Below are 71,491 nucleotides of genomic sequence, written 5' to 3' on the forward strand. Positions count from 1 at the left end.
GTTTGATGAGAAGCTCAACATGAGCCAGCAATGTGTGATCGCAGCCCAGAAGGCTGACCGTTATCCTGGGCTGCATCAAAAGAAGCATGGCCAGCAGGCTGAGGGAGGTTATTCTGCCCCTGTACTCTGCTCCCGTGAGACCACACCTGGAATACTATGTCCAGCTCTGGAGCCCTCAACATAAGAAGGACATGGACCTGTTGGAGTGGGTCCAGAGGAGGGCCATGAAGATGATCAGAGGGCTGGAGCACCTCTCTATGAAGACAGGCTGAGAGAGTTGGGGTTGTTCAGCCTGAAGAAAAGACTCTGAGTAGACCTTATAGGAGCCTTCCAGTGTCTGAGGGGGCCTACAAGAAAGCTGGAGAAGGACTTCTTACAAGGGCATGTAGTGATAGGATGAGGGATAATGGCTTCAAACTGGAAGAGGGTAGATTTAGATTAGATATTAGGAAGAAATTTTTCACTCTGAGGGTGGTGAGGCACTGGAACAAATTGCCCAGGGAAGCTGTGGAGGCCCCATTCCTGGAAGTGTTCAAGGCCATGTTGGATGGGGCTTTGAGCAACCTGGTGTAGTGGAAGGTGTCCCTGCCCATGGCGGGGGGTTGGAACTAGATGATCTGTAAGGTCCCTTCCAACCTTCCAACCTAAACCATTCTATGTTTGTCAGGAATTGCAGTACTGCTCAGGACGTATGGCAGCCCTTTTGTGTTGAAAACATCCAACTTTCTGATCGTGTGTGGCTGTGTTACAGTGTGCCTACACTGCAGACAGCTGGAATAAACACTTTGAAAAGGGGAAAGCCTCATGAGCACAATGTATGGAGGTCAGTGCAGTCAGTACAAAGCCCCCATCCCGTTGCCAGGTACCTTTGCAACTGAGGAGGCTTGAAGCTGTACCACACTGAGTGCCTGAATTACCAAGGGGCGAACAAGGTTTTGAAGCAGTGCCTGTCTCTCCTTGTCCCTTGAGGGCCTGATCCTTCTCTGGGATGGGACATACTTACAATATACATCCCCTTTAGCAGCTTAGCATTCTCCATTCTGGAAGCACTTCAGCTTCTCACCCTACTCCCCCTCTTCTAGAATTTTGCCCACTGTAGTGGCCTGAACCTCCTTCTCTTTTCCAGCTAATATATTTGGCTAAGTTTGTTAATGGGCAGTTTATCTCCTTTCCTTCTTCTGTGTATTTTGTTAGCTGAAGCAAAGAGCTCTTACCCTTCCCTGGCTTTACCATTCCAGTGTTCCCAGAGAGCAATTATTCCAGCTAGCCTCTGCTGATGAGACAGTCTGTGCCATTTAAACAGATTAAATGAACCTGGGCAGACTGTAGTGCATAGAGAGTGGCTTGCCCTGCCATACGCAGTGGCAAAGCATGGTGTTTGTTAGGACTTATAGTTTGTGTAGAGACATGTCCGTGTTCTGTCTTCTGGCCTTCCTCTTGGACCCCCCAGACTGAAAAACAAATGGTGAGGGAGAGACAGAGAAACAAAATCACCCTGTGAGATATAAAAGAGGGAGATGGGAGATCCTGGATTATATCTGAGTTCCTTTGAAGTGAAGGCTGAATAGATTAGGAAAAGAGTAATTGAATTAAAGCCACTCTTTTGTGGAGTAGATATACTTTTACCCTGGCTAAGCAATTTCCTGGTTGAGTTTTTTATCACTTTCCAGCACCTGCTCATTTCAGAGGGCGACACTCCAGAGATTACTCTGAGCCAGTGCCAACAGCCAGCATTTCTCACTCTTCTCTTGCCCGCCTCCACCCCCTGCACTGCTCTAGACACACACCCCAATATAGAATGACAGCACATTGCCACAATTTAAATGACGCTGCCTCTGCCTCTTCAGAAGGACAGATCCTCTGGAGAGAACAGCCACAGAAACTGTCCAACTTCTTCATCATGGCGTATAAAGCAGCACATTTGGCCTTTAAGTCGCGCTGGCACAAAACAGATGAAGAACTCTGTCGGCACAGTATGTCCTTCGACTTGCATAGGGCAATCCGAAATGATTTCTTTCAGAGTTACCTTTATCTGCTGGAAAAGCTTCCCCTGGGTGAGTAGCTGGTGGGGAGGAGCGTCTGTGTGTGTCTGTGTGTGTGACCGTGCTCTGGAAAGATGTATCATGTTCTGTGGTAGAGTGCAGACCTATTAATGACAATAAGTAGTAGTTTTGAGAAGTCCAACTAGAGAAACAGTGGTGCTAGCTAAACCATTTGGTACTCTCTCTCAGCTCCCTCTAATTCAGTACCCTGTTGTTTTACCTAAATACTCCACAGATTAGTAGAGGAGGGCAAGGGAGAGACCATAATAGTGAAAGAAAGTTTGGTTTCTGGCTGATGGTACCTTTTTTTTTTGTCACCATTTAAGTAAAACATGAATTGACCTTTTGGGAACCTGGAAGGACAAATGCAAAACTAGCAGAGCTGGCAGACCTTACTTTATGGTGCCTGATACCTGTTTTGTTGTCATTCAGTGTATCCTTAGCCTTGTCATCTGTATTGTTTTGGACAAGTGCTTGAAAGGTAACGATTTTAACTTTTTTTTAAAGAGTCTCTGTAATCCAGATCTTTGCAGCAGGCTGTCTGTTTGTTTTCTGGGAGGAAAATGCTTCTAAAATGTTTGTTTATAGCCAAATTTCAGCGAAAGCCTCTGATACAGGATGCCAAGACTATTTTTTTTTTTTTGATGCAGAAAATGAACGTTCATTTCTTATGAAAATTTGACCCTGAATAAGAACCAAAAATTCCCCAGGACACTATAGCTAAAAAGTAGATTTGACTTGAGTCTGTATTATGTTAGCATGCCAGTTTTTAAGCAGAATTATTCAGCCTCCACTCAGTGTTAGAATTGTAGGAATTTAAGATGGGAAGGATGTGCTTTTCACAGTGAATTCTTGAGGGCTCCTTCCTAACTGAAAGATCCATTTAGACAAGTAGATTATCTTACCTGATTGTGTGAAATTATACAGACCCCAGTGAGAACTCTGCTCAAGATGGTAGAATTCATGAGTCCTGTAAAGAGAAAAAGCATTTCCATGTTATCAGTTATCATAGTATTTTGATGTAGCTTTTCACATACAGCAATATCACCAGCTATTTAAAATGAAACATGGAAGATAAATACTACTATCCCTAGTGGTAGGTAGCTGTGAACAATGGAAAGGAAGGAAAGATGGAAAGGAAGGAAACTCAATTATGGGTCACTGTAATCTTAAGTAGTCTATGAAAATGTTATTCTTTCATTTGTTTTGAAAATAAACATAACATATTAGAACCTGAACAGGATTTCCTACAATGTAACTGTTAGTGTAAGTACTAATAGATCATTTTAAGGCTAGAGGGTACCATTATGAACATCTAGCTTAGAATTTCACATAAAAGTTCCTGCATCATACTTGTAACTTATGACTGGGTCACAGTATATATTTATGAAGACAAAAATACCTTGGTTTAAGGGCTGCAAATGACTGAGAATCCATCAGTCCATCATTAAGCTGTTTCCAGGCCTAATTGCTTCACTCTTGTAAAACTATATTTTATTCCTTGTCTGAATTTTATTTGGATTTCCATTCCCAGCCAGAAAACTTCATAAATTGTTCCTATCAGACTAAAGATCCCCTCTGCCAGGTTTTTCATGACCTGAATCATTAAAACTTCCCTAAAAGGTTTTCCAGTTTATTGCCAGCATATCCAAATTAATTTGACTCCATGGAAAAGGTACTGTGAGTCCAGCCTTCGTGTGAACATGCAGTATGTCTGTTACTCCATGATTATTGTCATGGAGTAAAAGTGTACATAAGGACAGGTACTGAGGGGTAGCTCATGTGCTGTGAATACACATCCAAGAAACTTCACAGCACGGTAGGATGTCACAGTCTGGATGGGTGGACAATCAAATGGGTAAAAAATGGTTGGGTAATTGAGCTCAGAAAGTCGCGGTCAAATCTCGAGATCAGTGGAGGTACTGCAAGGGTCTGTCCTGGGACCTATCCTGTGTAACATCTTTATCAATAACCTGGAGGAGGTGAAGGACTGCTTACTCATCCCATTTGCAAATTGCAGGCAGCTGGCCAGGACTTGTCCACAAGTTCTAGGTCAGAACTGCCATCCAGAGGCACTTAAAGAGGTTGGAAGAAAGAGACAATGGGAACCTAGTGAAATTCAAATTAACTGAAAGTCAGAGGCAAATGCCAAGTCCTGCACCTGGAAAGGAAGAACCTTTGGCAACAGCAACACGAGCTAGGCAGTAGCTGGCTGGGGAGCAGCCCTGCTGATAGGGTTTTGGTAGACGGCAACTGAACATGAACGAGCAGTGTGTCCTGACAGCAAAGGCCAACAGTATTCTGGGCTGTATTAATAAAAGCATATCTAGCTGATTGAGGGAAGTGATTATCCCCTATTGTGCAGCAGTCGTTAGACCATATGCATGGAGTCTTGAATTCCCAATGCAAGAAAGGACATGGAGTGAGTTGGATGACTTCCAAGGTGGTGAGGGAACTGGAGCACGTACCCTATGGAGGGAGACTATGGGAATGGGGCATGTTCAGCCAGAAGAGAAAGCTTCAGGGAGACCAAGTATCGGTCTGTCAGTATCTACAAGAAGATCTTGAAGAAGATGGAGCTGAGCACAGTGTTGTGAGGCAGGAAGACAAGACACAGTGGCCATAAACAGAAACAAAAGAAGTTCAGACTGGCTATAAGGAAAAACTCTTTCCCTGTGAGGACAGTCAGGCATTGGGACAGGTTGCCCAGGGAGGTTGTACAATTCTCCATCACTGAAGGCTTTCAAAACCTAGCTGAATAAAGTCTTGATGAATCTCATCTGACGTCATGTCTGTCCCCTCTTCGAGCAGAAATTTGGACTAGAGACCTCCTTAAGTCTCTTCCAACCTGGATTATCCCGTCATCCAGTGCTCTTTGTGATCGAGAGGACAGAATGTGGCAGGTGTGAACATTTCTGCAGAATGACATTTTCCAGTTTAGTTCAGAGTGGAACTCAGCAGAAATGAACTGAACTTCTCAAGCTTCAAGACCAGGTCCAGATATCTCTGTGTAAACAGTGTTAAACAACTAAAGCAACACTAGGACTGTGACCCAGCAGGGTAGTTAAGCATGTGCTTAACCCTAAATGGGAATAATAACACTGAAATCAAGCCTCACATTGAAACTCGCAGTTCTGCCGAGGGTCAGCAGGGTCAGCAAGGTAGAAAGCTTGCTTCAAGCTATGCTAACTACATGCTCCCCCGACTCCATTGCTAGTAGGTTCAGTAGTGGAGCACTTTTAGGCATGTTTACTTATGAGCTGAGCATATCTGGTATCACAGCCTGTTAAGAGAAACATGTCACTTTTACAGACCAGGGTAACATTTATAAATAAAAGACATGAGTAACTTTAGGCCCTGATCCAACAATGTACTTAAATGTGTGTGAATGCCCTTAAGCCCAGTGGGCTTTAATGGAGCTACTCAGATGCTGGAAATTATGCACGTGTTTACATGGGCTATGGGACTCAGTGCCAGTGGGGTGAGATCTGCAGTGGAAAACTTAGATGATCGGTCCCTAGAGACAGATATTCCCATGTGTGAGGCACGTGTCTGTAAGTAAAATTTGCATTGGGGGTGGGCTGATGTTCATCTTCTATAAAACAGAATTTAAATGATTCTCGGACCACAGGAGAGAGGTGAATTCTACCCTGCACCCAGATAACTATTCTTCAACTGATGCACAAAGCAGATGTTGCATTTAAAAGGGAATACTCAGCCAAACTGGAATTAGTTCAATATCTTGCAGAAAACAGTTGCAGCCACAAAATAATGTTCACAAATAAAAACTTCAAAAAAATTACTTACAACATTTACTTCTGCCAGGGAAATTCAGCTGAGTAAACCCTCCAACCAAGACCCATAAGACAGTCTACTGCAGGTTGGGATTGCACCCTGTCTTATGTATTAAGTGGTCCATTTCTTTAGACATTTAGATCAGATGCACTGGGAAACCAAATTTTGAACTGATCCATAAGAAAATATTAAAGATAATGTTTTGTACTTTTCAAGGCAAAAGGGCTTAGGTAGAGACTGTTTGTCTAGTCCAGGGATTGGCATTCAGCTGTAGATCACCAGTCTGCATCCAGACCCTGTTTGCAGCAACTGAAAATTACTAACATCTCATGATTGTGGAGTGATTTAAGGAGCCAGTTCCTGTTCTCAGCCTGCTTTTGCAGTGGGTTTGTTTTAGCCGTCTTCACTTGGGGGACTTGTCAGCAGATTCAGCTGAGACCAAACGTGCCATAAAAAAAGTTTCTTCTTACTTTACTAGAAACGCATTTCTAACCTTAAACCTTACAAGTCACCTGCCTTAACACTGAAAACCTTGTCTGTGAAAGACAGCTGCTCCTTCTGCCCCCAATCTCTGAGAGACTTGCAGCCTCCATCATCCTATCCTGCCTATGCCCTACTTTACAAAGTTCATGGAAATCAGGCTGCATATCCATAACAGACCTCACAAGTATTTCCTTTCCTGATGCACGAGATAGATAGTCCCACATGGGTCACGGAAAGGGAGATGCCTCTGGCCAGACAAAGCCTGCGATGAAGGGGAGGCACACTGGAGCAGAGCTGCAATCCTAACTGCCACCAAGGACATGTGTGCCTCCTCAAACTTCTCTTTTGGGGCAGATTCCTGCAAGCTGGCAAACCTCCCTCTCCCTTTGGTCCTGCTGCTAGAGCCTGCATGCCAGGCACAGCTGTGAGGCAGATCAGAGTTGGGGCTGATTGGCTGTGTCAGGAAAATTGGGTGAGTTGGCAGTGTTGTAAATTTATGAGAGGGAGGAGTAACACTGAGGGACCAAGAAGTAGAAATCATCTGCATAGATTGCACACTGCGTGAGTGAGACTCTGTGCATCCGCAGGAGACTTGGGGTACAGTGCCACCCTTTACGTTAGCCGGTGGCATGGCATGCCCTCAGATGGGGGACTTGCATGAAAAGATCTTTGCAAAATTTGATGGGTAGAGAAAACCCTATGGATGCTGGAGACCAGGGCTGTTTTCAGATGCCAGCACATAAGGCAGGGCTCTGGGGCCCCAGCTGGCCAGGGAGGAACCCAGTCAGCTGGTGAATGCATGCAAGACCTGGCAGGCATTCTGCGAGCCTGATACTGGTTCTGAGTGAGAAATCTGAGAGCACACACTACAGATCCCCATGCATTGCCTTGCGTCAGGCTCATGTTTTAAGTAGAAGGACTGAATATTTGTTGTTCATGCTGCCAGCTGCCTGCAGCACCCTGTCCTAGTGTGCATACAGCTTGTAAATCCCTTTCTCTTCAATCTAGCAGATTGGGATAAATCACTGTCCCTTGACAGGTCCATTAAACAAGCCCTAAAAATCATCGCTAGACTCTTATATGGAAGATCTTGCAAAGCCAATGCGTGGGGATTGAGTTCTGTTCACCAGACAGGCTGGCATCTGAAACGGAGAAGAGACATAGAGAAACAAGATGCTGCCAGTCCGGGGGGAAGATGGAGATCGTTTCCTGGAGGAATCACAGCCACCGTTGGAGTCCTTTTTCCAGGCTCTGGAAGCCACCCTGGCCAAGTCCTGCTGGGGATTGGCTGCTGCCCCCTTCATATTAATTTCTTCAGCTTAATGGTTCCTTCTGAGTATGTGAATATAATCAGTGGAGTGTGTAAAACTCCCAGGTTTGACCCTTGCTGGGCTCAGTGTTTCTTGTGGTATAAATTTCTCAGGCATAACATAAATGTGTAATGGATTAAAGCTTTAATAGTATCCGTTCGGCAGTTGACTTAAGCAGGTGATGACAAGAGGGGCTGGTAATGCTGCTTTTGTTGGATGAAGGATATGCCGGGCATGCTGCTTATGTGTAACCCAATAGCACTATTCTGTTCTGAGTGGTCCTTGGTGGTAATTATTCCTCATCTTACTTCCTTTGTCCCCCCCTCGTTTGCCTCCAAAATGTCATTCTCCCGCTGAGGATGGGCAGGCACACACTTATCATTCCCTGCTGAGCTTGCTTGCCCTCAATAAATACATTCCAGGCTTATATTCAGGGCCCCTGGCCTAGCTCTCATCCTCTGTGTGGAGGGCATAATTCCTGTTACCCAGCCGGCGTAAGCAAGGCATGGCCTGTTCAGACCCTTCCCAGAGTGACCGGCAGTGCTTCCGTGGATGTTTAAAGATGCACTGACAAAGCGCTGCTCCCTGGTCCTTCTGTGTACGCAGCCAGCAGGGAGCTCTCCCTTTCCATTGTTATTAACCCAAAAGATGTTTGCTGCCGGCTCATTTCCAGTTCCTTGAGCATGCTGGGAATCTGCAGCAGAGCTGGTCTCACGCTGCAAGATGGTGCTTGCAAAGATTTGTTCCCGGTGTGGCTCTATCCCTCCTTATTGCTTAGCTTTCCTAGACAGGCTTGTAGTTGTGTTTTAGTTGGAAGTTCTGTCTGGGAATAGCTGTGTGTCATATGTACAGGAAAATGTCTGGACACCTGTATGTGTGCATGAGATAGTAAGAGGTACTGGTTTCCAAGCAAACTGTTTATGGCCTGCCTCAATCCAAACTTTTGAGCTGCAAAACATAACTACTTTTGATATGCTGATGCACATCGAGTATAGAAAAACCCAGGATGCAGAGGACAGACCTCAGTTTTTTAAAGAATAGGGGAAAATAGCCCTTTACCCAGTGAAGCTCACAGGTTTTAATAAAACATCTTCAAATTTATGATTGCTGGATATTACCAGCAAAATAGCCAAGCTGTGAAAAGAAACATCCAAGCCTCTGGCACACAGGAACTTTCCAGTATATCACCTCCTGATTATCGTGCTCCTTGATCTGTGACAGATGACAATTTAGGATTGTCTCCCCCCTGTATACTCATTTAGACCTGAGACTACCATCTGCTCTTTGGTTCACCTTACTTGCAGTGCCACAGACTGTACAGTATCACTAAAAATAAACCAGTGCCTCATTCATTCACTCTCGGTGCACTCTTCATGCAGCTGTCAATGGCTAGAAAGCATTTATGGAAATCTGCAGAACAGTTAGTTTTGTGATAGTGGAAATGATGACACTGCGCAGCCGTAAATGTCACCCACAGCTTTTCTGGGAGCAAATCAAACCCCTTGTTCTCTTTGGCATGCATGTTCACTTCAAACTTGAAATGATTTTTCACTGACGTGAAAACATAGCTTGATGACAAAAACAATGTCTGAGCCTAGGAAGAACCATATTTGCCCAAGGAGGGCTGTGTACCTTCAAAGTCTTGCAGGATTAAATCCAACACTTTTCCTTCCACCTTTGCTTTAGAAACAGAGGTTTGATGATTTGAAGGCTCAACTTAAGTTTATAGATCTTGGCCATTGTGCCTCCACAGCAATAAACTAAACCAGAAATATCTGTCATTAACAATAAAATAGTGATTTATCTACTTGCAGTGAAACTTTACGCTTTGACAAGTCAAGTTATCAATGGGGAGATGCAGTTCTACGCCAGGGCCAAACACTTCTACCGGGAGGTGCCAGCCACAGAAGAGGGCATGATGGGGGACTACATTGAGCTCTCCAATACAGACATTGAATCGTCCAGGGAGTTTCTCAGGAAGTTTGTTGGGGTGAGTCATTTAATCCCATCTTTTGCAAGAAACAGTGGTGATGTGTCATAAATGACATGCACTGTGCCCAGTCACGTGTATTTTAAGTGGCACCATATGTCGTATTTGATATGCAGTCACAGGTCATAACTTACTGTCATTGGGTGTAGTAATGTATTCTGCTAGGTCATGCATATCATGATCATGAATATACATTTTGCCTGGCCTTATGTCATTATTTACCTGTTTTGCATCCTTTTCTTATGCTCCAAGGCTGCAAAGAGGATTGTGCAAGGAGTTCTTGTAACAGCGTTTGGGTGGGAGATTAATTCTCAGTGCAAGTCTGGGACTTTTCATGATAAAATCCTTGCTGGCTTCAGTGGGAGATTTGTCTGTGCAAATTGCTGCAGTCCATTTAGGAAAGTAGCTGAGCCTAAATGCCAAGTTTCTGTTTTGCTTATTTATAGGTATTTCTGAGAATGCTGCAACAAAACCCAGCCCTCCTCGTCCTCCCCCCAAACATTAGGAGTATATAGAATAAGCTACCCATTAGAAAAAAAAAATTTTTTCTTGAACATTCCAGTGTCACGGGGGACCTTTGCAGGCATATTTCTAAAGGTCTGGAAACATCTTCAAAGGTCTGCTTTGACCTAAGATGCAAAGAGATGCCAAGTGGGATTTAAAAGCACCTACAATAGCAATATCACTTTGGCACTTAGGTTTCTGAAAGTCCTGTTGATGCCTAAATGTGTCTGCAGGAATCTGCAAATCTTTAAAAGTGTGGCCTGATGGTTTTCTCACCGCCCTTCTCTCTTCCCAGGGGAAGAGCCCACTAAATTAGCTCAACAACAGTATTAGATGCTAAAGAACCCACAAAGCTACAAGAAAACAAATTTCTTAAGTTCTCCTGCTCACAAAATGACTAGTTCTATATAATGCTACCATAGATCTTTCATTTTCTGCTCAAATGTACAAATTTGGAATAGCCAGATAACCTTTTTATAGTCTTAATGATCTACTGTGGAAAAAAAAACCTCAATAGGTTAATTAGATGTTGTATATAAAAAAGGGCACAGTTTAAAAAGATTGGGATGGAAAATGAGTGTGGCTTAAAAACAGATAGAAATCCTGTATAGCAATGAAGGGCAAATGATGGCAAAGTTTGCTGTACTTGACAGAGGGAGGCTTTTGGGGCAGTGAGCCAGCAAAACACAAGCGAACAACTACATTTTTTTTTATTAACAGTCATTCGTATTAACGCTAATGCAAAGAGGCTTCACGACATTTCAAAGCCTCGCTGTATCAGGCTTGCTACAAACACAAAATAAGAAAATACAAAGGAAATTCAGCAAGGAAGCTGAACTTGATGGTATAGAATCATAGAATCATAGAATCATAGAATCAGTGAGGTTGGAAGGGACCTTTAAGATCATCAAGTCCAACCATTAACCTACCCTGATAAAAACACCACCACTCCTAAACCATGTCCCTAAGCACCTCATCTACCCTTTTCTTAAACACCTCCAGGGATGGTGAATCCACCACCTCTCTGGGCAGCTTATTCCAATGTTTAATAACCCTTTCAGTGAAAAAATGCTTCCTCATATCCAATCTAAACCTGCCCTGACATAACTTGAACCCGTTTCCTCTTGTCCTATCACTTGTCGCCAGGGAGAAGAGGTCAGCTCCCATCTCTCTAAAACCTCCTTTCAGGTAGTTGTAGAGGGTGATAAGGTCTCCCCTCAGCCTCCTCTTCTCCAGGCTAAACAACCCCAGATCCCTCAGTGGTTCCTCATAAGGTTTGTCCTCCAGACCCTTCACCAGCTTTGTAGCCCTTCTCTGGACACGCTCCAACACCTCAATGTCCTTCTTGTAGTGAGGGGCCCAAAACTGAACACAGTACTTGAGGTGAGGCCTCACCAGTGCCGAGTACAGGGGGATGATTACTTCCCTAGTCCGGCTCACCACACTATTCCTGATGCAGGCCAGGATGGTGTTGGCCTTCTTGGCTGCCTGGACACACTGCTGGCTCATGCTCAGCCGGCTGTCCACCAACACCCCCAGGTCCTTTTCTGCCAGGCAGCTTTCGAGCCACTCCGCCCCCAGTCTGTAGCGCTGCATGGGGTTGTTGTGACCCAAGTGCAGGACCCGACACTTGGCCTTGTTGAACCAAAATGACATTTGGTAAAATGACATTTTCAGAAATGGTAAAATGACATTTTCAGAAAAAATTAAATACAACTTGTAAGCCTAGAGCCAGCTCAAGGCATATTCCTTAAATTTTACTGAAGTCTTGTTTCAAGGACATTTGTGGAATTCAGGTGGTACATAAGCATGTACTCAGGGAAAGATTTCATGCTTCCTAGACATCATATAGATTCAGTTTCCTGAACGGCAGGTTTATATCACACTGTTACACTTTCTCATCTCCAAGACCCGAAAAGGAAAGAAGTACAGTCTGTAGCAGAGTTTCACATGCCAAAGAGAAATCATACCCAATACATCAGGTGTGATGACAGATACAAAATACTCCAGAGCAGCGTTCCTATTCCTATTATTAGCCAGGGATAGAAAGGATACTGTGAATGGCCAAGATCAAACAAGGCAAAAAAAAAAGGAACGGAAAGAAATCTGCTCATTTTGCTAATTCTAGTTTAGTTTGTTAAAGCCTGTCCTCTGTTGAGATACAGTCAATTAGTTATGTTACTTATGCTTTTTTTTTCCTTTCTTACTACTGCAGTTTGAATCCTACTCAACTAGATACAGATATTTACTGGCTTTCTGTAGTAGTGAATTTATTGTAAAGCTAATTTGAGTTATGTCTCCCCAAGTTTATGGCGCCACGAATAATTTTTTTTTCAGTAAGGTGATCAAGACAGAAAAAAGTAATTTGGTCACCCTAATATAAACTACAATTTCTGTTTTGGAGAGAAATTTAACAAAATCAGAAATGGGAAAATTAGTTTCAGATCAACTGAACATGCTTCACTTAATTTTTTTTATTGTTCCACTCTGAAAAAATTTTCCCTTTGTTTTCAAGAGTTCAAGTCAGTTCCAAAAAGAAAAATGCTGTTTAGAAATGAAAAGTTGACAAGTTATTTTTTTTCCTTGAAAGTCGTGAAAAAGAAGTATCTTGACATTTTCAACATTCTTTCCCATGTTTTTTGGCTATAACTATTCTCTAGATTTGAAATATCAATTTCACAGAGAGTTTTGTTCTTCCAAAACTTTATTTTCTGGCAAAACTAGTGCTCCTTAAAAAATAGTTGCCCAGTTCCACTCAAATTACCCTTCCCGAGTTAGTTTGGCTCTTGTGGAAATGCCACACAGTGACATTTCCCTTACATGACTGATGTTGCATACCTTCATGTATGGCATTTCTTAGCATGATTCTTAGCACCACTGTAAACTGAGCTATAGATTTCTTTACCGTTGGAGAATTTATCTTGCCTGGGCACATGGAAGGAATTACAGAAAGGACTAAGGACTTCGCTTGTATTTTAGCCTGTCTCCTTCCCAGGCGAGTCAAACTGAGTTAAAAGTGCCACTGTGCTCAAGTTAAGAGGTTTTATGTGTGTGTGGGCAGAACTCAAACCAAGAGCAACATTACTTGAGCCAACAGTGCTGTACAGACAAGCTATAGTCTGTCTTAGGTACAGTCATACTTGAAGGGTTATCAGCAGAGCTATAGCACTGCATATTTATGGCAATGTATTAATGCCAGTTAAAGCTTGATGTCCACACAGACACTGTATTTTCAAGTGCCTAATCCAGAGGTAATGTGTAAAAAAGGAAATAAAGAAAACAAAGAAACCATTAATTCGGGAACAGTTGTGAGCTATAGGTGTGTGAAATAATACAGACAGAGATTATATTGACTTTATAGCTCCCCTTCTGCCCTAAATCCTTGCTCCCTTTCTTGCCCTCGGTTCACCTGCCTGATTGGTTACTTGCTGAATGAAAAGCTTCTCGAAAGTTATTTTTATCCTGTTTGATCAGGGGGATGGAAGAGATGTCGAAAAACTGATTTTTATTTTTTGTTTTTAATTTAGAAAGAAAACCACTGTGATTTTTTTCTATATCTTGAACTCTGATTTCTTTTTTATCCTATGTATCTACACTGCGTTCCCCCACTGCAAGCCCTGAATTAGCATCCGGAACATATTCCACAGCTCTTTTATCCCTAAGGAAATTTGTGAGTGCCCTATTTAGCTTTACAGAAGAATTTTTGCGTGTGTATGTGTCCTAAATGATAGTGATTCTGAGTAGTGGGAAGCAGGTAATCAGAGGAGCAGTCAATCTTAAATTCTGAAGCCTGTTCTGGCTTAGAATTTTCACTTATACTATTTTTTTTTTAAATCAGGAGTCTGATTTTCAACACAATTAGGCTTTTGGGAAAATGATTGCCTTCCAAAGAAAATGTTAATACCCTGTCAAAGCTCTGAGCACTTCCAAACTGAAAATATATTAGCTGAACATGGAATTATGTCAACATTTTCATTACAAACGGAGCTGTGGTGCTTCACAGGGCTTCTCAACTGCCTGCCTGATGCTCTTGCTCCCTTTCAGCAAAGTGTGGGATCAAGCTTCATGTCCCATGATTGTTCCCTTTCCTTCTTCTCAATGGCAAATGGAGATGTGTCATCAGAAGTCCTTGCTGTGACACGTCATAGGAGATGAATTCCCTGTTTCAAGTGAGGTACTGTGACTATAGGTTCTCTGAAACACAAATGTCAAAGAAGTTATATGGCTTTTTGTTGAATTCTGTTAGTTGTTTTGGTAAATCATCCTGGTTTTCTCAGCAGCTTTCTCAATTATTTTTACTTAATCACATCAGTCTAGGCCTGTATGTATCTGCCAGCAAACAATATGGAAATCTACCTTCTAAAGATCCAAAACACAGTTCCTTCTTTCATGAACTCCTTGTTACAGCTTAGTCTGGTCCTCAGTAAAAGCCACATGCTCCTAAGTGCAGCCTGTGGATGAAGAATGTCTCACATTTTCTGGCTAACTACAAACAGGTAGTCTCCAGAGTCCAATAGGGTTGAAGGCCTGTGGACTCTTGCACACATCAGGAGATTAATCTTCCTGGGTATACAAATTGGGGCCAGCAGCCCTGGAGACTGGTGAGAGCCTTTGAGGTCCTTTTGCTCTTTCTACAGTTACTCTGTGTAACCGGATGCTCAGCCAGGCTATTCATAGTCGTGTCATTGACAGTACTGTCCTTTGACCTTAATAATCTACTGAATTACCCACTGAAGCAAGGCCAAAAAAGCAGTGAGTTACATGATTTATGCTTGGTCATTACAGAGGGGGTCTCCCAATAAGCAGGAAGAGCAAGACTCTTCCTGGGCTTATTTCCTTTAAGAGCAGTGAAGTTGCAGCAGGGACTTTGGCCCGTAACTTTCACTTCAACACTCAGTTCCAGGGGACAGGGAAAAGGTGTTTACATTTGCTGTTAATATGTTTGTTTAACAGATAACTTTGGCCAGGGGAGCTCCAATCCTACAATCAGTGCATGTACAGACTTAAAATTTCTGTTTTACAGAACAGCAGCAGGCTCTTAAGAGCCTCTTTATAGCTAGAATGGAAGCTTTAGGGGTGAAATATAGCTTTCATTATAAAGCTCCTTTTACAGTGACTTATTATTTTCTCATAGATGTAGCCTTTGTTCCACATTTTTTCATGTCTGATCTCTGTCCAGAGATGATATTTATGAAGAAAAAAAGAACAGTTAAGCAAAATCTACTCAATCATCTTTCTTGTCTCTATGCCGAATAAAGAAATTCTGTACATGCTCCAGTCCAAACTACCTACAAATCCAAGATCTTTGTTGAAACAAAGCTTGTTTTGAAAACTACTCTGATCCCAAGGATGCTATGTATCTGCAGAGATGTCCTTGGGCGCCTTGGGAGTTCTGTGCTGCAGAAGTTACTTTTTGCATTCAGTATTTGTTGTACGCTTACTTTTTTGTTAGGCCTTTACAGGGCTCAGAATGAGGGTTATCTAGCCACATAGTTGGCTGCAAGGTATGAATATTTGACAGATGAAGTTGCAAGGACTTTACAAAGACCAGTGGATCTTCTGAGAAAGCTAGGAGCTTGTGAAAGATTATGTCTCTTCTTATACCAAGCAAAAACTTACTGTACAATGAGATAGTCCTATCAAGAGCAACCTGGAAACATAGCAGCCCAGCTCAGCTCACACAGAGGTACCCAAAGCTGTATTGATACCGTCCCAGGTTCTCATCAGTCTTGCAACAGCCCTGCACAAATAAAGAGATAAGACACTAGGCTTGATTGACTAAAGGCTATAGCAACACAGTTGCTATGATCTTTCAGGTGGTATTTTTCAGATTTCAAGTTATTTTCTTGTATCCCGCAGGGGGTGGGGAAAGCTGGCACCAACCGCGCCCTGGACTGTGGCTCTGGGATAGGTCGTATCAGCAAGCATGTCCTGTTACCAGTTTTCAAGAGCGTGGAACTGGTGGATATGATGGAGAATTTCCTGGCTGAGGTCCCGAACTACCTGAAGGGCAAGAAGGACAGAGTGGAGATGTATTATTGCAAAAGCCTCCAGGAATTCACTCCAGCCCCACAAAGATATGATGTCATCTGGATTCAGTGGGTTTCAGGTTAGTTCAGCATGATTCACCCAGCCCAGTGTCTCAGAGAGCTATACAGCCTGTGCTAAAGTTTATGTCGGAAGAATGGTGCAGCTGTAAAAGGACGTTCTCAAATCTTTGGGACTGCTTCCTAAAATCTCACAAGAGACTTATGAGAGTTCTCCCCAGCTGCATGCACTGTGGGTACAAATCAAGTTGGTTCTTTTCAGGTCATGTACTGGAGGAAGTTACATGTTCTTGGAGAGCAGCCTGCAGGCTAAGGTACAGCTGAGGAGTAGGCCTTATATATGAGTTTTCTTGAGCAGGTATCCTCCTCCTTAGTTGCCAGTGCTGCAGACAGACACATAGGGTTGGCCTCACCTGTGAGCAGCGATATCTGAATCTGATGATTATCGACACTTGGCAGTATTGCAGGAAACCATTTGAAAAAAGCCATAGTGAAATCGCCAATGCCTATAAACCAGATCATGTCTTATACACGCACTGGTGCGTATAAAATGTGTTCACTTAGCTATGTCCCACAGTAGCCCCTCATATAAGAAAACGTGCTGCAGTGCCTAACTGTCCTTCCAGAAAGGTTTTCTCCTAATCTGTGAACCTAAGTGTCCATGGTGCAGTTTCACCTGGCAGAAGTCATTATTCGAAAGCGCAAGAGGAGGCCTGAATAACTCCTTCTCTCCAAAACCCTGGAGACAGTTTATTGCTAGACAAAAAGGAAAGATAGAGAGATTCACACATAAGTTGTTTTTTTTTTTATTCAGGAACACTTATTTGTCCTCTACACGTAGTCTTAAAAACTAATGAAACTGAACTTCTTAGAATAGGTCTTTATAGCTGTACAAGCAAATTGCTTCAGAACAGTATAATTTTCCTGTGTATTTTTGCTTTTCTGGAATAACCAGTCATTGCAGTAAGTGTAGCTCCTGCCTCATCTTTTGAGCAAATCCGAGTCAATATAAGACTAAATGAGCTAAGGCTTGTCTGAAGCTGTGCTAATCAGCTATGTGGCTGCTAATGAAGGGAGCATATGCCTTCTGTTTATCATAGACACAGATTTGAATCTCCTTCCTCTATCAATTTCAATGAAATATGTAGTGAGCTTAAGTATTAATCGAACTTCTACCCCTATCTTGAATTTGGCTGAAATACACCAACAAGCTCAATGCTTTTTGGTGGAGCAAGGACAGGGCTGTCTGGTAGAGAGCAACACCATGAAGATCTCATTTTCTTAGGAAACGAGGATAAAAGCTAAGTTAAGAGAACATTAAGTTCCAAATTAGGTGTTCAAAATCTTCAGTGAATCTTGCCAATGCGTAAGTCTATGAGCCCAGGCTGTTATTTATGAAATAATGAAAATGCAAGTTTACTTTTCATATAGAAATTACCATTTTCCATCAACTTGAAAGGTATTCAGCTTTGGGGCTTATTTCTTTTTTTGGGGGGGTGGTTAAAGAAACCTGACATACTGTGTCAAAATGTGGTTTTGAAATGACAACTTCCATTTATAAAAGTTTAAATCTTCCATCAAGAAAACTAAATATTTTGACTAGAAAATACAAACAATTTTTTTTTCAAGTTTTTCATTCAGTTTCTGACCACCTGTCCTTGTTAATTCATTTTAGATGTTTCACATGTGAGAGTTCTCATTTTGCTTTTCTCTGAGCCGTGCACTACTGGTCTCAAGATAACAGAAGTACTGATCTTTGAGAAGGAAGGATAAAACCCACAATCTCAATAACATATTGAAAAAAGTACTATTTTAAAATAGATATGCAGAAATCACAACAGTATGGGGTACTATAAAGACTTTATTTGGCAGTTTGGAAGGTCTTGCATTCCTCGCTGGGTCTTTGATCCAGAACTCCTTTGACGGGTACAAAATGTTACACAAAGTTACAGAGATTTGTAGGATTAAAAGACAGAAGGGACTGTTAGATTATCTAGTTTGACCTACTCTATATCACAAGCTGTTATAATAATTCCCTTACCCTTGTACTGAGCCAGTAGTTTGTGTTAAATTAAAACATATCTTGAGAAATTCAACCATGCTTGATTTGAGGACTTCAAGAGGTGGTAAACACCACTTCTGTTGGTAGTTTCCAATGGGTAATTACTTTTACACTGTTAAACAGTTGTCACTTATTTCCAATATGAATTTGTTTGGCTCCAGCTTCCTGCCACTGATTCTTATTATGAACTTAACCACCAGATTAAAGAACCCTTCAGCACCCAGTATTTTCTCCACTATTCCCATTGACTTCTGTCCACATCTGTTGCTACTATTAATATGGATCCTAAATATCGATTTGAGTTCGTAACTGTTGATCTCGTTGATTTGCCCAAAATTTCATAATTCAATCTGGCAGGACTAGAACTTATCCTGCAATAAATAGGGTATCAGATCAAGGCACCATTCTGCTGTGTACAGGGGGAGTCTGTTTGAATGGTTAATAGTGATCTATTTTCCATCTTTTCATCTATAGGCTATCTGACAGATAAAGATCTCCTGGAGTTTCTGATCCGGTGCCAGAATGGCTTGAAGGATAATGGTGTTATCATTCTCAAGGACAATGTAGCCAGGGAGGGCTGTATCCTGGATTGTCTGGATAGTAGTGTGATCCGAGACCTGAACATCCTCCACAGCCTCATTGAAATGAGTGGACTCACCATCCTACAAGAGGAGAGGCAGGAGGGATTCCCTGAGCAGTGTGTCCCTGTCTGGATGTTGGCCCTGCAGAAAGGCCCTGGCCATTCCTGATTGTATAATGAGACTGCAGAGACTGGACTATGAATGAACCACAGGACTGGGAAAGAGAAAAACATCTACTAGAATCATCCTAACGGTGCACTGCTACAACAAGTCTAGGGCAGCAACTCCTAAAGGATGAGGAGAGAATTACAACTGAGCCAGCTTCTCCAGGGAATAGTCTGCTTCTAAATCCTGCCTGCTTTATCATTCTTCCCATTTTTAAAAGCCTTTCAAACAGCTCCTTGTCAGATCTCTCTTTCATTAAGGAGTCAATACTGGACAAAACTAATAGAAAACAATTAGGTCTGAAGTTTCTGTAGTGGCTAATACATTTTGGAGTATTCTGTATGAGGTGTTAACAAATAAGCCTGGTTTCTTCTTGGAATTCAAGAAGGGTCTGTCAGATCACTGAAGCAGGAAATTCAAATAACTTCTGGAAAACCTAACCCAAATTTTGACTGTCATCACTATCTGTACTTTAAAATATTTAAACCAAAAATGTAAGGAAAGTTTTATCCATCTGTTGGCATCAGCTATGCAGTTTTGTGTTGGTTTTTTTTGCATTTCTGTCAGTTCGGACAATAAGACAACCTGGTTAATTTTCCATTTTTAAGAACTACTTTATCTTCCTGATGTTTCTGTCATAGAACAATAGCAGTGCATAAGGGTTTTCACACTCCAGGGGAAAACTTAGATGACAAATATATGCATGTTTGCATTGAAATTTTGTGAAAAGATTGCCCCACAAATTACGTTCTGGAAAATATTTTTTCAAAATGTTAACAGTGGAAACCACTTGAAAGCTTCTTTTTATTATTCATTCCACTGTAAATTTCTTTCTTTCCCACATTCAGAACAAGTCTGGCACCATATGCAGAGCTAATGGGATTTCATGGGGTGTTAATAGTAAGGCTGTAAGAAGAACTAATACAGTATTGTATTAATTAACAACTGTACTAAACTGCAGAGGGTGTTAGTGTAACCCAAAAGCATCTATGATTTATATTCAAACAGCAGCTGTATAAGCCTGGATTTGAAAATACTAAGACACGTACCATCTCCTTAAGGGTCACAGAAATTACACATTGAGCTTCTTGTCCTCTTCATATAGGCACAGAAAGTGCTGTGGGAGGACAGAAGTTCGTTGTGCAAAAAAATTCAGAATTTGAAATTCTGCTTCATTCTGAATGAGGACAAGAAGGGAGAATTTTGAAATTCTTTGTGAAGGAAAACCTCACAACCACAGAGTTTTCCAAGTTGATTAAAACTTTTCATTCAGACAAAATCAAATATTTCTTTTGAATTGGACTTTCAAAATAATTTGCACTTAAAATATTATTAAATGCAGTAAAAAGAAAATTAAATATGGCTTGTCCAAAATTTTAGAAATTAATAGTAATGTTAGAATGGACTATTCTTATTCTGTCAGTGTTTTTATTGTCTTTTAGTCCCCTGAAATGCAATTCTGGCAAAACTTATCAGACCTTTTAAAGAGTTGCATTATTACAAACCTCCATGTTCTGATGGAAAGAGGTTCTATAAAACATCCTCCACATGACTGTAGGCACGATTGTCTGTGTCAAATACTGTCATCTGTGTTAGATTAACTCACATAGAAGCCTGAAGATAACGAGATCAGGGAACCTCTCAGCTGGGTTTTGGTACACTTTGCCATCCTTTGATAACAAATCTCCAGTTTTGGTTTTAGTTGCATAACTCATCTTCTCTAGCAATATGGTTGCATATGTTGAGAATTTCCAATTTATGGCAGAGGGCTTCCTGCTGTCAAATCTTATCCAGTAATTGTTCTCTTAATGTGCCATAGCTAATTGTAGCATTAAGAAAACAACCCTGGTGATTTGGTGAATATTCTGGCATGTCATATAACCTGGAAACCTATGGTTCCCATGACACAGATGCTTCTGGAATGTTTTGGGTAATTCTTCCATTCTAATCAACTGGTAATGGATGTAAATTTAGTATATAACATTGTTAAAAACACTAGGTGAACACTTACATTCTGGAATTGTCCCCAGAACTAAGTGCTTCAAATTCCCTTTAAGCCACTACAATGCTTTTATTCTGATGAGGCTGCTTAAAGTTATGGTCTTTGCTTGCATATTGGTATGTGCGGCTATCTGAAGGAAACCCAGTCACTTGTTTTACAGGAAAGAGGCAACTTGCCCTACAGTTAGTAACACTGGTTAGCAATAACAGGAGAATGTTTAAAGGGTCTTTATGTGGATTATAAATTAATTTGTCCTTCACCATTTTTTTCTTCCAGCCAGAGGCGTCTGCCATGGTGCAGAATACTTGGGGACTGCTGGAGATCCTGGTACAATCGTGTCTCTGCCAGGCATATCTGAATGGTGTTGGTCACTCCAATGGTGAGAGAACGGCATTTTGGAAATAGGAAAGTAGGCAAGTTTATACAAATCTAAACAGCTGCCACATCTCACAGGGCAGAATGTATCAGCTGTTCACTTAAACACCAGAGTGGGTGCAGTTCAGTAATGAAAGAAAGACGTAGTTCCAAGATGAATATAGAATGTAATGTAGTTTAGGGTGAAAGGTAGAATATAAATGACTGGTACTGTTATTGGTGAAATACATTTTTCAAGGTAAAAATGTTGTTCCCGTATTTTGTACATCTTTTCTATTTGAATTTCTAGAATACATATACATAAAAATATAATGAAAATTGGTTCCTTTGACTATGAGAGAACAGACACAAGTAAAATCTTAATTTAGTAGGAAAACCCATATTTCATGGTTCCCACATTCCTGGAAATTAATGTTTCATGGCTACGTTGCTTCCACAGTAAAATATTAAAGCTTTTCTGGTGACATAATGAACCTCAAGAGTAAAGAAACACAAGCCCTCCAGGGGCTTAAATGCATGAGATTGCTGCAGACTGAATAATATTTTGTTTTCCTCCTTTTCCAAGGTATATTTTAATTCAAGAACTCCCAGTCATCCAGTGAAGGCCACCCTTACATGTTCATGAATTTGGGTAAGGGCCATTCTTTGTTTAAAAGTTCAGGACTCTCTGGACTTTACCATAGTATATAATAATAATAATGAATCACGAATTTCAAACAGAAGATCTTGCTTAGAAATCATCTCTGTATCAGTTGCTCTTTGGTGTTCAAAGACTGGATAATCAACTCAGTTGCTGTGCCTCAACTTTCAGGTTATTTAAACCTTGCATTTAAGGAAGTCTTTAGCTCATCAGATTGCAGTGGGAGTTTGAATTTGTTTGGTGCTTATTTTGTTCTCGATCTCAATGTTACCAGAAATTTAATCCAACATCAAAACTCTGGCTGAGGCAAGGTTCACAGAACATTCAGGGTCCTTCAAGTTCAAGCCCTCTTTAACCATGGACAGGTAATTAGTGAAATACCCAATTAGTCCTTCAATCAGATGTTTCTCCTGGGCAACTGCTACTCAAGTAAATGCTTAGCCAAAGTGCAGTACAGCTCACCTCTGCCATGTCACCACCAAAGCTCTTGGTAATGCTTGGTTTCCCCAGGGCTCCTATTCTGTGTGACTGAAGGCCAGGTATTATCTTTATTATATGAAAGTGAGGTCACTGCAAAAGAGATCTCAAGCCCTGACAGTAGCCCTCAAATGGTACTGCAACCCAAACAAAATGTAAGGAAGCAATTATTACAGCAGTCTGAACAGCAATCCCAAGTGTGCAGCTCCACCAACCATCAAAGCTCAAGCTGTTTGTGTTCTGAAAGCAACTCAGACATTAGAAGTGTCTTTTCATTTCTAATTGGAAGAGAGAGCCATCATTTTGAAACATATCACTGAATGGATGTTCTAACATGTTTTGTTTCAGAAGTCCTGTAATGTTCATAGCAAATATTTTTAGTTTGACTTTCTTGTTAGGATGTTTATATAATCTAGTCTGAACTGACATGTTATGTGAGATGATAATACAATGTGTTATATAGTATTATACTTGTTGAAGTGAAACATTAGTTTCCTACAGAATCCAGTACATTCCCTGCCCCCAAATTTAGTGAAACAAGTCAGCAATTTCCAGAGGAAACAGTCATTTCAAGAGGAACAGTCCTGTCAAGAAGTATTTGCCCAAGCTTTTTTTCTCTAGACGTACTCCATCCATTCAGTCAGCTTTCAGTGTGCCTGGTCTAGTCAGCAACCACCTTAGGTTCTTTGACAGGCAAGAAGAAGAAGCTGGCACCCCCAGAGCAATTCAGACCACCTCAGAGCTGAACTGGCTTGATATTTCAGAGAGTGTCCCTCTCCCCGGTGGGAATGAAAGTGCATCCTTGTTATAATCAATTCAGCATCTTCATTGTTAATGTCAAACAGAAGTGCAGTGTGATCTGAGGAGCGGCAACTGTCAAAACCAGAAAAAGGCATGGACTTTCATAACCAAACACCCATTAAAAATCAAAGTCATGGTACTGGGGTGCTACATTAATGGGAGCAGTATATCACTGCGTAATGCCAACTGACAAAAGCTTTGCCAGTTATTCCACTGAGTGCCCTGACTACCTTTATGCCATTCACTTGTTTTTTCCATTCTCTTAATCCACGCTCCCCAGAGCATTTACAATGGCATATCAGACCATAGTCCTGTCCAGAGGAACTTGACTGTTATGTGTGATTAAAACCAGTTGTATTACATCCCATCCCTCTTCTCTTCCTTTGATGCTTCTTCCAACTTCCCAGGAAAATCCCTCCTCCACTTGCCAAAAATGATTTGTTCTCTGTGGACATCACCACATCTCACTGAAGTAAAACAGATTACCTTTGATTTTAAGAGGAGGTAATTCTGTTTATCTGAGAGCAATAACAACACACTGTATTTCAAACACACAGGTTAATACCTGTCTCTTTCAATTGATGTCAAGTAGGCGCTCCCAGACCTTTGTACCAAACAAAGATCACGTTCTCATCATCACCATAAATAACAGTATTTTTATGAGACTATACATCCCTAGACCTTGAAGCATGCGTTATCATTGTGTTTGGGATAAGGAAACTGAGGCACAGAAGGGTGATCTGGGCCTCATTACAGCTTTACCTAAGTGGTAGCTGTGAATGATTAACACCTCCACAAATCAGGCCACTACAGGAACTACAGAGTGTTTTGCAGGCAGACATAAACTTACTCTGGTTATGCTTGGAGCAGATTGAAACGGCATGGTTGTGGTTAGCCTGCTTATTAGGCCAACCTGATATGTCCTGCAAAGAGAGGGCTCAGGCTGAATGTTGTGCTCATGAACATAAACAGCTTCTGTTCCTTTCAAAGCAAAGCATTGGAAGAACAACTTGGTGTATGTCTGAAGCAAAAATAAAGACAGAAAATTACTGGAAAGTCTCTCTTCCCTGTATCTCTCTTCCAAAAATGTTGAATTTGCAGGCATTTCAACCTATCATGGTATTTTCAGGCTCCCGAGACTAAAATTTTTAGAGGCATTTGAAGATGCAAGTGTACTGTGGCTTAGCAGATGCCTACTGGTGTCTTTGGATCCCGTAAGTCTCTGAAGATTTGGCTTGGCCTAGAGGAACCTCAGCTTCACACAAGACCACATTTTCAGAACTATCTAGGAGACCAGATCTGAATTCATTTAAGTGTCTGTCAGTGGAGATAGGCATTCAGAGGGATTTCAAAAGCATTTGGCCAATTCAATCAAGGTTTAGCATCAGCATGTCTTTGAAAATGCCTCAGGGAGATGTAGGCATTGTAGGTACAAATAATCTCACTTGATTTGAGACACCTAAATATAGATATCTCATCTAAGATAATTGTCTAGGCTCTCTTTGCAGTCAGTGAATAAAAACTGGCCCATGCAGGAGACAGTCATGGCAGGCCCATGCATTCGTCACATCCTGGATCGAAGTATTACAGATCTAAGCAATGGCAAAGTCCTTCTGAAAGCTCCATTCAACTATACTGCTTTACAGTGACTTGAACTGATTTGTAGGTACATTATGCCTGATTGTTCCCTTCTTCCTAACCTCTGACAATGCCCTGTGACTGTAAAATCCTGATTCAGAGGCTGTCTCTTCCAGACCTGTAGCAGAGATTCCCAAACAGTGGCACACATGCCACAAGTGCTGTCAAGCCCCTACAAAGTGGTATGTAGCACTTTCTCAGCAGCCCTCTTATGTGCACATGCAGCCTGACGCTGCTGGGAGCAGCTTCAGTTCCTGCTGCCACTGCTGCTGGGACCATACTCCAGTGCGGAAGTCCTCCCGCACTCCTCCAATAACAGTATAACAAAAATACAGCATCATCAACTCCAGAAAGTAAAAAATCACAGATCTAGCTTCAAAATCTTTGGAAGATTTCTCTGTGTACACACACAGTTAACAGTTTTACAGATGTATACACATACATGTAGTATATACGCAATTTGTATTAGCCAAGGTGACCTGTGGTCCTTGGAATATGTGTGGCGTGCCAGCTTTTCACAAGGCATCTGCTGCAGTGGAACAGGGTCTGCTATGTAATGTAGATCCCCAGGCACACAAAGAAATGGTCCAACACCATTTGCCAGGGCGACTGTTGCTGGATCAGCATTGGATGTCATCTGCTCAACCTGGCTCCATCCCAGGACTCCATGTCAGGATCCCTTGGGTGACACCTGGTATGTCTCAGTTTTAAAACCCACTCAGAGCTGCCCTAGCCTCTTTGTACTAAGTTGCTTGTATCTTAAGCCTCTCAGTCATGTGAGGATTTTGTAACATGGTACATAGGATCAGCTAAGGTGACCTAGTGACCTTGTGGCTCCCTTCTTTATGGCTGCACGTAATCACTGGGCACACCAGGTGTAAGATGCATCTCACCTAATTTGGACATCTAAGAAACGCTTGTCTGAGGTTAAGATAATTGTCAAGACTTGCCATGATTGTCACTGGGGAGACATCAGCTCCTCCCAGAAAGCTTCTTCCCTTCTGCAACCATTATCCCATGTACTCAACTATAGAAGGAGCCTACAGGACTGGCTTAGGTTTATACAAATCATTCTTAGGTGTTCAAGTGAGGTGAGATGAAATCCACCTTAAATGTATGGGAATTCATGGACCCCTCTGTGAGACCAGTTTTCAGTGCATTCAAGTCTGTTCTTTCTCCTGCAGATGTGGAACTTGGATCTGCAGCCCCAGCTGGAAAAATCTTAGAACTCTGAAAGCCTCTACTGAGGACCAAAATGAAGGCTGTCAGAAATTACTCCATCTTGGACCTTTTAGCATTTTTCTTTCAGAAGGTATGCGCACGGAAAACTCAGTGGAGTACAAACTTATACTGATGTTTGGCTTGTACCTCCCCCAGATAGACATGACGAGTTTCCCAAAGGGTGCTTTTTGCACTCTGGATTGATCGGTTTACCAATAAGCCAGGGCTGACCCTCTATTGGGTCTTACTGGTGAAGATGAAGTCAAGACAATGGATGGGTTTGCCTTAGTTGATGAGGACTGGGTCAGAGACCAGTTAAGCAACCTGGACATCCATAAATCCATGGGTCCAGATGGGATGCACCCGCGGGTGCTGAAGGAGCTGTCTGAAGTCATTGCTGGACCACTCTCCACCATCTTTACCAAGTCTTGGGAAACGGGCGAGGTGCCTGAGGACTGGAGGAAAGCAAATGTCACTCCAGTCTTCAAAAAGGGCAAGAAGGAGGACCCGGGTAACTATAGACCGGTCAGCCTCACCTCCATCCCTGGGAAACTGATGGAGCAGCTTATCCTTGGTGCCCTCTCAAGGCATATCAAGGATAAGAGGGTTATTAGGGGCAGTCAGCATGGCTTTTCCAAGGGGAAGTCATGCTTGACCAACCTCATAGCCTTTTATGAGGAAATAACGAGGTGGTTGGATGATGGCAGAGCGGTGGATGTGGTCTACCTTGACTTCAGTAAAGCATTTGACACGGTCTCCCACAGCATCCTCATGGCTAAACTGAGGAAGTGTGGACTGGATGACCGGATAATTAGGTGGACTGCGAACTGGCTGAAGGAGAGAAGCCAGAGAGTCGTAGTCAATGGGGCAGAGTCCAGTTGGAGGCCGGTAACCAGCGGAGTGCCTCAAGGGTCGGTACTGGGGCCCATATTATTCAATATATTCATTAATGATTTAGATGAGGGAATTGAGTGTACTATCAGCAAGTTTGCTGATGACACTAAGCTAGGAGGAGTGGCTGACACGCCAGAGGGCTGTGCTGCCATCCAGAGACACTTGGACAGGCTGGAGATTTGGGCAGGGAATAACTTAATGAAATACAACAAGGGAAAGTGTAGGGTCCTACATCTGGGCAGAAACAACCCCAGGTTCCAGTATAGGATGGGGAGCTACCTGTTAGAGAGCAGTGTAGAGGAAAGGGACCTGGGGGTCCTGGTGGACAGCAGGATGACCATGAGCCAGCACTGTGCCCTTGTGGCCAAGAAGGCCAATGGCATCCTGGGCTGTATTAGAAGGGGGGTGGTTAGCAGATCGAGAGAGGTCCTCCTTCCCCTCTACTCTGCCCTGGTGAGACCGCATCTGGAATATTGTGTCCAGTTCTGGGCCCCTCAGTTCAAGAAGGACAGAGAGCTGCTGGAGAGAGTCCAGCGTAGGGCAACTAAGATGATTAAGGGAGTGGAGCATCTCCCTTATGAGGAAAGACTGAGGGAGCTGGGTCTCTTTAGTTTGGAGAAGAGGAGACTGAGGGGTGATCTTATTAGCGTTTATAAATATATAAAGGGGGAATGTCATGAGGATGGAGCCAGGCTCTTCTCAGTGGCGACCAGTGATAGGACAAGGGGTAATGGATTCAAGCTGGAACACAAGAGGTTCCACTTAAATTTGAGAAGAAACTTCTTCTCAGTGAGGGTGACAGAGCACTGGAACAGGCTGCCCAGGGAGGTTGTGGAGTCTCCTTCTCTGGAGACATTCAAAACTCGCCTGGACACCTTCCTGTGCAACCTCGTCTAGGTGTTCCTGCTCCGACAGGGGGATTGGACTAGATGATCTTTTGAGGTCCCTTCCAATCCCTAGCATACTGTGATACTGTGATACTGTGAATCAGTACTTGTGTGCACTGCTAAATAAACAAGTGGCTTTTCCTAAAATCAGGGTACCACTGGCAAACTCTTAAAAATCCAACCCATAAAATAAACAGACCTCAGGAGTTACCTGTGACTTCCACCACTGCAGTAACTTCAAGGTAACAAGAAGTCAATAAACCCCCATCAACAAAATCCCCACTGGGATCCAGCGACTGAGACTCTGAAGCAGCAGTCGTCAAGAGAAACTAAGTGATTCAGTAAAACATTAATGTTCCCAGAGGAACAATATTTGGGCTGCCTTGATTTGGTGAGAGAGGCAGCCCTGACCACTTACCAAAGGTAAAACATAGGCCATTGAAGAGGATCCTGTTTGGATAGTGTCTGTAGAACCACTCTACTATCTGACTTGCTCCCTGCCTGTGATTAGGCTGTGTATCATCCCTAGCTGTCTAGGTGCGAAAGCAGAGTGACCCTGACCAAGTGAGTACTTTGTCACCCTACACTATGTCATTTCACTGTTCAAGTAGGATTCAGTCTCTGTCTTTCTGTTCTAGATCTTGCGGGTCCCCAGACTGATGTCTGATAGTGCCTTCAGTTTGCAGTACGCAGTAATTCTGATTTCAATGGGGAGAGCAAACCCTGCCTTTGCCCTAATGTAGCTGAGATCAGTAACTAATTATCTCTTTTTCTGGGCTCTTTCAGCACAGATGGCTTTGTCCTGTCTCCCCCAACAGACTGAATTCTCTACAGCAAGGAGAGAAACACCACTTTACAAAAGATGGCTGAGCACATCCTTGCGGTGATCCAAACCAACCATGCAACAACCAGGACAGGTGCACATACCGAACAGAAAGGATTTAGGAACCAGTGGACTACTTTCTGTTGCTGCCTTCTCAGGTAGACAGATCTACTTACAGTCAGGCTTTTATGGCCTCCAGCATTTCAGCATCAGAGCATGCTATAATAATTAGTACATTGATCCTTTCTACCCCACTGTCAGGTGGGGAAGGACTTTGTTAGCTTCATTGCCTGTATGGGAACCCCAGAAAGCAGAGTTACATTCATCTAGTTTTACTTCAGCTGTTTAGTCCAACTGATTATTACAACTGCTTAATAATCAGGGAAGCAAGGCCTCTGCAAGCCTCTTCAGTCCATCTGATGCTAGTGAACAAATCTGACATTAGGAATATCCTGTCTCTCTCTGCTGATTAGTGATTTGGTCTTCAGCTGGGACCATATATCTAATGTTAAATGAGTTGAATCTCACCTTGAGGGAAGAGGGACCTTAGAGAGTTGCATGCATTAGAGCAGGGAACAGAACCCAGCTCTCCTTAGTCACAGCCATGTGCTCATATCGCTGAGCCATTTTCTCTCTTATTTGTGTAAACTGAGGGGATTTGGGTTTCCAGCATAGTAAACAAGGATTTAACTACTTCCTCCCTCCTCCCAAATAACTTTCCCTGAAATTAACATGGTCAACACAGCCCTCACTCTCAAAAAAGCCTTTCTGCCTAGTGTTGTTTTTGTAACCGATCCTCTGCTGGAAAACAAACAACTCAAATTTCTGCTAAAATCAACCCAAGGGAACCTCTTAACAATAACATTACAAGCAGTCTTATACCCTGCTCCACTGTCTCCTGTGACGGAAGAGTGGACACCCACCCGTGGATGAGTTTGCAATCCTGTGTGATAAAGACGCACCAGGGCAGCTGACAGCACACAGAGTGTCATATAGAGTGCCTCACTCTCCTCCAGCTTTGTTCCCTGCTTGTCAGACAAGAGTGGACAGAGCAGCATCTAGCACCTGGGATCAGGAGCCAGAAAGAAGCTATGGCTTCATGCTGGGCATGTGTGAGTTGCAAAGGTGGTAGCAGGAAAGGAGCAGGATGTTTGACATAGAAAGCAGGAGATTTGACAGGCTGGAATATTTTCATCCTCAAACACCCCCTAGTGAGAATGGCTTTCAAATAATGACATTTTAGGAAATAATAATCTTGTGTTTGTAGTTAACACCCTTTAAGGCTTAACTGCACCGTGAAGGTTAGAAAGTTGTTATTTCAAAATGAAAATTCTCACATGACTAGAGAATGTAGAAGTGGGTCTAACCTGCCTTTGCAGATTGTCCTTCCTTTCTATCCCACAACGAGTGCACACAAATAGCCTGATGTATCCGTAAAAGCACAGTGGCAGAAGTCAAAGATCAAGACAAAGGTGACAAGTAAGGAAGAGGCAGAGTCATAGACAGGAGAAGACCAGGGGTTGTGCTACTTCTTTTGACTGGGGAATAGTGAGAAACTTGCTGACTATTACATAGTCTAGGAATATATGTTGAACTGCGCCTTCTAAATGTCTTTACTTAAGGTTAGGCCTAAAAGCACAAAGCAGCTTACAGCACTTTCATTCATAGGTCAAAGGGTGCGGTGCACAGAGGAGCATATGGTAATCCCTACTGTAGAAGGAAAAACAATGGCCTGGAGCATCATATCACTGAGTATCCAAGTTGGGAATCCCACCTGAATCAATCCTGTCTGCAGACAAAGCTGCCACTTCCCCATGAGTGCAACAGGTAAGTTTTTCACAGGCTGGGGCGAGGTTTTCTTTGGCATGCTGCGTACCTTTCGTTCACAAGAGAGCTGAGAATGACAGCTAGCAACCAGCCCTCAACCAGGGCCTCACTTTTCCTAGAGGCAGAGCAGGGCCTGCAAGGAGAGTATCTTGGTACGGTAGGACAGGAGTTCCAGCCAGGACAGCTGAGGTGAAAATCCTGCACAAATCCATATGAGACACCCTTGCAGCTCAAGACATCCATCAGCTAATCCTCCCTTTGGCAATCTCCCCACTTACCCCTTCCATCAAAGGAGCTTGGATTACAACGGCTGCTGTCTTAATGAGTGAGACTCTGAAGGAGGCTGGTTTCTCCGGGACAAAAAATACTTTGCACTGTCTGGATCAACTTGCCTCTTAAGAGAACCAGGCATTTAACAAACTGTTACTGAGCCTCAGGAGGGAGGTGAGTACTAACCCAGGGAGCTGTGCACACAGATGAGTTGGGGCCAAGAGAAGCTAAGTGCTTGTCTCATGCTGCAAAGTAATCATAACCTGAACTGGGCACAGAATGTGCGTGTCCCTCCTTGCAGATTTTTGAGCAGATTGTGAGGCCAAGGCCCTGGCCGTCACTGTCACTACAGATCTAGTGGTGTTCTTTGGCAGACGAAAGGTGTTAACTCACGTTTCCTGGCCACACTCCGATTTGGTTGACTATATTCTTGGTTTCTTAAATTCCTGCCCCACCCAACCAACCAGTTTTGGCTGTTTGCTGATTCCACCAATTGCTTGTTGCTGTTGGTTGTGGAATGACCCCTCTTTCACCCTGGAGCTCAGTGCATTGTATTGCTTAAGTGATCTCAGGTTGTAAGGTTATCTACCATGACATTCCTTGTTCTGGAATTGCAAGATGGGTTCCCCCCCTTTCCTTTCCTTGGAAGTATGGCTGTCACAAGGAGGATGGTGGAGTAGGGTGGTCTCATGTGCTGTTGAAGAGCTGATGTGCTTAGAGAGGGCTTTCCAGTTTCTCAGTTCCTCTCATCGCTGTTTTCCCTGTAACTATCAGAACAAACTGCCCATGCCTCCCTAATCAAAGAAATGTGAAGTTAGCAAGAGGCCCCAAATACATTTCCTGGCAACAAGACAAAAGTAAGTCTACTGAGAAGTTTATGCAAAGAGGATATTTCTAGTATATACAGTTCTGTCTTGTTCTCAGATGCCCATACCAAAGCAATTACTGTATGGGAGATGCCGACTGGCTGGAAGAACCTGTTCATTCTGGGTCTGTAATGGAGTCTGTGAGGAGCTCAGCTTCTGGTGTGGAAGAAGGTAAGTGTGTGTGAGGAAAGGAGGCTGGGACATGTTTATTTGGGAGGGTAACCTTTCTGGGCTGGGAGCCTACTTTTTAATTTATTTGGTGGTCCGGGAAAATTCGTCACATCACATTCTTCAGCTCCTATTTCCACTGAGGCGATTACATCACCCCAGAGACTTAGCTAGCTAACAGGGATGCAGCTGTATAAAGTGCAGGCTGGCCGTTTCATGATGGCAGTGATGCGGTTTGTCCCTAAGACAAACAAAGTTGCACAGGAGAGGTAGAAGTCTGGGTCCAGCCGGGGAAATGCAGGTCCAAGGCCAACTCTGAACTTCGAGCCAGCTCACGGATGGTTTTTTCCATGTCTGCTTTTACCCCACCCTTGAGCTCCTTACATCAGATCCAGAGACACATGTGGCCTCTATGTTCCTGTAAGCACAACGGCTGCTGTTTCTGGGTTCCCAGGAGAAACACCCAGGACGAGTACCAGGGGTTTCCAAGTGATAACTCATATGGTCTGAGAAGCATTTTATGGTCTGGAGTTGCAGGGCATCTTGGCTTCTTGACAGCACTGTATTTTGCAAAACAAGGATGAGGGATCAAGGCCTGCAGGAGCTGGGGCAGAGACTGAGACACACGGTTGTGGCAAAGTGCTGAGAGCTGAGGAAGGTGGAAGGGGAAAGCCCTAGAGTGTGAGGTTTCCACGGTAAAGAATCAGTAGCTCTCCCACTCGCATACTTGCTTTTTGGTGTCATCCCACGTGCTAGCATGAATATAGGAGAAAATGTGCCGTCTGCTGGGTCACAACACCTTGGTACGTCATGCCTGGGTTCAGACTCTCAATATGCAAAGGGACGTTGGGGTATTTAGTCATGGAGTCTCACAGCACCTCTGAGAAGTGTCTGAGTATTTTACCACCGTTTCGCTTACAGCAGTGGTAAAACAGCATGGGGAATCACCTTTCACAGCTAGAGAGAGCGGCAGTGTCAAAGCCAGGAGAAAACTTGGGGCTGCCTGGTGGGCAGCTCGCGGTGTTCTCCTCCAAACCCTGCTGTTTCCTCTGCAAAATGCTGAATCTGCTTCTGAATCCCATGTCTCATGTTTCTAGCCTATCTTTAGACCAAAACCTTAACAGCAGTTTAAAACTGGCATAATTGGTTTTGATAAAATGCATCTCTAAGCTCCTGCAGGCAGGGTTTCTGTTTTCAAAAGCCGAACTGTTCCTGCAACGCAATGCAACCATACTCTCAGAGAGTTAATAAATCCATGCGTGCCCTTTAAAAGAAGAAATCAGGAGGATTTTTTAGACATTTTTAGGCAAAGGTTCTTTTTTTTTCTTTTTTTTTTTTCATGCAGCCTCCTTGGTAACCAGTTAAAACAAATTCCTCCAGACTGTAAACTAGAGATAATGGAGTTCGCCTTTAATCTCAGTCCGCTACAGATCAAGTTACCTCTTAGAAATTACTTATCCTGGCCAAGCAAATGAATTGGAATTGATGTTCTTAATTGTTTTCTAAATTGCTGTTCCCCACTCCCTTCCTCCCCTTCCCTCCACACAGCTGTTTTGCATCAGAGACTAGTCTAATGGGTACTGTCACTCACACGAGGGGGTGAAGTCATGTGGTCATAAAAGAGAAAGATTGGGGGAAGAGAGGGAAATACCACCCAGTGCATTATCTGGCTGTGACACACACAAATTGAATAGAAATAATTCCTCCTAGGGGGCTAGTCCCAACAATGGACACATTTCTGTCTTGGGCTAGAAAAATGTAGAGAGTTACTCCGTTCTCTGATACTCGTTTCTCTCTCACAGAGAAGGAAGATGATTAAAGTGCTAGTTTGGGACACAGGAAACCTGAGTTGAAACTGCTGACTCGTGGCAAACTCCTTTGTCTGGTTTTGTGCAAGTTGCTTTGTTTATGCCTTAGTGGCTGCATTTGTAATACATAAATAATAGAATTCCCTTCCTTTCTCCTCAGAGCAACAATGGTCTTCATTAGCTGTATCTTATAAAACAGCTTAACCTGCTCTCCATCTCCAAAAAGTGTTTCAGTACTCTCTGTGTTTACATTGATTAATCTCCAGATCATTTGGAACTTGCGTTGCAAAGCCTTTGGGCTCTGGGAGCATCAGGCCAGGACTTAACACCAGAATCCCACCCCTCTACATCCCCTAAAGTGGGGACAGATCTCAAGACTTAAGCAGGAACCATCTCCGGAGGATGTTTTGCTCATACAAAAATCATTCCTGCATGTGAAGTGTATGCAAACAAACTATTTCACCAACTTCTGTGTCCTGCCACTATGTTCCCTCCTGACCTATAAATGACCAATAATCCCAGTTTTGCTGCCAGCAGTTTTCCAGAACTCAACTGTTCCCTTTCAGACCTTGTACTTCCATGGACTGGCAACTGTTTTCTGCTCATCTATCCATTCAGAGTAGAACCTAAAAGAGCAGAGGTTATCCTCTTCTTAACCTCTCCCAGAAGGTCTTTCTTGACAAACAACAGTCTATCACTTACTCTCATTACACTGTCAAGTTATTTTTCTGAGGGAGACCAGGGAAATGGAGAATTTGCTGCCCACATAAAATCCTGAAGTGCCTGCTGGAAAAGCAGCGGACTCTTGGATACCTGTTTGTAATATATGAGAACACTGTATAGAATAAGTCCAAGAATAATGGCAGGAAAGAAGGAATTTTATACAAAATGAGTTAAAAATTCATGCAGACTGCTGGAAGTGGTGAGGAAAGCTGACTACCCACCGTAAGCGTGAAGACTTTTTCCCTCCTTTTCAGTGAGGGGAACAGGGGATTGCTTGGGCTCACTGCAGCACTGCACACAACTATCAGGTACCAGATCATTGCTTACAATAGTGAAATCATTTGCATTTATTCTGCAAATGCTGACTTGTGGGAGTTGCACATTTAGCATTTTTCATAACTGGAAAGAGACTCTAACCCTGGCTAGCCTGTCCTGACAGACACAGCCACTCTGTTTAAGCAGCCTTGTTTCTTACAAAGTGTAATGCAAATAGTTATGATGATTCATATTAACATCACAGTGCAAATGCCTTTACTTCCCTGAAGAAAGGAGAAGGAAAAGAAAATCTACCTGTGACAAACCTTAGTTACGTGACTGGGAGGTGACCTGATGTGGTTATGGAGAAAATGGTGTGAGAATCCAGAGGGGATGTATTTTGCTTTGCTTTGCTCTTCTGCAATTAGTCATTTCTGAAACAGGTAGGGCCAAGAGCTGGTCACTGTCCTGGAAGGAAGAAAATCAAATGTGCAGGGTGTTGTGAGTGAGGTTTTCGAAAGCATGAATATGAGTTAGGAGCACAACTTTGAAGTCATGTGAATCTGGTACACCTAATTGTCTAATACTGGGATTCATTCATCTGTCTAATAGTCTAAGTGCCCAGTTCAAAGCTAGTTTTTGGAGATCTCTCAGAACTCAGGGTGGCAAGCCAGGCAATTCATGAGGCTGATACATCTTGCCCATTGCAAGCACTATGCTAGAAGGCTTGTCGCCTCTATCAGCAATAACAGGAGTAGTCCCTTACCTGGTTCTGTCAAAGTGATCCAAAACAGCAGACAGTATTTAAAGTGAGTAAGTGTCACTGTGGCTTACAGGAGAATGACCTCTAGGAAGGGATGGCTACAAAAAGATGTAGGTAGGCAGTACCGTCCTTCTTCTGCCTTCACATGTGGGCACTATTTTTCAGTCTGGGAGGGAAAGCAGACAAAAGGTGATTAGAGCAATGCTCAGGAAGGAACTCTGACCTTCTCATCACAGCTTCCTTTTATCACAGGAGGATTTTTCTAGCTGTTAGAACTATAAGCTGAGCTCCTGCACTTTTTGCTTGTTACCAGTAAGGAAGAATCTGCAACCAGCATTTTGCTGAAGAGGTGCCAGGAAGAAGGGAACCCAGTGTGCCTTTTCTGTAGCAGTGTGTGCTAATAGCAGGACAGAGAGAAAACTCATTTATGTCAATGAAGCAAACAGATGTGACCCTTAGATAGTTCTGCCCTTGCTGACATTAGGTACTTGCTGACTCCTTGAATAGCCCCATTCAAATCAATATAACTGCTCTTGGAGTGAGATTCTGCTCAGTGTTAATGAAGATGTCGGAATCTGGCCCACAGGGAATAAATGCGTTGAGCAAGAAGGGGCTCTTTTATAACCTCTTTCCTAGAACATGTTTGGAGGCCTACATTTGCAGCTGGTTCCTATCTCAAAGCCAGGCCAAACCAAGCCCCCCCCTCACCAGAAGATGCAAGCATGCCCAGACTTTTGGAAGTTCAGCTCCAGATCCAAACATTAGGCCTGATCCAAAGCTGATAGACTCCCACTGACCTACAGACATTTGGACTGAGCCTCCATGACTTGGGCCTATCCTGACTCAAAGCAATACACTGTACACCAATACTACTGGGGTGTCTGGGCCCATGTCTGTAAGAATATGATCCCTTTTCTTTTTTTTTCCTCTTGCTTTTAAATTCTTTTTAGGGAAGGGATTGGTCTCAGGGAGGCATAAACTCCCTTCTTTTCCATCCCTGATTGAGTATCAAACTCCTCCGCTGAGATTTCTCCATGGAGACATTGGGTTTTCCTGGCAGGCAGGGTTGCAAACTACTCAGCGGAATGTCTACAGCTCTGCAGCTCCGGAGGAGCCAGGAGGCTGGGCATTCCAGCCAAGGGAAATACTGCTGTCGTCCCAAGAACACTTTCATGGAGACTGAGGTGCATACTGGATTAGAGGCGGCTAAACTGGGTTCTTGGGGGTTTTTGTTGGTTTCCTTTTTCCCCTCGAAAATCTAAAGCATGGGGAAGAGAAATCCACAGACGACAAATATGGGGATCCTTGTGGATGTTGCAAAATGTGGTTTGTTAATGGATCTTTTTACTTCTGGTACTTCTGGCTTGTTCGACACATACGCGCACATACAGACATACAGAGAATAACTTGGCAAGCTCATGTTTTCGTGGCACAGCACCAGGAAATGGGAGTTCCCCTCCCAACAGAGAAGATCAGGGCAATGAGGCAAAGGTGGGGAATCAGACCCAGCCTGAGTCTCAGTGGAGCGCTGGCCCGGACAACTCTTACACAAATAATCTCCAGGAGCTCTGAACCCGTGCTTCATTGTGGACACAGACAGTGCTGTAGAAAAAACAGGCTGAAATTGCTTCTTTTTCATGGCATCTGTAGTGTAAAAATGGTTTTCGTCCAAGACATTTGTGGTCGGAAAATCCTGACACCTCATAAATTATCTTAGAGGCGCAACAAAGCTTCAAAAAGATGAAACTCAATGCTGAGGTCAGCAGGATTTTTTTTGCATCTTCTGCAGTGGAGGAGCGTTTTCAGTCTCAGGAAAACCACCACAAAAAGAGGCAGCAAGAAGCAAGAATATTTCTTGGCATGAGAGCCTCTGAGCTCAGGGGAGTAAGGCGTCTTCTATTATTTATTTTTGGCCACCTCTGTGTTCACACATCATCAGAACATGATCCAAGCGACCAGGGGCAGCCTGATAGTGAGGTGGCTGCTGCAGTTAGGTGACACTTCCAGGTCCACCCAAACACTCAGGCTAATTACCCCTGCATACTGCTTGAGCACCTTCCAGGTTTGGTTTGACAAGACTTTACGTGAGGTGGGTGTGGGACAGGGGTGAAGTACTGCAAAACCACAGTAGGCTTCAGCGTGAGTTTGCAGAGATATGAAACAGTGTTGTGAGGAATGGTTTATGCTCTCTATCAACTCATACCCACAAGCAGCCAGTTGGCATTTTTTAAAGCTGTTTTCCTATTCATCTTGACTATGGATACAAACCCACTGCTGGAGCTCTGTCTGCCCTGCTGCGTGAGGCTAAGCAGGCTGCTTAATCCCTCACACCTTCCGATAACGATAGCTAGTTTGAATGAGGATAACTGCCTGCCAGTTTTCTTTGCTTTCTTCTTGGATATTTCTTCTTTGCTATATAGAGAAGAGTTTCCTTCTTCCAGACAAGAACATGATGGGGAAAGAGGACCTTGAGGGTGATGTTACACACAGCCCTTTTTAACACAAGAACCTCTGCAGGTTCTTAGTTACCACGGTAGTGGGGTGGCAAACAACTGTCCTCTGCTGTACATTAAATGCCATGTTGCTGAAAACAGAGGGAAATTGAGGTGGTGCTTGGAAGGAGAACAGACACCTTGTGTCCAGGATGGCCTGTGGTTCCCCTGTTGTGGTGTGTGGCAGGAAGGATTTAGCCAAAGCCAGTTAGTTCAGGAAAGAAGGGCTTTTTTTGTGGGGTGAAAAGTGGAAGAGATATTTCTAAGAAGGCAGAGACCCTTGTCTCTGTCAGGACAACATCTTCTGTCCTGTAGCAGGCCCTGTTGCTACTCCTACCAGCCTGCTGCCTTATGCAACTGCTGCCATCCTGATCCATGCCTGGCCTTGCCCTGCGGTGCTCGTGGCAGGAGGTCTGGTGTGCTGCGCGGTGCTGGAGTTGTGCCTGCAGCCTGGTGAGGGCTGCTTGGGAAAGGCGATGCCCAGGATGTGACAGCCAGCCCTCCTGCAGGGTCACAGCGCAAGAGGGATGCTGCCAATGTAAAGCCAGTTTTGCAGGCAGGGACAATCCTCCCTGGGACAGACAGTGGGTTTTAGGGTCGTTATTTATCCCCTTCCCTGAGTGATCATCAAAATGCTCCATTTTAATCTGTAGCATTGCCTGTTGCTTTTATGTGTGTTATTTTGGAGAGTGAAGTTACAGGGTAAGATATGAGCTGCTTTCCATTTCTGTGGGTGGACAAAACTTACAGATTTAAAACTTCTCTCCATATGTTCAGCCCTCTGAGTCCCTAGCAGGATCTGACCTCCCTGCCCACTTAGTAAATCAATGGTTTCTAAGGCATGTAGAACTGATTTTATGGCAGCAAGATGCATTTCACTAGATTTATGTTATTAAACTGGAGGGGGGGAAGCCTCCTTTTATTTGGGGCAGTCCTTGAGTTTTACAGGCTTGTTTGAGTAAGTAATTATTTTGGTAATGCTGGGGCCTCCTTTATTGAATCGTAAATGCATCCTGAACAGCTCTCGGAATAACAAGCAGACCTTTCCCTGAAAGTCTATGGATTGCCCTGATTAGCAAATCTGAACATTTGTAGTTTACTCTCCGATTAGCTTTGCTGCTAGGGGCTGCCTTGGTTCATTTCTCTGGAGCTACTCACAAGATTAAGCATGTATGTAAATGTTTGCAGGATCAGTGCCACAAAGGAAAAAAAAAAAAAACAGCCCAAAAGCCGTTTCTTTGGAAACATCCTCTCTGACCATGTTAGGAAAAAGGATCAGATAATTGGGATCTTTATGATGCTTATTATAAAAAATGTTCTGGAACTAGTTCAAGCACCAATCAGAAACCACATTGTTCCACTAAATCACTTTCAGATGCCATTTCAGATACAGAATACAATTACTCCTAGTTTAAAAATATAAATGTTCCCTTCATAAAACACACACACACACGCGTGCGCGCACACACACACACAACTATTATAATTTCTTTTATTTTTATCTGTCTTGGCTGGAGTTCAGGTCTTCCACAGATGATCTATCAACAGATTTTGTACCATTTCTTTCTGCCAGGCGTGCAGAGCGCACTGTACAGTGCAGAAGAGCCCTACAACATGGACATTAGGACTTTACATACAAAAGAGCGCTTGCACAAGCCGAGGGGCTGGAGGCCCAGACTTGGATGTGTATGTGCTTAAGAAATCAACTCAAAGCAAAACCTGGAACAAAGATTCTGCCCAAATGTTGCATTAAAAACCCACCCGAGATGCCTGGAGGGGTTCCTGGCCTGTCATTTTTTGTTATTGGATAGTTATGGGTTTTGTGAAGCAAACTCCCTTCTCTACGTGGTGGCTGCCGCCCACGAGCTCTCCTTGTTGTTAGGAGAGCATGGAGGCCATCTGTGATGAGCTCAAACTGCAAGTCAGGCCCTGTTTGTAATCGGGGGACCCACCCGCCGTCCGTGCTGTTTATGTGCGAGCACATGCTGAGGTGCAGGCAAACAGGGAGGTGTGAAAAAGCCGAAGGGGGAAAAAGCTGTTACGCTGTGGGCTGGATGGGCTGGACACCCTGTGCCTGCCTGGGGTCATCACAGCATGAGCCCACTGCCCCAGGACAGCCCCTGGTTAAGACATTTAATGTTGGCAGACAAATGCAATCTCCTTCCTTCTGAGTCAACACACAGACAGGCACCTCCAGAGGTTTTCTCAGCCTCTCTGTAAGGTGTGACTCATTTCCTAGGAGGGAGCATCTCTGCAGAGAGGTATGGAGGGAGCCAGAATAACTTGATAGCTAACCCCAGGGCTTTTGTAGGCAGTAAGCTGATTGGAAAGGGTTCCAGTCTGCCCAGCAGCAGCCCTGAGCCTTGTGATTTCACAGTGTAGCTGCTGGGCTGTGCAGGGGACGTTTCCACCTTGCCAGCGCGCCATCCCGCCTCTGCGTTGGGACTGTCTGGGACATTTCTAATGGAAAGCTTTCCTCGTGGTCAGGAAATCATCCTTCGTCATTGCTGAAATCCTTCTCGAAAGTGGTTCTGTTTTGGTGAGCCCAGCCCCAGCCACGAGTCTGCGGGAGCACAGCCTGCTCTCCTGCCAGCCGGCTGCCTTGTTTTCCAGGGCTTGGGGCCCCTGTGCTGCATTCAATCCTGCTGTGGGACGGGAAGCCCACAGACAGCCGGAGTGTTGCCCCAGAATCCAGACAAACCCCCCAGAGATGCCAGACCCCCAACAACCTGGCAAGAAGCCCTGGGAACCTGGGATCAAAACAGGGATAACAAGGCTTAGCTTTCTACCCCAAGGCTAGGGATGCTTGAGGATGCTGCCATCTTTCAGACACTGCAAGGGCCATCTTTTTTTTTTTTTTTTTTCTGGGGCGAGCAGAGGGATTTCTCAGCATCAGGACAACGTGAGAATCTTGAGGGCTGCATTTTGGAAAAATTTATATGGAAACATTTTCATATTTTCCAAAACAAAAGATGCTAAGGGGTTTGTTACTAAGGGAAAATTCCTGCACTAGTTTTGCAAAGGCTGGGATTTCTGAGTTTCCTCAGCGCCACTCATGGCTTCTTTAGGAGGGCTTAATCCCAACATTGAGGGGAATGGCCTTTGAACTCAGTGGTAGCTTAAATACAATGTGTGAAATCCTGGCCAGTGGACTCCCAAGGACTGGCACCAGCAAGTGAGATCGGGAACTCAGGTATGGTGTGTTAGCTGACATTGATTGGGCCTTGTGGTGGAGTAAGGGATCTGCTCTGAACCAAACTCCTGGCTCAGATGGCCAAAGACCACTTTGCTCCTGTGTCTCCAATGGCGGGGGAAGCAAAGTTTGAATGGAGAACAAAGCCATTTCTGAAGAATGGATGTTTAGGCTGATGCACGAGTTGAAGAAGCATTTTATAGCAGTCTGAAATAAATCCGAGAGAGGGGATTTTTAGAAGCACAGGCTGTTCTTCCTACCACCAGTGACTGATTTTGCAGTGGGAACAGAATCAGGCTGATGCAAGGTGACTGTGGAAATTCGACCCTCAGTGCTCAGAAGTTTTAGTGTCCCTGGCCAGAAGAGTAGAGCTCTTGTGAGATGTGATTACTTCTCTTATGTTTCGTTGTTACAATAGAGTCATAGAATCTTTTTCAAAGGCCAAGACCCCCGTGTACCTCACTGCATCCCTAAAGAACATCCCAGAGATTTTTTGATCCAGCTAGGCAGTACCCTACCCAGGTCAAAACCAGCTCACAATTCCCTTCAATGAGTATTTTTTAATTGTTACATATTAGTGTCATTAATCACTGTTTTTCAGCAAGATGGTTGTGGCCTTTGCTGCAACACGCTGATTTCTGTTTAAAAGAGAGGTCGCTGACAAATGTTTCACAACCCTTGCAGTACCATGTGCTTCTTACCTCAAGAACACAAGTTTGCTCTGCAAACAGGAAACATTTTTCACTATTGTGATGGGGAAATGTTACAGATCCCGATATTGCTAAGTAGAGATGCATTATCAGGTTTGGGGCTACTCATGAGGCACTAGTCACTGGTAGTGTGTGATTATTCAAACCTCTCAGGTCTTCTGTTTTTCAAGATTATATTCCTAGCCCTTCCGATTTCAGAAGAAAACTCCTAGCACAATTAGATAACTGCACCTGAAAGTCTAACAAAACCTAGAAAAGCGGTGAAAACATGTCACATTTCTTGTTCTTTTCTCTCTTCTTTCTCCTCTTCCTTTTTGTGCTTGCCTCCTGATTCAATGCTGAGTTTGGCAGCATAGAAAACTGCAGTGGGAAGAGCCAAGATTGTTTGTGCAGATGGGTTTAAGCTGCAGTATCAAAGGTGCAGCTCCAGCCTCGGATCCAAGTATCACCAGAATTCAGTTTCCATTCTATCTGATGGTTGGGCTTGAGCTCTTCTGCACAATAAAGAAAGCTTAATTCACCTACATGGAGGTGTGGAAAACCAAGTGTCAGTAGTTATTAGCAGCAGAGGAACAAGTGCCGTGTTTCTAGATATGTGCCTCTTCTGGGGCTCACTCCTCATTCCACGGTAACATTGAAAATGCCAGAGGAAGCAGAAGCAGCAGGAGCCGAGGTAATGGGCTCAGAATGGTGCCAGAATGCCACGGGTGAGTTTCCTTGCAAGCTGCCCATGGAGAGGGCCCGTCAGCATGCACCAACAGAGCCATATTTCATTTGCACATAAGAACCCAGGATTGTCCTGGGAGGCTGCATAAGAAATGAAGCTGCATGGTCAGTGCGAAACCAATAACAAATACTGCGTTCCCTCCTACCAAGAGATCAGAGCGCAGGGGGGTGCCTGCAGTGGAGGAAAGCTGGGACAAACGCAGAACAGCAAGGATGTTTGTTAGTTCTTCATTGTATCTCTTACCAAGCGTAACTAACCTCACCACCATCAGTAGGGATTGTGACCATGGAATGAACCCAGCTCCAGGACCCACTGGACGTTTTTCATTAGAAGATTTTTAAACAAGACATGTTATTTTTTTGTGCAAACATTAACAAGTACCTGTTTTGAGTATTTTTTCTGAAGAAAAGAAAAGCAAAGAAAACCCCAAATAGAACATTTTTATAATGCAAGAAAGTTCTGTTTCCACAGTTTTTGAGTGTTCTGAAATTTCATATTTTCAATATGGAATGTATTTGGTTATATTTTTTGAATGTTTCAGAAAATCAGCGTCAAAGTGGAACACGTCTTCATATATCTATCAAGTCTATATAGTTTGACTATGCGAAGTTTATTTTCAAAATATTACCTTATCACCGTTATAAAATGTTTTTACCCACTCTAGAAGAGCAAAGGAATTTAAAATCATGGGAAAACCTCATGAGACAGAGGACCAGAAGGAACAGAAAGGCAGATGGCACTGAAGAGAAACAGAGGAGAAGGCTTTAGGAAGGAAAGAGGGCATTCAGTGAAGAACCACCAAGGATAAAAATGGACAAAAGCAGGCTGAAGCTGAAGGATAGATTCCCTGGTGTGGAGAAGTTCTGCCTAGGAGGATGACTCTGGATAGTCCACAGGCCTTGACCCAAGTTCAAGTGGTTGTGCAAGAATGGTGATGGCAAGGAGGATGGGGATGCACTGAACACTGTATTGCTTTGTTTGGATCTATCTATAAGTTTTATGCAACCTACCATAAAAAGTAACACTGCTAAAAAGTTTTGCAAAGCCTGTGTGTCATGGGCTTTGACTGTCGTGTCACTGAAGAGGTGATCCCTAACTTAGAGCTTCTACAAGGCTGCAGTGGTGGGCATATGTGTGCTTTGATTAGTAACATGAGCAAGACACAGAGGCCTGGAGGTCTGGTTCCTGTGGGGTGATATCAGAGCTCCTGGGTTCAGGATGTGCAGGGAAGGCCCCTGAAGGAGGCAGTGCTGTAGGCTCAGGAAACCTAAGGAGCACTTTTCTTGTATGCTGCTGGGAGCCTGGAGATCCTCAAGAATAGGGGCAGAGCCTAGCTTCAAGCACGACGACTTTTTTACAACCAAATACCAGAGCAGGGCTGAGAAAGGAGGAGGATGAAGATGACATGCTTTACTCCCAGCACCTCTCCATCGCTGGCAGGGAAACCTGTCCCCCAGGGCAAATTCTGTAGAGCCAGCTGCAGCCATCCCCCTCTGAAAAACACACACGCAGTGTGGGGTTTCAGAGGCTTGCAGGGGCCCTGAAAACCACCTCTTGGGTGTGCTCCAGTCTTGAGTAAACACTTCAAGGACACCACTGAGGTCCCCTGCCTCCCAGGCAGCGTGAGCCAAAGTGATAAAAATTGAAATAAAACCCCCAAAACAAAGACAGAAGGAGAAAATGCTGTGAGGCCCAAAGGGCTAAGGATGTGGGTACTGCTGGGCTTAATTGTCTTCTTCCTTGCTCTGTGAGGAGGAATGTTGCTGGGACAGCGTTGCTGTCTTTTGGATTGTTACTTGTTGGGCTTTTTTAAATATTTTTTTCTTCCCCCAAAGCAAACAGGCAAGTGACGTAAAGCAAATGGAATTGCGGTTCTGAAGCCGGGAAAGTCGGAGATGATCCCAGGCTGCAAAATCCAGATCTGGGTTTTGAACTCCCTGTGTAGCACAAGGCTGTGGAAGCCTTCAGCTGGGCTAGGTCTGCTGCATGGAAGAGGGGGCAAGTGGCCAACTTCAGGGTCAGGTTCAGGTTTGGATTCTGAAACAAACCTCCCTTACTGAAAGTTCAGGGTCGTTCCCAGAGGCTCAGGAGGGAAGAGCCAATTCCAGCCCTTCTCCTCTAATAGGTCTTGGACTTACTGTAACAATTCATCTGGGCCCCTAATGAGCAAAGCCATCTTCTTTGTGATGACAGTTAAATATGTGCACAGGCTCATTCCTCAATCAAAGGTTTATATTGTATTAGGTTTAAATTATTTCTGTACTGTGGGTGCACCCTGATTTCACAAACCTTGCAGGCTGTTCAAGTTTAGAACATGTGGAGAACTTCTAAAGACTGTTGAATTAAGGCAGGTAGATGTCTTCTCACAACCTGCGACCTTGTTTCCATTATCAGCATTGAATCCATACCATTGACTACAGGGACGTGAGGGGCTGGAAACATCTGCAAATGACACATAAAACAAAAGCCTTAAGCTCCATAATCACTGCAAATCTGTGATTGCTCCTTGGTTTGAAAGCTGGAATTCTCCCCAAACTCATGGACTGACTGGACTGTCCATTGGATGGTTGGGAAGGAAGCAGTTATGATTTGATCAATATTTCAGGCAAATCAGTGAGGTCGATTAAAAGTGAACTCTGAGAGCATGTTCGTATTGTGGGTTAGCCACAAAAGAGATTGCTTTGAGCTCTTAAGCCAGCAGAAAGCATTACAAGTCAATCATGTCCCCTCATCCTTATGGCCTCCACAGGCATGAAGTTGAAGGACAGTTCAAGGAGATGGAGCTGATACACACAAAGTAACCCCAGAGTCTGTGACTAACTCAGGTCGGTGAAAGAGGAGTAAAGGGAGTGCAGTTACCGGGTAGGAAATAGGGTCCATGAAACATGCAGGGATTTCAGACACTGGGATTTTTTGCAACATTTATTGGAACAGACAGGCTAAGAGTGCTGAGGGATAAAGGATCCCAAATCAAACAGCCTAATTGGTCTCAAATGGAGTGACTAAGGAACTCTCTCCATTCCAAAATGGGTCAAATTGCATTTTAGAAGGAGATCTCTGAAATTTGAGTGTGAGGCCTGGATAGAAAAATGAATGGATGAACTCATAATTGACATGGATTCCATTATGGCTAATACCTGTGTCAGAGCTGCCACTGAATATGGCCTGCAAATCCAGTCTGGGGGAATTCCCTTTAGAGATGTGACCCAGGTGAAGCAGACTATTTGCCATGAGCCTGTGAGGAACTGAGACTTTAATTGCAAACATATGCCTGGGTAACTTTCCAGCAAGTGAAAACTAGGGGATAGATAGAGACCTGCTCTGAAACAGATGATCCAGAAGGGCTTTCACTATCTCCAGTCCTCATAGTGGGTTTCTGTGCTCTCATATCACTTTATGCTGAACAGAAAATTATAAAGAAAGGAAACATGATGTCAAAATATAACATTGACACAAAGACCATTGTGATTTTAGGAAGAATGAGGGTGAAAATAAGTTCCTTGTATTTTACTTTGACATGGTTCCCTGTTTGTGTCTTCTGAAAGGCAATGGTCTGATCTTCAGCTTTCACCTGTCCTGGAGAAGACGTAAAGTGGCATGTGCCATGAACAGTTCTGCATGGGGTCAATTCCAGTCTGAGAAGATGGCCTCAAAAACAAGGTTGTCACACATTTGTGATGGCAATCAGTGTGGCTGCTTAAATTGCCCGTCCAGGTGTTCAGCAAGCAGGGTAAGTGCACTGCCTGGGCACCAGCTCCTGGATCAGGTTGCTTCCAAGGGCGATAAGGGAACACCTCTCCTCCCACATCCAGGGTCAGGACCAACAAGGTGTATGAGCACAGGCAGACCTACAAGGTAGCTGAGGCAAAGACCAAGGGCAAGGGCCCAATTTTAAGGGCTTCCATGTGAAGTGGGAAGGGCCCTGTAGAGGCTGCTCGCGGTTATTTCACATTGGTTTTTACAGCAGTCTGATCCCCGCTTGCAGTTTCACTTTATCAGAGCTGGCCTGGAGGGCAGGTGGCCAAACCCCAAGGAAGGGGGAGAGACTACAGAGCTTTTTGATGCGCTCAGGGCCTTGGGAATGCAGACTGTGTGTTTAATCTTGTCTGTTGTTGTCTCTCGTGACTGCCTTGAAGGTTTTCCATGCTTTGCAGAATACCTTTAGTACTAGGAAGTCTATGTGTGTTTGTGCTTTCCTGTGGGACCTGGAAGCATGTCCTTATGCATAATGAGGGGTGTAGAACTATTGTCCTGGGTGACTGGGAAAGAGCGAAGGGGAACATGGGCTGGCATTGACCACAAGAACAGAAGGGATGACCTCAAGGGAATTTTCTTTTCTGAAAGTGTTTTTGTTTGTCAGGTGACCTTGACAGGACAAGAACTTAACAAGACAAGAGCTACCTTGTGGTAACTAGACAGGAATGTTGCTGGGTCGGTCAAGTTTTGTTAGATTGCATGGCATCTTCTGGGTCCTGGCTTGGGAGAGGCAGCTCTTTGGTGTCACAGGTGGCCAGTCCACGGGTAACTTGGGCCTTTTCATCACTGGAGTCATTTGACTCCTGACTGGTGGAGGCTCAAGTTCTGGAGTGAACTGAGCAAGGTCTGTACTTGCTGTGGAGAACGGATTTCTCCTTCCTTGAGCAGGCATCCAGGTAAGGCAAGAAGCATATCACACATCAGCTGGGAGGTTGGCTTTTGGAAGAGAAACAAAGATGAGTTTCAACAAATAGGGCGCAACCTATGAGTGCTGTTTTTGCATCCATAACTACACTGTTCCACGTGACCTAAATATTAAGGTTTGAAGAGGCAAAGATTGTCAGTAACTTGCAGCCTAATTGCTGCTTTGTGATGATGTTTAGCAGTTTACACAGGCCAAAGCACCAATTTTGGTCAGGATAATTTTTTTAAGAGCAGTGTCTGGGACATCTGTGGCAAAGGCTCTGGTTATGCCAAGTAGTCCTGAGAATGAACCAAGAAATTTGGGTCTGCAAAAACTGAAGCATTTAAGAGTAAATATTCCCTAAACCGGTGACCACATGTCTAAAAAGGAAGATTTATGCAGCACTCTGTAATAAAATAACAACAGTGACGTATGCATACATGTACACACACACTCACTCCAGATAAGATCAAATATCCAACACTCCAAAGATGAAACACTTTTCTATTTAATTTTCTCCTTCTGACTATGAAATATAATTATTCTTGGACTGACGGTTCCAGGCAGAAATGCTGTAGAGAATTCTTTTAGCCACTGCTGGGGGTGAGCCCTCTCCTGTGCCTGTACCAATGTATGTACCCCCAGCCTTTTCCTGCCTGTAACTCTCCTTGCATATCCCAGTCCTCCTGCCTCTCAAGTTCTGCTCTCTTTGCTGTATGCATCCCTTTCCAGGACACTGGAATGCATCTCCACTTAGATGTTCTGATGTCAGTGATTTTAGCAGATAACATAGAGGTAGGGATTGGAGTGGAGCCATTGGAGTAATAGCGGGATCAGTTGGAAGGGAGGAAATGCAGAAAGGAGAGAGAAAGGGAGGTAGAAAGATAGGAGTGGAAGGGAGGAGAAGTGAAAAGGGGAAGGTGGAGAAGGAAGAGAAAGAAACTATAGAAAATGCAAGAATCCCAGAGAATGACAAATTACTCCTCTGAGCCATGTTATATACTGCATAATTTATACTAAATTGAAATTTGTCAATCTATAAAGGCTGTATTGTTCTCTTTTTCTCTTGGCCAACTACTGCTGACGTAAGCAGGAACTCTGCTCTGGGCTGAAGAAATTGAGAACCTAGCAAGCAAGCCTGGCACCCAGACTGGAGCTGGAAGTGGGATTTGGCCTCTGCTACAGAAAGACTTTGAGGACTCAGACTTAGAGGAACCCAGGGAATGTGAGGCTGTTGGGCAAGCTTCAGATAGGAGCTTTTAGACAGTGATTCTTCTACAAAAGCTAATAAAAATACATCTTTAAATCTCCTCCAGGAAGATGTCAGAGCTCTCCTGCAGAGTTAGCAAGCCCAACATAGAACAGCTTAGTCATCATAGGATAAGGCATAGGGGTTTAAGTTCTACTAGGAGTTCGTATATCCTGCAAGCTTACTAAAGGAGGTGCTGCTTACTCCATGATGTGTATAAATCTGTGTGCATGAGTTTGTATATATATATATATGTATGTGTGTATCACTGCGTATAAGCTTATGTATAAGCTGTTTTCTCCCAATAATTCAGAAATTCTGCCTTCGGCTTTGCAGACTCCAGGATCCTGGCCAGCTGGAGCAGGAGAGGCTGCCAAGTCCGTCAGGTTGATGGAGCCAGCAGGCTGCTCCACCTGACTGTCTGGAAGCATTCTTTTGTTCTCTTGGGAAGTTCCCAGCGCGTCTCCATTTCCTCTGAAAGAAGGTTCACCCATGGCTGCCAGCATCTATGTTAGGTCTTCTTTCCATGGGTGCTGCGGCTGCAAAACCCAGAGACCCATGGCCCTTCTTAGCACTGTCTTAGCCATCTCCCAGCCGCACAAGCCCTGAAAATTTCCAATCTGTAGCTAAGGAAACAGATGAAAAGGCACAGGCTCTTAGCTAGTGCTATAGCTGCTTTATGGGATAGAGGGGATGATCTTCTCAAGAATACTATATATCTCACAACCTGGTGAAGACAGTAACAAAACATTTTGCTGCTCTTTTAAAGGAGAATAACTTCTTTGTCAACAGCTGAGAAGATCCTGAAGAATTCCAAGGTGCATGAGGAGGTAACAAGGGGACAGATGAAATTTATGTTATTGTTAAGTTTCTATGCTAATCTCAAGAACGACCATGCTGAGAAAGTAAATCCTTTGCAAATGCTCGTGAATCTCTGGTATTCAGGTGCCCTCCAGGAGAGACGCAGAGACACCAATAAGATTTTCACCACTTGATCTCGGCATCTGGCTCTCATATGGTGCTGTGTTCTGCCTGCTCCTTGCCTGGGACAGTGTTCAGAACAAGTCGGATTTTCAAAAGTGATCTGTATAGGGGAGTGCAAGAATATTCCCGTTTTTCCCCCTGCCCAGGCTAAACAGATTGCTCCAACTGCACCTCCCCTTCTGAGTCCTCCTCCCAAGTACAGGTGAAGGAAGCTTCTTCACAAGACTTGGAAGCAGAGGCTTGCACATCACTTGCATTGACAGTTCTGTTATCCATCTGTAGTCATGCCCTGCTGTTGTACTGTCTAATGGATACTGTTGTCCCTTCCTGCATTTCAGCCTCGTTCTCCACTTGAAAGTGCGTATGCAGCAGTGAGGTGGAGCCCTGAAACAGGGGAGATGGATGGCAGAGAGAAAGGAGAGGTGGAAAAAAGTATCAGCCACAAGCCCAGGAAGTTCAATGAATGCATAATGTGTGTGATTGTGAAATGTGTAATACGTAGCAGAGAGCAGCTGTACTGGTTCTGGCTGACTCAAACAGTAGGTCTTTTTTACCTGTCATTAACATGTGACACGTTTACCCTGGCAAGGAAATCTGTCACTTTTGTCATACATAGAAAAGACATACCGCTCCATGCTCTTTCTCTCTTTCTTAGCATAGAGGTTCCCAAACTATGGCAAAGATCCCTGTCAACTTTCTTTATGTCTTTTGGAGCACTTACACTTTCATTGTTAAACTTTGAATAGAGAGTCTTCAAGAATGGTTGGTTCTCCAGACCAACTACAAACTTTTATAACCTTGCCAGCAATCCATGAACCAAGGGTGGGAAGTTCTGTTTTGGTCAAAAAGATGCCAATTTTTATAATTTTCTCTTTGATTTTTTAAATATAACAAGAATTCTTGTGAAGAAGAACTGCATGTAAAAAGGAGTTAAGGATTAATGAAGAAGCAAACAGGAGGTCTTTTTTTGCTTACGTGGAAAGGGAGAAAAAATAAAACGGCTGCTTGTGGAAACATGGAAGGTCTCCAGTATAATGACTAATAAGAATAATTTCAAATATATTTTCTGAGATCTGAACAGTATTTATATGCAAATACTATCTCAGAAGGTAGTGGAAAAAATCAGTTTTCCTAACATTGGCTGGGAAACAGAATTTGCAGTTCTGGAAGACTTAAGATTTCCATAGGAACCAGATGAGATGAAGTAGAAAGACTTAACAGAGGTGATTAAAAAGTATTTTGTACTGAAAACAAACTTTCTAGCTGAATGACATAAATCACATTTAAGGAGCAAATGGCTTTCTAGCAAGTTTAAAAAAACATGCCAGTATCTGCCCTTTGGTAATGCTGTGTTAGAATGCCTTAGTGAGAAGAGTGCTAAACTGCAGAGCGCAACCTTAGGGGAACCACGGGCACATCTTTGGGGTGGCACACTGAGTAATATGGGGTCCTGTTAATATTCAAATACATGCCAAAAAACCCCATCCTTGCTTCATAAATCAAGAAAGGACCTTCATTATTTTCCCTTATTCTGAACAGAAGTTGGAGGTGAGTCATTTTAGGCAGAACACATCATCCACGCTTCTGATGTTTGGGAATTTTAATGAGAGAAGGAATTATGGATGATATCCTGCATTAAGGATTTGACTAATTTTCTGTTTTGTTTTGGTTATTTTAGCAGTAGTAATTTCATGGGTTTTGTACTCACCTTCCCAAAGAATGGAGTCATCACAAACAAGCAAGCTAATTCCTCTGCAGTGCTATTTCTGTTTTGTTTTATTAGTGAGCTAAAAGAAAAGCTTTGATCTACTCTCCAGCTTGATATGTAATGAGATCTTTTCATCAAACTCTGTTCTTGATTGAACTTGTATTAATCTCAGCAAGATTAATGCGGGTATATGTTCTTATAGATTTCTGCACTCAAATGGGATCTTGAATTAGACCTTGCTGGTGCAAGTTCAGTGGACACCACTGCGGGGACAGAGATCTTTCTATAGAAAATTCATTGCAGGGTTGGGGCATAAAAGCAAATGCATTTGGCCTGAAGCACAATTAATTAATGCATGGCTAAAGCTTGCTTATATGTGTTGGTCCTTCTCCCATTGAAGTTGATGGCAAAAATCCCATGGAGTTCAGCAAAGTGAGATGGAATCTATACAGAAATTATTTTTCCCAGAACAACTTTGCAATAACCAGTGGATTTGCAAACTCCTCACTCTGACACACTGAAATAATTTGGGACTTTCATTCCATTTTGCTTTAATTGGACTTATGCTACATCTGAGTCTTCCTAAGTGAGTTGCTGTGCCTAAAATATGTGCAGGCATGTTTGCACTCTCTGAGGGAACACGGAGGTTAAACTAGAAGGCGAGGTTATATTAGCAAGGATATTTTCTTTTTATACTGCTTCCAAAGGCAACCCTGTTTTGGGCTTACCACTCTGGCTTGACCGCTCTGTGCCTCTCCGTACCAAATCATGCTGGGATTTGATGATAAAGCACATCCTCTTTCCAGGAGCCAAGCCAACCCCTACATCCTAACTCACTGGTGTTCTGGTACCTTAGGCACTTTGTGGTCAGAAGGCAGACTGCAAATGCGGGTATTAGCCGTGATGATGCTGGAACGTCCAAACCCACTGCAGGAAGAAAAGAAATCTCTTACAGAGCTGCTGTTGACCATTGTATTCCCAGTTCCTTCGTTTTTATGTTTCTCGGACTGTGCCAGCTGAGATAGCTCTTAGCTGGATACCAGCATTTGCAGGGCCTGATTTGGTTCATGTCTTCTATAAAAATTTTCCATCTCTGATCAAGGTATTTCAGATCAGGGTAAAAATGTGAGTAAATCAGAGCTGGCATCTATCCCAGACATATCAATTCCCTTAATTCCCTTTTTCCTGTGGCTTTGGGACAATCAAAATAGGGAATGTTTCCATTGCTATACCTTTATGAAAGTACAATATGTGAACGCTATATCCTGAGTCCATCTAGTGTGTTTCCTTACCTTGGTCGTTACCAACTGCACAGCTTTCTCTGGCAATTATGTGAAACGGAGCACTGCAGTAGAGTAAATCTTTTGGCAGGGCTTGGTTCCAGGGAAGATCAAAACCCCCAACGTGACAGTTAATGAAACAAGGAGAAAGAAGAGGGAAGCTATCAGTCCCAGCCAGCCAACACTAACAGAGTCCGAAGGCAACTGGAGGTGCCAAGGTGTCTGCTTGCAAAATTTGGAGAGAGCTGTGGGTGTCGTAGAGAGGGCTGCGCTGAGGCCACTTTTCCTGGCAGGAAAATGCACTTACGATAGCAGAGGAGCAGTGGAGACAACTCATCCTTTCCAAGAGGACACATACTCCCTTTTTCAAGATACAGAAGAAGCTGGCATTATTCTGTATCCCTTGGGCAAGGGTACTTTGCCATGGAGCTGTCCTGGGTGGAGTACGTGGAGCATGGCCTGGATCCAGGGGTATAAACTGAATGCACAGGAATTGCAAGGACAGGACGGCATGAACTGAGCCGTGCAGAGCACCTGGTCCCCAGGGGAGACAACCAGTGCCCTTCAGTGGGCATCATAAAGGATTTTAAGACAAAGTGTGGCAGTCTGCTGCAGCATGAGCCATAAAGCAGAGCTGAGAGCAAGGGCCTCCTGTAACAACCCTATTTATCTCTAAAGCAGTGTTTCTCAGACTGTGATCCATGGGCCTTTGGTGGTCTATAAAACATCCAGTGGTGGCTCATGAAACAATAGTAAACCCTCTCTCCTCCCCTCTAACAGCCACAGAAGCAAGCACACAAAGAAAATGGGAGGAAATAAAAGCTACTATAGATTAACTTTCAAATTTTAGTCTTTCATTTATTTGATTTGATATATGAAAAATATACAAGTTGGTCTTTGGATTATTATTTTTTTCTGAAAAAGGTTAATCCTTGGACTTGAGAAGTTTAAGAAATGTGGCTTTGAGGGTGCTATTTTTGGAGCCAATTACAACAGCATTGAATTGTTGAAAGATTCTTTTTGTTTGTTGAAAGATTAGGTTGAAGCCCTTCAGTCTATAAAAGAATAATAAACCCTAGCGGGATAAAATACTTCATTGCAATGAGGATACAAAAGCCACCTCAGAGCGGTATGTGGCCTGGACAGAGGCACAGGGCTGGCAGAGCTGGCACTGGTAATTACAAAAGCTGTTAGTGCCCAGAAGAAAAGACTGTGAGCTCTTGCTTTATTGAAGTTCTACAATCTCATCCTCCGCCTCCTACCATCATCTAGAGCTGATTTGGTAGTGTTTGCAAAATGATACCCGTTTACACAGTGTGCCCAGTCCCTGTTAGTATCCTTCAGTCTTGTACAATCTACTCTGAAATTAGTTGTTAGAATGGAAGGATTGGCAAATTCATTTCTCATGAAATCTTGGAGAGAAAACTAGCTCTCACTGACCTTTTCTTCCTTGCCAATATTGTCATCTGGGATGTTTCTGTTTTGTGGACCAGGCAGCGTACAGCTTGCGACTGTGTAGAGTTGGCTTTTCACAGAATCCCACTTTGAAGAGTATAGTTCCTGGGTTATTTGTAAACCACCTTGAGATACATCAGTAGTGAGGATTATGTAGCTGTGTGTGCCTCTGTTTTTGTGCAAATGATCTGCAAGTGCAGCTTACTGGAGGGTATGGCTGGGCTGAGGACCTTTTGGTATGTTTGAAGAGAGGTAGGCAGTCCAAGGTACAGAGATTATAAGAGAAAATAAAACTGCAGGTAAAGACCAGGCGTGCCTTTCTATTGTCTCCTTGAAACAACACAAATTCAGCAGTGGGAATGGCAAAAAGCACCTCAGTGCAAGGGGTAGGGGTGCGTGTGACACAAACAGCAGATGACAATGGTGTCATGGGTTATGGGCAGAGAGCCCCATGTCCCTGCAGTCACAAGGAACAAGAACTTCACAGCCAGTGAATTAGTAGGGGTGCTGCCTTGGGCATTTGCCCGAGGCCTGATGGGCAGCAGTGGGTCATGTCCAACAACCCCAATCAACTGTTGCTTGTGGAAGTTTTGCCCAGCCCTTTCCCTCCCACGCTAAGTACTGATCCTGCCGCCCCAGCCCATTCTCATGGGATGTTGCATTACCTGTCATACTGGGATAAAAACGGAGCACTAACAGAGCCTGATAAAAATCACATGGCGCCTTTTGCTGTTGTCTTAGCCAAGTTTCAGTGTGATTAATGACACAACTCCTGCCTAAGCGTCCCCTCGTTCACCATGATTTTAATTCCTTTAATTTCTTTTTTGGCTGGTGTGTTATGTTGACCAGCACTGTTCTCATCTGTTAAATGCCTCTGTTTCACCCCAGAAAGTGCCCCCTTTCCTTAGCAAATGAAGTGATTCCCCTGTGTCTCTTATTTCTTCCCAGGGCCATGGTGAGGATTAATAAGCAAGCTTTTGCAAAGCGCTTTGTGATCCTCTGAGTAAAAGGTTTATATAAGGGTGAAATGTTGCCCTTAATACACCTTGTGCTGGCGACCAGAAGGTCAGACTGCAGCTGTGTGCACCTTCTGGGCTGTGAGCGGGCACGATGTGTCATGAGCACAGAAAGGGGAAGCTGTCTTCATTCCCTGACCATGACCCGAACCAGAATTATCTCACATAGCCTTGGCATCGAAGCTTGGCTTGGCATGCTGACAGGGATGAATCCCAGGGTAGGTGACGGACAGCTGGGGCCTGTGGCACATTAAGGTCTTAGGAAATCAGTCTCACTGGGGTTTGCAAGGTGGAAGGAAATCCACCCTCCCTTGGAGCTGTGAGTTTGACGGCAGAGCAGGGAGGGAAATGGGGGAGGAAAAAGAACTCTAAAGAAACTGATTTCTACCCCAGGTATCAATTCCAGCAGAAATGGAAAACAAGTCTATCAGAAAGATCCCTCAAACCAAAAAAGCTGGCATGCTGCAGGCTGCTTAGATGGTGTCTCTGCTTTTTATTGGGTTTAGTTCATCAGGCTTGCACTGAGTCGACAACATCAACTTGGAAAGCAGCGTAGACCCGTGGGCAGGAGTAAGGTCAGGGGACTGCTGGCTCCCACCTCCAAGAGCTGCCTTGGGGAGGGAGTTGCTCCTTGGGCTTGTGCATCTGCTCCTGGCCTGCTCTAGGGTTGCCATCCCCGTGTCTGTGTGACTCAGGTAACTCTTGGCAGACTCGTAGGAAGCTCTGATTCCGGCCTTGATGAGCTTAGGATCAGAATAAGAATGATACGACAGGCCTAATCTGCACCTACTAATTTGGTTAAGTTTTGAAACTCAGCTTCCCCTTCACACTGAAGCAGAGCTATAAAAGCCGGTGGGTCAGTGAAATCGATGAAGCCAGCTTTCCTACATCTACCTCCTGGTGCCTAATAAAAGTGAGGTTATTCATCTTCTCTTCACTTGGGCCCCCAGTTTGGATCTCTCTCCCCCATAACGGTATTTTATTGTCATTAATTTACTGCTTCTGAGATGTCTGACCCTTTGACCAAATGGGTTTCAAAACTTGCCAACCAGTTCAAAACCAATAAGGAAACCCAGGTAGAGGGTTAGCGCATCAGTGGTGTTTCCTTAGGAAACTGGCCTGAAAACCCATCCAGCCCCTTTCCACCTGCCCTGTTTTGGCTTTTTTTCAGCTCAGCATTGAAGCTCCTTGGTGAGCAGCAGCTCGCAGGAGTGGAGAGACCAGCTCTACTGTGTACAGCCATCACAAGCTGCAAGGTAGCCCAGTGCAGGGCTGCTAGCTCCATCCAGCCTGGTGTTTGCTCCAGCTGTCTAGCGTTTGGAAGGCTGTTTCGGGCAGCCATTCCCACATGATGTAGCCGACCTGCATCCCCTTCTCGCCACTGCGCCGCTGATGAACTCGGGCTAAGCAGGTGATGTTTAGATGGCTGAAGTTTTATGGACGGGTCCTACTTTTATCAGGTTGTACAGGTGGTGTGCCAAAGGCAGCACCAGGAGTCACTTGTTTAATTCTGACCTTTCAGATTTCAAGGATTTTGGATTTAGAAGTGGTCTGATGAATCAGAGCAAACTGTAACTTCAGGCCACCTCTCCTCACAGTGTCAGCTGAGCACAAAAGCACATGAACACACGCGCACACACACACGCGCATGCGCGCACACACACACAAGAACAGCGCTGTCTGATCGATCCTTTTGATAGCAGGAAAGTGCAGTTCTCCCTGGGTGATGGAGTCAATCATCTCAGCAAAGAAGAGCCGTGGCGAGAGGGATGCGGGTTGAGTCAGAAGCTTTGCTGGAGGCTGGGAAGTCAGGGTGGAAGACAGGGGTTTCCAGGACTCGAATTAATTGCAGGGAGGGGGCTTTCATGGAAGGAGGAGAGGTCAGTTACACTGGATAATACCTTGGCTTCAACTGTTCTAGGAAGCTGTGGCCCAGAAGACTTCTTTTCCCTGCCAAGCAAGAGCCAGTACAATGACAACCTTCCCCCAGGCCTCCACCCTCTGTAATGCAATAATTGAAAAGGAAGATTTTTTTTCTGTGACACGCATTAACGCTGCAGCTGCTGGACCGGTGTTCCCATGCTGGATCCTCACTGCCACGGCAGACCGGCAGTGCCGTGGAGGAATGTGCCTGCAGCCTCGACTCTGGTCCCTGATCTGGGGATGCAGGGTCAAGTGAATGGGGCAGCGCCACGCTGGCCCCCGAAAACCACTGCTGTGCTGGAGGCAGCAGCAAAGGGTGGGAGCCGCCTCTGTGCAGCTCACATCCCTGTCCCCTTAGCTCATAGCTGTTGAGCTCTGAGCTTGCACAGAAAGGCCTCTGCCTTTTTCCACTGCGCTCTTTCCTCCCCTGTTGCCTTCCATGTCCTTTTTATCACTGCAGTGGGTCCAGGCTTTGTGGATCAGACTGGGAATCTGCTCAGAATTAAAACCACCCCATGGAGGTTGCAGCTCAGCCCCCGGCAGAGACAGGCTTGTAGGGCGGTGAAGTTTGAGTTTCTGTCTTACGGGACTTCCAAAGGTGTGCGCCAACCCCAGCTCCCAATAACCACCCAGGGGCTCCCAACAGAAGATGGAAATCCACCCAAGTGGATCAAAGCCCACTCTCCTCCTGCTTGGGCGGGCTGCGGAGAGCCAGGGGAGAAGGTGCTTTTTGGGCACCAGGGAAGCATCACTTGGTGACACCACATGTCTTGAATTGTTCCATTCTGTCCTGGCACTCTTTTTAGGGAGCTGAGGAGAGGCGTACAATCTGGGAGGCTGTGACTTTCCTTCTCGCAAAGACCAGCTGTGCTTGCTGATTCCCGTGTTTCTCTTTAACCAAGCTCCACTCACATGAAAATAACCTAAAGCCTGTAACTATGGCAAAGCGCTGCACAACTACTGTGCAAAGAAATTAGATTCATCCCTGACCGCTGCCCCTGCAGAGACCTCAAAACATTGCCGGGCTTGCACCAACGCCTCTGAGGCAAAGTGGCTGCAATTGTTCACCCTGTGCCCGGAGGTCCCTGGGCAGCAGCCACACAGCCCAGCTGCTGCCCATTTCATCACGTGCCATCCATCACGCCGGAGGGACAGGCAGTAATGTCATTGTGGACATCCCTGGTGTGTCACAGCCACTGGGACTCCTTCCACGCAGCTTCTTTGGTCCCGCTGCAGGATGGGCGAGGGTGGGAGCCGGCTCTGCAGCTGCTCGTGGGCAAGCAATGCTACTTTCATCATCAAAGAGGGATCTCTGGCAGCGTGTGTGGGGATTAGTGTCAGATCCTTCTCTTGGACCAGAAGCTTTGAGGTCTCCCAGCTCTGTCCCATCGCCTTCACTGGACATGTTTCCCCAAGCTGTGCCACTGCTTCTCTGAAACGAAGGAGAGTGGCCACAGGCTTCCTTAGCACATCCACTGGGAAGCACCAGGGGATGGGGACCCTGTCCCCCATATCCAAGCGGGACGGGCTGATGGCACGAAAGGGTTAAGCCGTGTTGTTGATTGTCACATGGTGCTGGGAATGCAAAGGGAGCGAGAGGCTGGGGAGCCCAGCGGCTGCGGCACATCTTGACTGCACATGTGGCCTCTACCACAAACACTTCAAAGTGCTTCCCTCAGACTGACGGAACAGCCTGACGCCGACTGTAAATGCCCTTGACACGCAGAGTGGAAAATATCAAACGCTTTAGCGTTCCCCCCAAAATGCAGCCTGTTTTCGCTGGGGAAGGCCTTAATGAACCTGCGCAGGAGAGGAGGAGGGAGGAAGGGAGGTGTGACGGGTGGTTCTCATTTAGCCTGTGTACGGGTACGCGCCAGCCCGGGCAACTGGACTTAATCTGAGGCAAATCCAAGCGCTCGAGGACATTTTAAGAGAGGCCGGGACATCAGCTCCAGGCGGCTCCATGTCAAGACCCCACTGCGCCTTCCCCCTGCCTCACCGCCTGCCCTGAACTGCGCCAGGAGGAACAAAAGGGTTTACAGGCTTGAGGTTTCTCTCTTTCCTCGAGGAACCCCTACCTTCTCCCATGCCCTAGCTGCCTCTGCTCCACCATCCCTGGCCCTGAAATGTCCACCCTGACTGGGTGCTTTCACAACACTGAAATCCGTCCAACCCTGGTGCAGAGCAAGCGCCAGAGGAAGCCTTGTTGCGGCCCCATCCCTCTCCTGGGGCTGTGAGATGGGGCAGACCTCTTTCCCCTCTCTGCTCTAAGCAGGGCAGACCTCTCCTGGGACATGGTCCTGCGCCAATGAGGAGGAAAATCTTGAGGACCACAAGGGCAGATCTTGACCACCAGGGAATCAGTATCAGGGAATCAGTGGGGGCCCTGTGCTGTAACCCTGCCCAGGGACAGCGTCAGCCCTTGGCCATCCATGACATGCCAGGACATGGTTGGGAGTGCTCATGGGGGGCTTTCATGTCGTATCTGCTTGTGGGTGATGCCTGCCTGGTCAGTGCTCTGTGGTGGGGCAAGCAGGCGGCCTGCAGCCATGAGAATGGAGGTTCGTGCCCATCCCACAAGACATAATCCCATCTTGTGATGGAGGACACCAGCCTTCTGTTTGTGTGAGGGACCTGCAGAGTCACAAAGCCGAGGGAAATGGCAGCAGCTACAATGTTTGGTTCCCAAAACAACCGATGCCACCCACAGGCTGTGCCTTCTCCTGGCCAAGGAAGGAGAGCATGCCACGAAATAGGGATGGACAGATTGGTCAACCCTTTTGGGCCAGTAAGTCTCTCCAGCCTTCTCCCACATTGCCTCAAGAGGTAAACACCATGTTTGCAAGTCTCACTGCAACAAGATAGGGGACAAGCCATCTCAACTGATGGGTCTGGCCACTGTGGCTGCATAGATGTTGTCAGCCAGCAGTGCAAGGGCACAGGGGAACGTGCCCCAATGCTTTGAGGACATTTCCCCAGGTTGGGGGCTGACCAGGGACCCCCCTCCGGGGAAAAAGCACTGTGTTCTCCTTGCTGCATGGAAGGCAGCGGGCAGAGGGCAAAGTGCTGCCTGTGCTGGTAGAGAAGACATGAGGTACTGAAGTGTTGCTCTTGACCAGCAGCTTTTGACCCTGAACCAGCATCAGAAAGACACAAACAGTCTCCAATGATCCATTTTGAGCATGTTCCCTGCAGAGTTGAGGTGAGTATGAGTGCAAGTGATGGCCGATGGAGCAAATGTACGCAGGCAGACATAAATCTGCCCAGCCAGATGCAGAAGAGGGGACAGAAAGAGGATGGGCCTGTGTGCGGTCTCCTTGGCTCCAGCACAACACACATCACTGAGAGGCTGAACGGGGCTCCGATGACTGTAGGCAGGGATCCATTGGTTATGACACATTTGGCATGAACGAAATTGCCTCATAAAATACTTCTCAGATCAGCAAGAACTTGAGGGATATCAGGAGGGAATTGAAGGAGAGGAAAGTTCAGACAATCAGCACAAAGATCTGTCCTCACATCTTGGAAGCAAAAGCAGACAGGGAAGGGAGACCACCAAGGGGCAGAAGGTGTAAAGGGGAGGTAAAACGGAGGTATTTTAGTTCATGGAGCATCGGTTCCGTTTTCTGAGGGAGCATATGAGCTGGACCACCTCCATCTCCCTGGGAGAGCGACCAATATTCTGGATAACAAATGAGGTAGAGCACTTAAGAAGGCTTTAATGGAACATCTTTGGGGAGCAATATTAAGAGGGTAAACAGAAGACGTAGGCGCCACCATAAACTGCTGACTCCTGGCAGCACAAATGTTAAAAAGCAAACCTAGAAGCCTGGGCAGTAAACAACAGGAGGTAGAAATAGCCACTCATGATAAAAAAAAAAAAAGAATGGCTTGGGTTTTCTGAAACCTCATGGGAGGATTTACCCACGAGTAGGCTGTTGTGATCATATCCTCTGTTTGGAAAAGATGCTATTGCTTTCCTTAGTGTTGCTGGCTTTTTGGAAGGGCAGGAGGTGGGGTGCCTGCTCTCTGATGGATCACGGGAGGGGACTCTGAGGGCAACTTGGCTCAGCCGCTGTGCGCTCAGCCTGCTGACTGCAAAACGTGCTGGGGAGCAGGAGGGGACGGTGCCTGAGACGGTGGGAGCCTGCTCCAGGAGAGTGGGAGGCAAGGGAGATTGGGTCCGGCGCTGGTGAACCCCCCGGGCACTGCTGGAGCTAACAGGGGATTGCAGGCTGGCACAGCCGGGGTCCTCCTGAGCTGGTCCCCGCGCTGACAGATAAAGATGGATTGATCGCTGAGTTGCAGATTGATGACTGCTGTCAGCTGGTGGCCTGCCTCGCCAGCCAGGGAAGGGAAGCAGACTCCATGCCCAGTCCTTTTAAAGGCTTTTTGCCTCAGGATATGATTTATTGTTAGAAAACAAAGGATGTTTAAGAAAAAAAGCCAACACAAAATAAAACATCTCAATTGATGAAAGCTGTCTTCAGTCCCCAGTGGCTTTCCCCCCTCTCCTTCAGCCTGGGAGCAGAGGAGGGATACACCCCACCCCCCCAAAAAAAAAAAAAAAAAAAAAAACCAAAACCAAACCAAACCCAAACCAGCTTCCTCTGCCTTTTAGGTATGCAGCTCTCCAGTCTCATGATGGGCAGGGACTCCATAACCTATTCCCAGGCTGTCTCCCTGCCAGCGAGCATGACACTATGTGCAAACCCAGAAAAGCTCTGACCAGTGCTATTTATATGTGATGAGGGACCGGATTCTTAAAAGCATAGAGGTGCCCAGCTCTAGCCCCTGGTTGTGGAAAAAGAACAACTTGCCTGTGCTGAAAAGGAGTAAAATTAAGGAGTGGAAGGAATTATTTAAACAAAATTGAACGCATGATAATCGGGAAGTGTTCAAGGCTGTTTTGTAAGATGCTGTAAGAAAACTGCTAATTTGGAAGCATGTATGCTGTTTTGCATAAGCAAGCCCAGCTAAGAGAGAAGGTGGAAGCAGTGGTATTGTAGGTTTAGCATATACATATACTTAGATAAATAGCATTATGGGCATAAATATGTAGCACCAATGTGCATGCATGTTAATTTTAATGGTAAATAAAAAAGGAGGAATCAGATAGTGGTGTGAGACACCTGGGAAGAGAAGCTAAAGGCAAGAGTGAAAAACCTCTGGCCGCTGGGGTTAATGATAATAAATTGTTTAAATGTACCAAGAAAAGCCAAATCCTATAATGACATCCCAGACAATAGTGGGAAAATATTCAGCCTGTGTGTAGAAGAGACAAAGTTATTTGTTCAACGTTTATTTTTCTCTTTGGAAAGAAGTAGGATGACACATTCATACTTTACGGAGATAATGAAACACTTTGTATTCTACTAGTGATGAAGCCGAATGTTAAACAGCAGTGATTAAAGTTAGACATTCTGCAGGATCAGATAACTTGCATCAAAGGATAAACAAATTGGCCCAAGAGCTCTCTGAACCATTAGTGTCAATTTTTAAACAAATCTGGGAACTCTGGGGAAGTTCCAGAGGACTGGGGGGAAAATCTAACACCAGACTAATAAGGCAGTAAATAAGATGGCCCATGAAAACAAGCAGTGTTTGGCAGCATGTAGATCCAGAAAGAGCGATCATCAGAAAAACCTTTATGGAACATGGTCTATATGGATTCACAGTATGTCGTGTAATTAATGTCAATCAGCTGTGGTTTGGAGAAAATAGAGCCTTTTTATTGTTTGTGATGGGATAACAACCTTGACTGACAAGGTGGCATCATCTGCATCTGTCAAGTGCCTTTTGCATGGCACATGACTTCCATCTGCATGGCATCCCAATAAAAAAAGAAAAAGAAATCACCCCTGTGCAAAACCAATGCAGTTGGGATTGGGTTTATAGCTCTACAACTGAGTCAGTTGGAAGTTTGGAGATGTTGCCTGGTGGTATTGTTCCTTATGGGAACTTGCAGGGGCCTGATTAATAAGAGGGATCAATCATTGCTGGAGAAATAGGCAGACAGTCAGAAGAGGGGTGAAGCTCTACGTGGCCAGACAGGTCACTTGAGCTCTGTCTATGCTAACCAGGCCTTGTGTCTTGGTCTCCAGCCGCTGCAGAGTAGGGAGCTATTGCGATGTGCCAGCATTCCCATCTGGGCTTCCTCTGTCTGCAGACTGAGGCTCTGGGGTTGCTGGTACATACCCAGTCAGGGGTTGAGACGCAGCCAAAGCATGCCTCCAGATCTAAGATTTGGGAAGCGTTCTGGGATAACCTCATCTAGACACAGCTTGGGTCCCTTGGCCAGGAAGACTCCCCTCAACAGTATGTGTCTTAACCCAGCTGCATGCGGGGGCTTCTGTAGCTTGAAGGTTTGACCACCTGGCAGCACAGCAGGTCAGTTCAGATCCTCAGAGCAACGTAGCTCTCTGCAACCCTCTTGGGCTCGTAAGCAATGGGATATATCAGCCAGAGCAAAGGTGCACGTGATAGCAAGAGTTGTGCATCTTTCCCAGAGCTGCCCCACATGCATATCAGTTCAAAACCAGCTGTTCCCAGTCATGCCCCTTTATTCTTTCAGGTCGTGATAATGATCATCTCCGTTTCAGTGCGTGTGACAGTCTGTCTATTCCCTTCAGCCAAGTTTCCACAACAGCGGTATTTACAATCAAATTCTTGCACCCAGAAGTACATGCTGAACTGCCGGGACAGACGCTCATCGAAGCTGAGAGTCCAATTATTCCAGCTATGTTGTTTTCAACCTACTATGTTTTTTGCAGTCCCAAATCTTTTCCTTGAGCGTTAAAGACGTCCTTTAGAAATTTCTAATCTGTGTAGAATTTCTGAGCACATATGATCTTTCATTCCTCATTCATTGTAGGAGTAGCTTGCAGTACCTTGACTTGGGGGTGTGGGGGGGGTGGGGGCACAGGCCATAAACCCTGGTTTAAAAAAGGGAATTGCTGAACCCTGAAGGGCATGGAGAAGGTCAGTCGGAGGAAACAGCTCGGGTTTTACATGGTGCCTTTGAGCTGGGTTTGACGTTGTAGAAATACCACTCCGTGCATGGCTGGGGCACATCTGCCCACACCGAGAAGCAAATGCAAGTGGCAAGTTGGGTAGGCAGAAGGTAACTAACCCAACACAGCGTCTCCATGGGGTTGACCACCTTTCCCTGGGGAATAGCCTGGCCTGGAGTAGTGTCGTTTGTGGGGACCGGTGGCCATGACCATCCAGCTCCACGCTGCATTTGTGGAGTCAGCAGGACACAAACCCAAATTCCCTTTCCCTTGGCGAGCCGTGTGCTCCATAACTCAGGAATGCAAACGACCACATGTTTAGCTGAAAAATGATCGTCCTCAGGAAGGGAACAGGTCTATCATGCTAAGGGAAGAGAACAACTCAAACCATGACGTGCAGAAATGACACCTCAGGGCTTCAAATTTGTTCCCTGTCAAGGCAGAGGAAGAAAACTGACCTAGATGCTGTTGAGGTTGACAGGTCTTAAATTTAATCTGCTCTAAAGGCAAGACATGACCCTGTTCCTGTGTGCTGTAAAGCTGCAGCTGTTTTACCCGTTGGCCTTTCCTACTCTCTGGCCACCTTGCAACCTCTCCAGTGGAGCAGAGAAACATTCCTGACTGTGCACCAACTGTCAAATGTGGACTTCAGCTGTGACTGTCCAGACCGAAACCCACCCCCAGGAGAGGGCTGTTGCCAGAGGATGCCGTCCCTTCTTGCGACCTGGCTGCTCTCTGCTGAGCAGGAGCCTCTCTCCAGCGCTGAGGCTTTCCTGCCCGGCAATTGCCCCTCTGTTCACCACTAAGCCCTTCAGAAGAGGTCTGGCTGGTCTGGGCTTATTCAAAGCCCCCTCTCCCACCCTTGCTCAGCCTTCTTCAAAGCAGGCACATTTCTTGACATTTGATTTTCCTGGAGCCCTGGGCCGGGGTTTTGGGGGTTGGTTTGTCTGCTGTTGCTGCTCTTGTCTTTTTCTCCCTCTTTGTTTCACATCGTGAGGCAATTCTAATTTTGGACGCTGGCTCCTGCAGCCAAAACTGGGCTCTCGATCTGCTCAGAGTTGTGCCAAGGGGTCTGACCCCCACGGTCCCAGGGTGGGTCTTGCAGGTGGTCCATATGATGCTTACGGACCTGTGGGCGCGAGGTCTGGCTGATGGTCCTGGGGGGCCCTACAGTTACTGTGGGCGCACGGGCTACCTGGATTGCACTTCAACTGCAGCCGCAGGAATAACCGCAGGGTTTTTTTGTTTTACCAGCGGAGCCAAAGCCCTGAAGAAGAAAAGGTCCTGCCAAGTCAGCAGAACACATCCATCTTCCCAGTGAAGCAAACAAAAAAGGGTTTCAGGTTAATCGATCCGCCCCAAACGAAGCGTTTTGGTTTGGCCTTCCTCACTTCCCTGTCTCCTCCTCCATTCTCCCATTGTGACTGTTTGGATTTAGGATCTGCTGGATTCAACCCAAAGCCACAGAGGGGTCCAGTCCACTTGAATTAGTACTTCCCAGCAGACAAAATCCATATCTGAAAACTTGTATGTGCTTTTAGGTTCAATAACTTCCCCTATCACAAATTCTCTCCTTTGACCTTGGTCCAAATACTTGAGCTCTGTGGGACCTTTGTTTATTTGCATAAGATGCTCTTCTCTTTCAGCGCTGATTGTTTGTCAAGGCAAGGACTATATTTAAGCTGTACCCTGTGTTTACGCAGTTGGCCAATGCATTGTTGTGAAACCATTGATTGAGGCCCATTAGAAGATGGAGAGCGCTCAGCGCAGATGGACTTTGTGCTTCATCCATCTGCCAAGCTCCAAACAGCCTCTGCTATTCCAGAGGCTCGTGATCTGACCGACTTCGGGTGCTGTCACGGGGATGGAGAAAGGCCCGTCTTCTCACCAAAGGGACACTTCTTGCCAAGCCTGGAGGCACTGCTGCTTCTCAGTAAAATGATTGTAATAATGTTTTAACATGGGCAAAAGAAAAAATAAAAAAAGAAAAGACCTCCCTAAAACTTGTTCAAAGGGCTGGTGGAAACGGAGTCATGGAATTTTTTGAAAAATACAAAACAAAACACAGCCTGAGGCAGAAACCCAGCATGGAAAATTGGAGCCCAGTTGAAGTCTGGCAGAATTGTAAGTGGAGAAACTTCTATTCTCTTCTTTTCTATTCTGATCCTAAAAAGCTGCCTGGTGCCTCCTCTCTGCTGGAAGGAGAGATTAGGTACACTGTGAGTACTCACCTTGGTGTGCAAATGGAAGGTGTTTGCATTCATCATGGGGATGATGATACAAGAGCCCTGAAAGACAGAAGAGCATGAGGTGTTTGCCCGGGCTTGGAGGCCTCACGGAGAAGTGGGAAATGAAGAATCACAAAGTCCCAGCTCTGGTTCAGCAACTGATCCCATGGTACCAAGGGAAATGTCAAAATTCACTTTTCTGTCTTCCTTCCTGACTGTCCTTTGGTCAGGAACTAAGCAAAAAACCTTCCTACCTTCCTGGGGCTGGCTTGCAGGGCTGGTGGGCAGGTGGGGCAAGAGAGGGCTTCAAGAGTGGCCACAAGCCCATATGCCTGTGTGTCACCATTCAAGCTACGCACCCCACCCCTGGCATGTCAAGAAGGGAGGGTGGTGGCAAAATACTGTGTAAGGGTGGTGGCAGAGGGGATGTACTTGGTGAAAACAGGGGAAGTGTGTTTTATATCTATAGGGAGATGGAGGAACTGAACCACTTTCCCTGCTGGGATCTCTGTCGTGTGCTCATGGTGAGCGGGGGGGGGCTGCGAGTCGTGCAGTGCTGGCATGGGCAGCGCCACCCACATGCCCCAGGCCAGCCTGGCCACGTCCTGCTTTCTCCATCTGGGACATCCCCGGCCAGTGACTCAGAGGCCCTCAGGAATGCATGTCTGAGACGCTTCCCCTCAGCCATCTGGGGAGCATCCTCTCCCTGCGAGTCATCCTTGCGAGTCCGAAGCCTGCCCCTTCCTCCACCATCAGTGGACCTCAGCAGCTCTGCTTCAGACATATTTACACGTGGCATCCCTCTGCTTGCTGTCCCCACGGCTGTGTCTGGAGCTCCTGGCTTGTCCTGCACGGACCCAGTCATGGCTCATCTGCTCCATCACCCTGCTGAAATGAGAGTTCTCTCGCTGTCCCAAACTTGGGCCTGAGGGGGTCAGTCATGGTGATGTGTCACTCACAGGAAGAAACTAGTGAGAAACAGCAAGCTGCACATGACCACAGGATATCTCAACACTTAAAGACAAGAAGCAATGGGCCCCCCAAAACTGTCTGGACCAGGAAAAATGGGGCCGCAGAGAAAGCATGGCTTCTGTTGATGGATGCACAAATAGGTCAGAGGAACTGGTGGGCAGGGCAATCTATTGCCGCAAGGGGCCAGCATGAACCCAGCTGGGGTTCATATAAAACTTGGTAGATACCATTTCATGTACCATTTGAGTTTGTGTCTCGCATTCAGATGAATCTGGATTGGAGCCAGCATGTTGCCATTTGAGCTACTCCAAACGCTGTGGCATATGAAGACGAAAATGAACTAGCAGTCTCCTGGCTGTTCAGACCCTGGGAACAGCAAGCTTCTGGATAAAAAATAAAAAAATGAAAAAAAAACCCAGAAGTTAGGAGCCTTACTTGCAGTGTTGCCTTTTTTTAGGTACCAAGCTCCAAAAAGTATGTTAGAAGTCCAGCTCCAAAAGGTATGTTAGAAGTCCAGCTCCTGTAGGAGCCTTTATGGACTCCCTTGATCCTGGAATGAGCTCCTGCTTCTTTTTCTGTTTGCTTAGGACATTTGTTCAGCATTGTCCCGGCCAGGGAACACCCAGCCAGAAGGACTGGGCTCTTTCTTGGTGCTTTCTTTACAAAAACATCATTCAGTCTCAGGTACTCCCTGGATGCTGCCCGCTGGTATGAAGACAGCGGAGTTTGAGTGCAGACATACCAGAAGCGGTCTGTTGTACCTGGTCTGGACGGAAAGGGGACAGACTGCCAGCTAGAGTGCCTGGACAGACACACTGTGGTTAGAGTAGTCTTGATTTTTAGATGGCAATAGTATTAAATGTGTATAAAGCAGACAGACTGGTGCTAAAGTACTTACTGGGAACATTAATAAACCATGGACCACCCTTCCTCATCATATGATGTGGTTCTGTCTATAGGCAAGATATGTAAAAACAATTTAAAATTAATTTAGCTTTTAAACCTTTTAAAAACATATAAAAACCCAAACCTTTTGATATAGGATTGGGCTGTTTTTCCAAGTGGGAAAATGTTCACATCAGGATTGATTTAATTTTTTTTTCTCATTTTAAATCATAAACAGTCCCGGTACAAGAAACAGTAGCTGTTATTGATTAAAAGTTCATTTGCCTTGTCTTTGCTGATGATTGATATTTGGGAAGGAGAGCTAGAAGAAGGGAAGGGTGTTGTACTTTGGAGAGAAAAAGAAAATGTGTCACATGTTACCTGCATCTTAGAATAATGTTAGTGTTGGAAGCCGTATGGGTTGCAAAGAACAATAATTGTTTTAAGGTTCAGTAGATCCTGGTCCTTTTTGCGTGTCTGCGTGTGTTTTAATGTGTTGGACGCGCCCACTTTAAATAGCAGTGTGATGCAGGAGGGGAGCAAGGCAATTGCATTTCCAAATGGGATTTTTATGGCCCGTTGAAGGAAAGCAGCTACCCACTGAATAACACCGTGCAGTTTCCAGTGGCAGATTGTAAAGGCTTCCTTTCGTGAGCACGTGTGCCGCGCTGCTGAGCAGGCGGCGCGCGCAGGAGGTGCCACAGCACCGCAGGATGCTCTGGAGCTGGTGGCACCTCTGAATTTTTATTAGGCCCCGAACCCCCAAACTGGTGCATGAGAAACTGCAGCGACAAGCTGGGGGTGAAGGATACGGCCGGTGAGCTGCCAGTTCCCAAGCCGGGGCCGAGATGGGCCATGGAGTGGGGGGTTGTGTCATCGGTTCCTTGCCCCAGTGATGGTGTGTGCGGAGGCACCCATCACCCCGAGAGCTGCTCTGCATGTGAGAAGCTGGTAGCCCCCAGGTTTTATAAAATCTCTGACCTTCTGGAAATCTCTGGTTTCAGATGATTTACGTGGAAACCACACCAGGATGCTGGAGGTGGAAGACCCACTCGCTCTAGGGCCTTCAAAGGACTTAGACTCAATGGGGCATGAAAGGCATTTCTTGCTCAAAACATTTTCCAGGTGAAAAAGATGGATTCAGAGAAGGTGAAATTCTGTGAATTCATCTCCATTCCCCAAATTGTTGAATTAAGGAAGACGGGGAAAAGGGAAACGTTTTGCTTAGACATTTTCAAAGCAGAATGTTTCTGAGTTTTTTTTTCTTGGCCCAGTCTTTGGTTTCAGGACCTCCTTCAGTTTCAATAAAAAAAAAATAAAATTCTTAAAAAAATATTTAAAACATCTGTCAAAACAGCAACTTCTCAGTAGAACTGAAATTTGCTTTTTCCAAGACTTTATAATTTGCTGAAAATATTTGTGGCAAAATTTCTTCCCAGCTTGTTCCCAGTGCAAAAAGCCTGTGAACTGGCAGGGCATGAGCACGCCATGATTTGCAGAGCTCTTGGGTGCTTTTTCCCAGCACTTCTCTGAAGATCCCTCAACGTGTGAAGAAACTGTGGCAAAAAAAAAACAAAAAAAAAACAGAAACAAAAACAAATTTCCCAATAAAGGAGCGCTGGGGTTGCATCACATGTACTTTCAGACTGTTTTAATGAAAGTTTATTGATTGTAAATGGAGATGTGGTGTAATGGGAAGGTGCGACTCATCTCCATCAGCTTGGCTTGCTCAAAAGTTAAAAGACTTCGTAGAGACATTGCTGTCTCGGCTACTTCTGCCCATCCTGAGGTTAACATTTAGGGATGATGGGGTGACCTGCTGCTCTCTCCCATGGCAGCAGGGAGTGAATCCCCACGGGGTGGCTGATTTCTGGGGAGATGGCTCTAGGATGGCCCTGTCACACATTACCCACCTAACGTACCCTTCGTTAGTACTGATTTACACCTCTGTAAAACGAAAGTTGACCGTACTGCTCATTACAAACAGCGAGTAGCCCAGAGGGAGGCTTTCACCTAAAAGGGAGGAGTTAAGTGTATCTTAGCCTTAGGCTAAGGTAACTTTGACTTAAGCTGATTCGTTACATGTTCTCTAAAAATGATTATGTCCATAAGGCACAGGCATCTGGCATTTTATTGCATTTCCCTATGTTTTGAATTGATTTGAAAGGAGAAGAAAAGAAAAGGGAAGGCACTCCTCTGTCTGACACGTGTGGATGTTTTCTGGCCCGCTACCTGTGTAAGGGCAGGCTTCTTTACATCCTCCTGATTTTACTGCTGGCTTTCCCATAAACGACGTGCCCTGCCTACTATTCCCTTACCCTGGGAACCCCATCTTGTTGTTCTGAAGCAGTTCACAGTGGCGAGAAGCTGAAACCCATCTGAGCCACAGATCTGGAGCCCGGGTCCCTCCAGGGACTAGGTCTGCACTCACCCCAGTGGTATTGGGCGATGGGGCAGATCCTCTGCTGTTAAAATTGGTTATCGACAGCAACGCAGCCACACTGGCCACATCAATTCACAAGCCTGAACCTCTTCCAGTTTAGATGATGCAAAATCCCAGCCCACAGGGGTTCCAGAGTCTGGGATTCTTCAAAGTAGGACAAGTTGGACTGAAAGAGCCTGGGAATACCCCTCCCCTCCAGCTCATTAATGACTTTTGTTAATTACTGTTAACCCTTTGCTTGGCCGGGCATCATCCCCAGTGCCTCTCATCTTACACCACCAGGATTGCATCCACGTTGCAATGTCCCTTTGCATCCAGGACGGCATCTTTTGTGTCCACCCAGCCGCGCCCAGAGATGGAGCAAAGCAAGGACAGGACATCCCACCTGGCAGAGAGGTCTCAGTCCTACAAGCAGGTGCGGGACCTGGGCAGGAGTGACAGGGGACAAGTGGCACAGGCAAGCCACCACCACTGCAAGGTATCGCCCCATCACTGCCCTGTCCCAAAGGGGCTTGCGCTAACCCTGACCTGCCAGGACATCGTCCCCGGCTCCCTCCCTTCTCCCTCTCTGGAGGAGATGGAGTTTCAGGCTTTGCAGTACAAGCACCCGTGCCAAATCCCCTCTCCAATGCAGGCGTTCCTAATCATGCATAAATACGGCGGTGGATATAGCCGTCTGTGTTGCTCCAGAGAGAGCCTTTGATCCTGGATTGAGAGCTCATGTTTCAGGTGTTTGGGCAAATCAAAAGTACAAAATAGAAACTCCAAATTGCCTTGTAATTTTTAAGAGGCAGATCAGGAAGACACTGCTCGCTGGATGGGGAACAGATGTCTCTCCACCAACTTCACCACTGTCCAGAGCCGGGAGGCAGAGCGGTTCCCCTTCCCATGGGCGCCTGTGAGCAGAAATGGTAGGGTTTTGGGAATGCATCTCAGAGCTTTATGGATCCTGTCTGAGGAGGGGGCGAGTCTGTCTGTCCAAGCACCAGCTCTGGTTCAGAGCTCGCCTTGCTGTCCTGCTCCTTTTCACCTGTGTTTTTTGGGGACTGCAGCCCATCGGCAGCACGGCAGGCCCTCGCTCTAGGGGCCTCACCAGAGAATCAAGTCCACCTGGGGAGTAAATCAACCCCCTGCAA

At 45.1% G+C, this 71,491-nt stretch overlaps 1 protein-coding gene and 2 long non-coding RNA genes across 3 annotated transcripts; all 3 read left to right on the top strand.

Moving 5' to 3' along the window:
- Nucleotides 1-1,837: 1,837 nt before the first annotated feature.
- On the top strand, nucleotides 1,838-19,459 carry NTMT2 (N-terminal Xaa-Pro-Lys N-methyltransferase 2). The gene is made up of 4 exons (XM_082484703.1): nucleotides 1,838-2,054; nucleotides 9,445-9,620; nucleotides 15,984-16,233; nucleotides 18,708-19,459. The coding sequence occupies exons 1-4, from the start codon at nucleotides 1,901-1,903 to the stop codon at nucleotides 18,980-18,982; spliced, it is 855 nt and encodes a 284-aa protein (XP_082340829.1). The 5' UTR covers nucleotides 1,838-1,900; the 3' UTR covers nucleotides 18,983-19,459.
- A 1,102-nt stretch (nucleotides 19,460-20,561) lies between these two features.
- LOC309673028 lies at nucleotides 20,562-26,224 on the top strand. The gene is made up of 3 exons (XR_014269281.1): nucleotides 20,562-21,394; nucleotides 21,922-21,987; nucleotides 26,097-26,224. It is a non-coding gene; the product is annotated as an uncharacterized lncRNA (long non-coding RNA).
- Nucleotides 26,225-31,709: 5,485 nt separating this feature from the next.
- LOC309673027 lies at nucleotides 31,710-54,166 on the top strand. Its single transcript, XR_014269280.1, has 3 exons — nucleotides 31,710-31,871; nucleotides 46,085-46,269; nucleotides 48,785-54,166. It is a non-coding gene; the product is annotated as an uncharacterized lncRNA (long non-coding RNA).
- The last annotated feature ends 17,325 nt before the right edge of the window (nucleotides 54,167-71,491 follow it).

The sequence above is a fragment of the Vanellus vanellus genome, assembly GCF_965231255.1.
Source record: "Vanellus vanellus genome assembly, chromosome: 5".
Classification (NCBI taxonomy): Eukaryota; Metazoa; Chordata; class Aves; order Charadriiformes; family Charadriidae; genus Vanellus; species Vanellus vanellus.

Excerpts from the sequence above, each read along its gene's own strand:
- NTMT2 (XM_082484703.1), top strand. The coding sequence starts at position 1,901 with ATGGCGTATAAAGCAGCACATTTGGCCTTTAAGTCGCGCTGGCACAAA. Across the intron at positions 2,055-9,444 it reads GCTGGAAAAGCTTCCCCTGG|TGAAACTTTACGCTTTGACA; the intron begins GTGAGTAGCTGG and ends ATCTACTTGCAG. Across the intron at positions 9,621-15,983 it reads TTCTCAGGAAGTTTGTTGGG|GGGGTGGGGAAAGCTGGCAC; the intron begins GTGAGTCATTTA and ends TGTATCCCGCAG.